A 72089-nucleotide genomic window follows, 5' to 3' on the forward strand; every position below is an offset into this window, starting at 1 on the left:
CTCATACTACATGACAGACAGTTTGACTTGGAAGACAAGTGTTGACATTTTGCTGCAGCAAAACTTGCTGTTTCCTATAGTTCCAACATGATGCAAATAAAATCATTCAAACTAGTGAAGGACAAGAATGTACGTTGTTTTGTCCTTTCTCCACCACTTTTTGACTACAACCACCTGTTTGTTCCCCTACCCCATCTTCATTAACCCTTTTGATAAAGGCATCATTTTTGGCTTTACTTGGTACAAGCTTTTTCACTGGGATATTTCTCTTCATCTTTTCCCCACATGCTAGATCGCACAGATGCTACAGTTTCTCATAAGGTATTTTCCAGAGTTTCTGCCCTGTTACTTTGTTAGTCTAGTACTGTACTAGAAAGATACCCTCTCAGTTGTTTAGTGGTGTGGTTACTGGTGACCAGTGTGCTTTCTCAGGAAACCATGGTATAAGAGATTTTTCTAGTAAGGAAAAGGTACCTTCCTCCACTTCCTTCCATTACACTGTTCAAAGCATTTTACTTCAAGATTACTGTTTTCCTAAGTTAAAAAAATAAATCCACCTATATCGTGCAAATAACACACTACCTTAAAAAATGCCTTCCATTTGCTAATTATTTCAAAACAGGACAAACAAGCAGTGGTTTCCTTGGTATGCTGAAACCTCTGCGAACAGGTCTTTCAGTTTTAAATTCTCCCTGAAACTTATGTCTAAACACTATAAGGAAGTATCTAGGTAAGAATGTTGAAATATTGCATTTTGCAGCATCCTGCTATAGTCAGAAATTGTTCTCAAGTGTTTTGTAGTATTTACTAGCTCCAGTCTCTAAGATCAGAAAATATAGGACCCTGAATCTAAAACTGTCTGAATCATGATATCAATGTACCACCATTGTGCCTAAACAGTTCTATATCTTGCTAACCACCAAGTCAATACAATGTGTTCTTCAATAGCTTTTCATAGCAGCTGTTCCTGGATTTCAACTGACCAAAATCTGTGGAGAAATGACTGAAAAAAAACAACGGTTAAGTGCTAGTGCATAGTGGATTCTTAATGAGACATGTAGTAAGTAAACAGAAAATACTGCAGCTGGAGAGAAAAATGCCAGGGATTCTGATAGCCAAATGCAAAAGGAATAGTTTGTTGATATACCAGTGCAAAAAAATTCTGAAATTAATCAAGACACATGATTCAAGTTCTTACAAAGTTTATATACATTAGCAAAAGGTCTATACAATTTTTATTAAGTGGCAGGAAACAACAAATGTAAAAAAACCTGCTAGAGTCTCAGTCTAAGGCTCTCTAGTTACAAATATCACAGGATAGAGATTATACAAATATGTACAAATTTTAAATAAGAATACATGAATAGGTCTTTTGTGTTTAAAACCTTCAAGTCTGCCATAATACGCACGGCACAACTGAAGCAGATCACCTTCTCTTTAATCTGAGATCAATATATTTATGTACAGAGAACTAACATTGCTCTCCATAATTAAAATCTGAAATCTTAAGACCAGGTATCACATGTCTCTAGTAAGAAATCTTTTGAGACAATTGTCCAGCTTCAGGGAGATTCCTTTCTCCTATTACATGCTGCTGGACTATTCATATAAGTATAAAGATCTGAATAAACTATAAAAACCATTAGCCACCAGCACATAGGTTAATTTACAGAACAGCACCTATTATAGCTAGTCTTGTCCTCACTGGGCTTACGGAAGAGGAAAAACATAAAAGGAGATCATTTATCTAACTGCTACCACAGAGTACAGAAACAGTTTTAGTTAAATGCCTTGTTAAATCCAGTCAGTCAATCTAACAGTCTGCCAATAAGGAACAGCTCAGTTCTAAGTGCCTGCAAAAAGACTGTGAAATTAAGTCCTGGAAACAAAAGTATTTACCTTTTTTGCCATTACCAGATGACTACATTATTACAAGTAATAAAGGGGATCAGGGCAGAACATAACGTTTTTACATGTTCATTTCCATTGATCATAAAAATCCTATTGCTACTATTTTTTCTCATTCTGTCTAGGCCCAAGAGCATTTAGGTGATAACAGCAAGCACATGTTTCTCATATAGTATTGGTGGAACAAACTTTTGTTTTTAAATTACAGCTATATACAGAAATATACAATATAAATAAAACTACTACATACATGAAGATGCAAATACACATGATCAGAATGCAACACATGGGGCTATGTATACAAATGAAGTGCTATCCCAATGAGGACCAGGAATTCTGAACACTGAAGCTCCTGTATGATGGACAGAAGATCTTTCTGCTCTATGTCAGTCATAGGCCCTTTCATTTCATCTTAACACTATCTTTAAAACTTATACAGCAGCACCATGTGAAGAGGACACTGTCCATTTACTGCTGGTGATGAGCATTTCTAAATACTGAAGTCAGCAGAGAAGAAGCAATGTATATTTTCACCAAGGTCAGCTACTCATATAACTCAAGAATCCACTACTGTCTCCAAGGCATTTGAGAACCTTTAATTCATTATTTTCCTCCTCCATAAATATCTGGAAGGTTTAATGGGGAAGCTGAGGTTTACTGGTGCCAGCACAAGTCCTAAGGCAAAACAGCATTCTTCTCCCAGCAATAAGAAAACGCAGGCCAACTCATCACAACTCCCTTCCAACTGACTTCTCTCAGAGAAGTAGAAAGTTTATATCTAAAACATTTCGTAGAAAAGAGGTCTTTCATCTGTAACATTTCTTTAGGGTGATGTTTCCAAGTAAAACTCATTTCATTTACGTTTTCAAAATTAAGGCTGATGTGTCAAAAGTCGTCCTAATGCTAAACAGGAATTAAGCATTTGGATAGGAGAAAACATGGATTCTCTCAAATTAAGCTCCGCGACTATTCATCAAACCAAGTGAAACGCCGAACGGCTGTTTTATGCATTACAGGCTGAAATGGTAAAACTTTACCAATTAGAATCCTTGAAGAATGCCAGTAAAATGCAAGATATGTGCACACACTAGTTGCACAGTTGCAATTCATGACTCAGAATCCTCTTCCTGTCAGAGTCCAGGCATTATGTAGGCAATGTTGTCCAGTGTGTTTGACTGGAAAGAAAAGAAATGACATACTCATTTAACTCAGTAGCTTTTAAAACTGATATATTTTAGACAGAACAAGTGAATGAAAGAAAACGCAGTCGGTAATCATATACAATGTGACTGATCTGTTGATTTGCTGGTGGATCTTCCCTATGTTCTCCTCCTCCCAGAAGTAATTTCCATTTCCGGCCTCAGTGAAGAGGGTGGAAGGGGGTGAAATTGCTGCTTTGTTACAAGAAAGGAGATGTTGCTCCCCTTGTCAATTCAGCCCTTCAACCCACAGGGCTGTTACTCCATGTGGGTATTACAACCCTAATAATGGGGAGAGGGAAGTGAGGGAGATCTGCAACTGTTGATACCTTTTGATGATGGATTATTGGATCTAAATGGATTGCTGGTCTTTAGTATTTATTTATTTATTTATTTAATTTAGATTTCTATACCGTCCATTTCTTTGCAGGTCTGGGCGGTTTACACAGAACATTATAACTTACATGAAACATATAGACTATAACATCAAAACAGCTTTAAAAAACATCAAAAGATTACAAAACCACAATTATAATCTAATAACAATTAACAGTAATTTTGGGAGAGTCATGGGCAGGCATCTGGGGGGACCAGCAGGGGTTCTGAGTCAGTCGGCCTCAAGCAAATGCCTGGTGGAAGAGCTCCCTCTTGCAGGCCCTGCGGAACTGTGGAAATTCGGGCAGGGCTCTGATCTCAGGGAGCTCATTCCACCAGGTGGGGGCCAGGACCGAGAAGGCTCTGGCCCTTGTTGTGGTCCGACGCACTTCTCTGGGGCCAGGGATCTGCAGCCAGTTGGAGGTGGCAGAGCGTAGGGCTCTTTTGGAGGTATAGGCAGGAAGGCGATCTCTCAGATACACTGGGCCCAAACCACGTATGGCCTTAAAGGTGATTACCAGAACCTTAAGCTTAATCCGGAATTCAACTGGGAGCCAGCCAAGTTGTTGGAGTGCCGGCCAGATGTGGGATCTCCATGATGTTTTAGTGAGAATCCTGGCCGCAGCATTCTGTACCAGTTGTAGTATCTTTTAAATCTGAAACACTTGGTTTTAATTTTTTTTTAAGGAATGCTACCTTCTATACATACCAGGAAGTGAGAATATTAACAGTTTAAATAAGTCAAATACATTTTTGCTAACACTGCAAGGGCTGAAGAAAATGTCTGAGTGTCACCTGCAGATAAAATGTAGAAACTGCAGCTTAGGGGAGGTACAGTCTTTCATAAACTTTTCATAGGGACATGTAGACTGGGGCATACAAATGGTCTTTCCACATAATTGCAGCTGTAATTTGCATCACACTGAACATATACAAGTAAAAATGTCAAAACACAAAACCAATAATTAAAACATAGGGCAGGACAAAGCAATTATAGAGGGACTGTCAAATGCCTGGGGAGGGAGTACCATACTTTTGGTGCCATGACTAGAAAGTCCCTCTTTGGCATTACCACCTGCCTAATCTTAGAAGAGGGAGGGGGCACCTAAAGCAGGGTCTCAGAAGATCACCATAGTGGTCAGGAGGGTACAAGCCCTTCTAAATGACAAAACCATGGGGTTTTGTCCATGTATAATAGATGGAGGGTAGCATTCCCTTGCTGTGGGGAAGCTGTGCTATTGTTTACTACCTCTTTTTTTTCTCACCTCTAAACTCAATTTTGCTACATATATGGGATTAGCTTGGCTGCTGTTTGCTCCTTGAAACCCCCCCCCCCCCTCCATCTTCCCCCAAACACATTAATGCAGGGGTAGTCAACCTGTGGTCATGGAAATTGTAGGCTCATGGAAATTGTAGGCTCAATGGGCTCATGGAAATTGTAGTCCATGGACATCTGGAGGACCACAGGTTGACTACCCCTGCCTTAATGAACACGTTCTTCTGTGCTAGAGTTGTGCAAGAGAGAAGTCTGTGGCTTTCAAATGAATACATTTTGAAAGATCAATTTGCAGAATGGCATGCGTATTCAAGGGGCAGAATTTTATTAAAGGTAAAGGTAAAGGTATCCCCTGTGCAAGCACCGAGTCATGTCTGACTCTTGGGGTGACGCCCTCCAGCGTTTTCATGGCAGACTCAATACGGGGTGGCTTGCCAGTGCCTTCCCCAGTCATTACCGTTTACCCCCCAGCAAGCTGGGTACTCAATTTTATTACTTGTTTCTAATTACAGCACACGCACAACATCCAACAGGGTGAGGTCACAATGCAAGGAGGAAAAGACGCTATGTTGATTTTCTCACATATACAAAATCAAAGCTTTCACATTATCTCTTGCATAGACATTCAACCAGGAAAGACCCATGTACTGTGCACAGAAAGTTAGACACACATTCTGTATTTAATGAGCAATATAATGATTGTGCCAAACAACCTGTTATATTCAGCTTCAGGATCCCTGTAATTGTCTGCTCTTTCTCTCTCTCTCTCTCTCTCTCTCTCTCTCTCTCTCTCTTTCTCCCCCAGCCCCAGCAAAAAAACAATTGAAATGTTCTTTTCAGAAACTGCATTACATGAACTGTGAGGAACTGTATACTAGCACTAAGAATTTTGTTGAAAGGCAGCACGTGGAGAAGCACTGTTATGTGAAAATACATACTAAAACCAAGCCTCCAATCTGGAAGATGTACAGAAGGAAGCTACAGTTTACAGGCAGAATACGACACAGACCAGGAGATATGGGGTAGAGAATTATCCAGTGCCCAATTATTTTTTAGCAGAATATGCTCCATTTTTAAAGATTTGCTGTTTCATAAATTAACAATAAACACAAGTATGGCAGTTCAAAGCTGCAGTTAATGTTTCAAAAGCATTCCAGCATACAGCTCAGGCATACTTTGGATAAAGGTTGGCTCCTACATGGCATTTACTGGATACTGAAAGTGCTTACCTTGACCAGGGCCTGCTTTTGAAACACCAGAGGCCTCAATTTGTTTTATCTGGCCTTCTGGTCCACAGAACTGACCAAGGTCCATAGTGTCCTATATAATTTCACGTATAGGAGCTAATTCTGTATATAACAATCTTCGTCATTCTTGTATTTTATATATGCTGTTTTAATTTCATGTCTGATAATTGATACAGGTGGTAATGTCAACATGTGTCTGGTCAGTGGAGGCATTGATATGTATGTATGCACTGATTTTCTGAGGCTATGTGATAAGGCTTGGGTTTTTAATTTAATAAATATTAGTAAATTTTAGAATTGTGTTCTACCCTAGATAGGCTTAAATTCATTTCCTTTATTTTGACCTTTTTGGCTTCTCAAAAAGATACCCTCATCAACGATCTGATATAGAACTAACGAATAATGCAAAAGAAGTACAGAAATGGAGGTTCCCCCAGTGACCTCCATGGAAAACAGGTAAATTTTATAGGAATAAATTAGTGGACAACTACGGGCCCACCACATCATGCAGAGTTCTTTGGGGATGCTTTAATTACTATACAATTCCAAAGCAGAATTGTAACCTTCTAAACCCACTGACTTCTACAAACTTAGAAGTCTGCAGCTGTACTTTGTGACTGTGCTGTTAGTATGTCAACAATTTTAAGTATCTTTGTTTCCCCCAGTTAAACACAAGAAATGTAAGAGAAACTGTACTGTATACTGTACAGTGATACTGTATTTAATTCTATATGAATAATTCCAATTTTCAAAATAAAGGTTTGCATTTGCTTGTTTAAATAACACTTGTTATTATTATGTTAAATCTCAAATATCTGCTGTTATTGTGACTCATGGCTGTGAGAAAGGTGTATGACAAAAGAAGCAAATAAATACATTTTAAATTTTGTCCACATCAAAACATGCTAGATCAGAGTCGGCATCTATTTAGGGCATAAAAAAGTACCAATTCATATTCCCCCACCCCTGGAAAATCCACACCATTGCACGCAACTCACCAAAACATGTTTGGGGCAGCCGTTCAGCTCAGGTAGCTGGGAAGTCAGGCATGCTAAAGGGCCCAGGGCACAGATAATTGAATCCAGGAGCACTGACAGGCTTCCTGATACAGCCACCATGCCCTAAGAAGCACAAAAGGTGAATAAAAGATTAGTAAAGAAAGCAGTGTAAGTGTCAATCTATTCCTTGCCTTAAGAGTCATATTTTCTAAGCCGCTTCCTTAAATGGCTGACAACTCTGTTCTGTACAAGCACATTACAAGCAAGATATGTTGAGTGCCAGTCAACGAAAAAAAAAAGCAGAGAGATTGGGTGGGGGAGAACAGGGAGTTGGCACATTTAAGTCTCAGAGTTTACAGAGTACTGAGAGAGGAGGGGATCCAAACTGTTTATTCCTTTGATTGACTCAACATTTCCTTCTCGTAATCAAATTTGTAGCTGAATGCCTATCATGAAAGCAGGAAATAGTGCCCACCCTTAGACAAAGATTTGTTTCTGTATACTCAGGGGCTTCCCTAGCTATGCACAAACATTTAAGCTTTTAAATCAGAAAACATTTCCCCACAAATGGCTTGATGAGGAGTGAATATGCCCCTTGAAATGTTGCAATCAGCTAGGCTCAAACAAGACACGGAGAGCATATTTTATCCTAAAAAAGGAGATGGAAATGTCCCAATTCTTTTTCTCCCTCATGCCCCTACATTTTTCTCTCCCTCTTGCCTCTACAATTCCTGACATGGAAGAAGCCTGTACTGTTATAAATAAAATAGCTCTATTAGCCAATGAAAGCACCTACTTCAGTCTCCTGCAGCCTGTGGCCAATGAGGCTTAGAGATTCTCCCAGCAACTGTAGATGTGCAGCGACATCGATAGGATCTGTTTCAGGAACTTTGATGGGTGATGAAGGTAATACTACAGTACTAGACGGCGACTTCTTATGCGGTAAAAGCATGCCTGTTAGAGAAGCTGCAATGTCCATAATGGAAGAAAGGTAGGATGTAAAGGAATTAAGTATCTTCTAAGCAGACATCACACACTATATATCTGAACAGTTTTCTAATGTCCAGTGAAGGGGGTGACTAGTGCTCTCCAAACCAAAATGTCCAAGTTACTAGTATTGGGTTGAGGCAGGTTAGGAAGGCATTTGAAACTACATGAAACTGAACACTGTCATTTATGTCCGTATTTTACAGGCTATGGAACAACACTTGGTTGTTACACATAAAGTCAGAGGTTTTGTAACCATTTTACTAAAAACAGAAAAACACTGCAATAAGATATAACAGTATAGCTCAGGAGAAAATAGCACTCTCCAATTTCTGATTGCAGCTAGTCATATCATAAGACTAAGAATCAAGTTAGAATTCAGCCGCTTCTACATGGCACATCAAGGTCCCCCCATGGTAGAAACAGTAGGAAATGAAGGCTGCTATTTCATGCCCTGTCACTGTGCTTTTCACTGCTAGTTGTCACCCCAGTGTCATGTTAGGCCCACTTCTAAGTGAGCCACAGTTAAAGCATGGCTCCACCAAGGACAGGTAAAACCCCCTAAAATGTATTTTAAAGGAGGAAATGCAGAGCTAAAATTCGTGTTTCCTTCCACCCTGCCTTTTTTGCACAACTTAACACTGCAATTCTCAAGGCAGAACTTAGCTCTGCCTCTTCCCAGATTGGCTGAATGTGGAGTGTCCACACTCCTGCATAAAGTCTCCCCACATTTCCTCCTTTGAATTGTATCAAAGGAGGATTTCCTTTTGCTCCAAATGAGAAAGGCCCAGGAGTTGTGCTTGGAATGAATATGATGCTATCTGAGTGCCAACGTGATGTAGTGGTAAAGCATGGTGGCCTCTAATCTGGAGAACTGGCTTTGATTCGCCACTCCTCCATAGGCAGCCAGCTGGGTGACCTTGGGCCAATCAGAGTTCTCTCAGCCTCACCTAAGGGGAGAGGAAAGGTAGGTAATTGTAAGCTGCTTTGACTCCTTCAGGTAGTAAAAAGCAGGGTACAAAACCCCAGTTCTTCTTCTGTCTGGAAGCTCCAAAACAAACATGGGGGGTCTGCTTTTTTCCATGCAGAGAACAAATCCTGTGTGAAAGCAGGTTTGATTATTACCTTTCAGCTTAGGGGCACCCTCTGATGAGGTTGCTTTCCTCTTCACTGTTGTAGCCTCTGCTTTATTTTGCTTGTGTTGCAAATACTGAGCCTTTTGCTTCCAAACCTGGAAATAATAGGGAAACACAACATGTTTACAAACATCACACCAGCTGTTTCAAAATGAAAGAGTTGGGGAAGATGAACAACCACATTATTTTTCATCAGCAGATATCAAATATTACAATCATGCCCATAGACACAAGTGAGAAATATGCAATCTGAGGGAAATGAGGAGTTAATAAATATGAAGACCATGGTGGCAATGTGCCAAGACAAGGTGACTCATTACATGTGTAATTTTAATGGAAGCATCTCATATTTACCAGCTTATCCTTCTCTGGCAGCTGTTTCCAAACTTCTGCCAGCTTTTTGCTTAGCTCTCCAAAATCTACAGGAAATTAGAGACGGTAAAAGATTCAGAACAAAAACAGGTTTCCCAGCTTTCTTCAGGAATTTGGCCTATGCATATTTATAGTCTGGTCCATTACTAAAATTATCATTTGAACTACACACTATCGTAAAAACAAAATGATCTGAATTCCTGAAAAACGTATCTATGCAGAAGGGACACAGGTGAAGTCGTAGGTGAAGTCGTAGTTCTTTCCACATGAGACTGTAATATGTGCTGATCGAGAAACTTACATCTGGCAGGGTCCAAAAGCTGAGTGAGAGTCCAGCTGAGTGAGAGCCTCCTGATTAGTCAGTCCGGCGGCAAGGGACCAATTGGGAGCCGCGCTGTGCACGGCTCGCAATTGATCCCTTGCTGCCGGACTGACAATTTATTTATTTAGATTTATATACCGCCCTCCCCGAAGGCTCAGACTCCCCGAAGGCTCAGACGCTTTGCGGCTGCCGATTGGGCACCGCAATTGTCATTTCAGAAGAAGGGGCCTATGGGCACCCTTCCTCATCACAGACAGGGCCCACCTTTGGTGCCCTTAACAAAATATATTATCCGCTCCGCTAGGAGTGGTTAAAGATGGGCACCTAAAATTTAATACCCATGTAGTCCCAACAAACCCCAGTTGCCAGAAAACGTTAAGAGCAAAGTATTTTTCCTCCTGCAAGCAAAAATCTGGACATGAAGTCTGTTTGTAACAGCAGCCAGTACTCCAGTACTGAACCAAGACAATGCCTGGATGAGCCTGAATGTTGGACTGTGAATGTTTGCCTATCATTCATAGAGGCAGCATCACACTGGAGGATATGTAATTTTCAATGCCATCCAAAGAGTCCCAAGATGGAATAAGCCACAACTACTCCCCCCTCCCCAGTTCACATACCTTTAAAAAATTCATATAAAGGGGTAATTTCCATTGAGGCAAGAATCTAGCAATTTTTTTAAAGGACAAAGCTCCATTCTGGAAGTCAGCAAAGCAGTTCATCCCATCTGTGTGCTTACAGAGGCAGTTCCTTTATTTAATCATATTTGGAGTCATCTAATCCCCCCATCCTGTATTTGCATAGTGTCTGCCTCATTGATATTCCCAATTTAAATGCAAATAAATTTTGTTTCTTAGCAGAGGTATAGTGCAGCCTTTCTGAACTGTTGAGAAACCCTTGAAACATTCTTCAGACTTCAGGGTACAAACCAGCTGACAAACTAAAGTTCATCACAAATTTTGGTTGCTTCATGAAGCAATGTTCACAAACTTAAGAACTACCAGAAACTTCCATGAATTTTAATGCAGATTGTGGCAATTGTCCACCAGTCAGCTGTCTGGTATATAAATGACTGGAAGGAATTTAAACCCCAGCTTTCAGCTTCCTGTGACTTTTCATGGGGAACAGAAAGCAGGGGTTAAAACTTTACATGGCTCATGAACTAATCTCTTGGTTTGTATTGTTTTGTATAGCCATGAACAACAAAAAACATGGTTTGTGCCCATCCCTAGTTTCAACCCTGCACAAATTCATTCCAAGTGTTTAAAGGCAGTAAAAAGAAAGCAGAACACACCCTTACAGAGTTGTTCTCTTATTACCTATTCCTGGATGTTCAGCAACAATATTCACTCGATATTCCTTACAGAATACTTGGTAGGCAGACATATTCTTCTTCTTTGGCTAAACGCAAAAAAGGAAATAAAATAAAATATACTGATGAATATATTTTAAAAACAGACCATATAAACATCTGGAGAATCTTTTGCTTCAGAAGTTGCTAGTCACTTGCTTTTGCTCTCCTTTTCTGGATGGCGTGTGTTAGGGGGCTGTTTATATCACAAGCTAATAATGCTTCAGTATCAGATGCCTTCCAGAGCAAAATGGGCACTTCTCCAGCATGAAGTATTTCTGGCTCTCAGCAAGTTTGATTTATATATTACATTCATATTTTGAAAGTTAAAAACAAATCAGCAAAAGCATTTTTTTAAACCTCTGACATTTCTTGAAATAGAAAATTAATTTTGGTTATGGGTCTGGGAGTAAAAAATAGTCTGGGCTGGTGTCCTACAAAAACAATTACGTTTTCTTAGCCATCATAGGCATGTAATCAATTTGGCCAGTTGTAGATTTTTACCTTTTCTTTTTCCAATTTTTCTGCCTTCTCTTTTTCTTCTTTCTTCTTCTTCTTCTCACTCTGACCATCTGTGTGAAAAACAGGAGGAGGGGGTGGTGGAGGCGGGGGTGGTGGAGGAGGAGGAAGGGGAGGTGGTGGCGGAACGGGAACAGCAAACTGTGGGCTGGTTGGAGCAACTGGCAGTGGTGGTGTTCCTTCGGCTACCACCAAGGAAGAAGACATCCCAGAACTCTTCTTAGATTTGGAATGCCTCTTTTCCTTATGCTTCTCCTTCTCCTTCTCCTTGTCCTTTTTCTTTTTACTCTTCTTGGATTTCTTCTTCTTCTTTATCTCACGGAATGAGTCATCAATCACCAACTCGCCAGCCTCCAGCTCCCCTCCAGAGGATGAACCTGATTCCAGTTGTGGTTCCAGGCCTAGAAGCTCAAACTCACTGCTCTGTCCTTCTGGGAAAAGGGGAGCCTCTGGGCCAAAGCTCTCAGTGACTGGAGGGGGATGTGAGTCTGGCAGTGGCTTGTGCTTCTTTCGGGATGATTTCAGAAAGCTGTGCGTATCATGACTTGGGAGGAATGATCCATGTTCATCTCGGGATGACTTTTTGGAGGATTTTTTTGATGCTGGTGGTGCTGCATGCGGAAAGGGCTCTTCTACTGTGCTCCCCCCTTTCTCCTTTGGTGAAAGGATAAGTTTCATCTTTAAGCCATCAGGTTCACGCAAAGTCAATGTTTCCGTGTTCACATAAGGAGGCTTCATCTTTTTGGATTTGTGTAAAGAGCCATCATCCAAGGACAGGTCGTTACTGCTCCCACTTGGCTTTTTTTTGTGATGCTCTCTCTTGCCCTCTGAATGTCCAGAGGCAGTGAGTGAAGAATGAGACGATTTTTCAGATGTCCTTTTAGAAGACTTAGAGCCTGTGGCCAAAGGAGAAGTGATCGCCTTAAGTAAATCCATGGCAGTATCAACTGACGGTGGACTAGACGCTAATTTTTTTCTCTTCTTTGAAGAGGGATCCAAAGTCAGAGATAAATCAGAAGGAGAAAGATCTGAAAATATGCAAAGGAGAATGAATAATGGAGATAAATGCATACACAATATCAATCATCCCATCACCTACATATCAGCTGAGGAACTTCGGGAGTAATCCTTTGCAGGGAGTTGGTCCTGGAAGCAAGACTGTCAGCTGTAGCTGATTAATCAGTGGGGGCCAATTCAAATTGATGGAGCTATAAGAATAAGGCCACATTTCATTTCAGAGATTATTTTGGTTCTGGTATGCTAGTACAATAGGGAACAAAGGGAAGACCCATTTCAGTTTGGGTTTGGAATGGAGAAAACATTATTTGCTCTAGGCAAGGACCTCTGTCTAGATAAGGCTTCTTCAACCAGGTTTTCGTGAAACCCTGGGGTTAATTGATGGTTCTGAAAAGGATTCCCTAATGGGTGGGAGTTAATTAATTAATTGATTATATATATGTGTGTGTCCTTTCTCTTCACCTTTTACCCCATGATTCTGTCTTTATGCAGTACAAAAGTGTTATGGGAAACGGCTCTTTTATTTTACCCCTCATGAAGTACTATGCACATTGAGTCTCTCTCCACTGATTATTATTATTATTATTTAGATTTATTTCCCGCCACTCTCTGTAGGCTCGTGGCGGGTCACAATAGTCCTATCCCCATTAAAATACCCATTAAAAGACTTTAAAAACAATCACAACATGGCGGAAGCTCTCATTATTCCTACCCCCTGCTACCAGAGCGGCAGAGAGGGTAGGGAGGAGATCTAACTTACTAGGTCCAAGGGGGGGGGGGGAGAGAATGCTGGCACTCATTCGCTGACCCTGGCCTCAACCAAAAACCTGGTGGAAGAGCTCCATCTTGCAGGCCCTGCGGAAAGATGGTAAGTCCTGCAGGGCCCGCAGCTCACCCGAGAGCTCATTCCACCAGGTAGGGGCCAGGACCGAAAAGGCCCTGACCCTGGTCGAGGCCAGGCGCGCTTCTCTAGGGCCAGGAACTCAGGAACTGATGTGGCTCAGTAGCACATGCTTTGCATGTAGAAGGCCCTACCCTCATTCAGTTCCTGGCATCTCTGCCTAAAGGATCTCAGAGCTGGAAAGATCTTTCTTTGTCTGAAAACCAAGATCGGTGCTGCCAGTCTGAGGAGACTGAGCGAGATGGACTATGGATCCAATTGTACCAGACAACTTCCAGTCCATGCTATATTCCTTCCTTGTGGACTTTGCTACAGATTTCCATCCTTACCTCTGCAATCGTGCTCATTGGAGGAGTGCCTCCTCTTCTTCTTGTGAGACTCTGTCCCTAGTAAGAAGAGGTCACTCTCCTGCCACACAACACAAATTAAAAAGGAAAAAAGAGCAAGGCAATGAAGGGAAACTTGCAGCTGAGAGAGAATATTCTGAAACAAACATGCCTAATTACACTCTCACGGAAACAGCATTTTTTGCTTCAAATCTGAAAATGGCCTGTATTATTAAAGTTGGAAAATGTGCTTTCAACAGAAAATAACACTTCCTAATGGAAGGAAACAAAAACAATCAGCTCAGGAGTGATTGCAGAAATTTCAGTTCAAAGGGGAATGTTTTGTAGAAAAGCTTTCAGTAAAACACTTCCAAGGAGTAGAATGAGGTAGGTCATACCTCTGAGATATTTTTCAGACTAACCGCAAGATCAGAAAAAACAATGTTATCAATTTACATTTTACTAACACTCCAAAGATTATGTAAGAAGCCATAAAAATATACTTGTACAATTATAATTCTATTTCTTCTTTTGTGAGAATTTTAACTACCTTTGTAATATAAGCTCAGCAAACAAGGCTTCTGAAAGATAAACAGGATATATAAGATCACATCCATCTCCTCCTATTTTTTATTCTAAAGAAGATTGCTTTCCTAAATTTAAAAGCCCAAATCTTCTGACAATGACTAAATAGCAAGAAAGGACATATATATCAAGATTTGTACAGTCCTGAGAGTCCTGTTTTCTTTTTAGTTTCAAAAGGATAAACAAAGTACAGTGAGTGTCAAGTGCTTCAAATGACTTTACAAGATTAAAGGATGTCACATCCATAAGCAATGATGGTTAAATGAAACCTCTAACTGGTAATATATTCCTAAGTGGCAGAACCTAGGATTAAATATAAGGAGGTGAAGATTTCCAGTGGTCCATGTGGAAACCTCCAGAAGAATCAGCCGGGGTAGAAAGCTGGGCTGGACCACTCTTGAACTGATTCAGCAATGCAGTTCTCAATTCCAGTTTATTCTATTTGATCTGTTTTACCTAATGGCAGGTGAATCCCTTCACTTGATCAACATTATACAAGGAAAATGCCTGGATTTCCTAAATGTTGCCCAATGCATTCTTGAGGACCCTGCTGCCTTTTTAAAGAAGAAGGAATGGCAAGTTTCCCATTTTACCTCACCTTCAGCTTCTTCTTTGAATTCTTCCTAACCTCAGCAGCTGTCTCCTCCTCTTCCCGAAGCAAATCCTTGTAGGAACGTTTCTTCTCTCGCTGGGTTCTCCCAGCTACCAACCCCACACCATCACTCTGGTCACTCTCTAAATAATCTGAAGGAAGAAGTGCAATTGTCAAAAATAAATCAATTACTTGCTAACATACAATTATTTCGGCCAAAGATAAAGCACGAAGCACAAAATTAAGCAAGAACACAAACAATAGGACAGAAGTCACAGCACTGCTCCTCTCCACTGCGGAAAGGCACTGTGCTTTTTACCGCCGTAAGGAAGGCTGCATTTATTCCTATTCTTACAGTGCACTCCTTTGCAGAGATACTCCCATCTAAGGCCCTTAATTACAGTGACCTTACACTGGTGTAACTGCATAGGAATGCACTGCTATCTTCTTTCCAGGAACTGCTTAAGAGTACAGGGATCAGTGATGTGCTGTGAGGAAGATCTGGATTCAATGGCGTGACCCAGCATGTTAAATTACTATTTGTGAGACTCATGTTTAAGTCTTGGTTTGCTCAGATCTCTGATGGGGCGGGAGAAAGGATCTGGAATGCTGCAGAAACCCAGTCCATGCAGGACATTGGCTTTCTTTCTTACTCTCTCACTCCAAAGCCTAGGGATGGTATGCTCACTGTAACACCTCTCAAGAGTATGAAACAATCCTACCTTCTTTTTTCTTGGAGTCATCATAAGCCATGGTGGTCCTGCAGGGGCCTGGGAATGTGTTGCTACGCCTGGGCTCCTTTCCCCGTTCCCGTCTACAGGACACGGTCTAAGAAACAGAGAATGAGAATAACCCTCCCATAAAGAGGAATCGTAATGAGGAAAGTAACTGAATGAAGATGAAATGGGGAGGAGGAAGAGGATGAAGTGTGCCTGCATTTTTTGATTAGGCTTGGTGAAAAACACTAAATTCCAGGGCCAGTTTGTTGGAATGGATTTCTGGAAAGCAGGGGAGGAATGTGTTCCCCCCCCCCTAAGATGGCAATCAAGCCCCTTTCCCAGTAATTTCAAGTTGATGTTATATATTTTAATAATAAGGCACAGAGGTGACCGCTCATTTTGTGTTTTGTATTATTACAGGGACTTTAACAAAGTGAGCTGGTATTAAAAAGGTAAAAGGTAAAGGTGTATCCCCTGTGCAAGCACCGGGTCATGTCTGACCCTTGGGGTGACGCCCTCTAGTGTTTTCATGGCAGACTCAATACAGGGTGGTCTGCCAGTGCCTTCCCCAGTCATTACCGCTTACCCCCCAGCAAGCTGGGTACTCATTTTACCGACCTTGGAAGGATGGAAGGTTGAGTCAACCTTGAGCCGGCTGCTGGGATCGAACTCCTAGCCTCATGGTCAGAGCTTCAGATAGCATCTCACTGCCTTACCACTCTGCGCCACAAGAGGCTGAGCTGGTATTAGGCATCCTTTAATCAAATAGGGCTGAATCAGATAGTATTTCATTCTAGGATAAAACTGGATGACCGATGAGAAGAATCCAGGTTAGCATCTCTTTTATGCAACCTAGCCATTACAGTTTTTAAAAATTCAGAGCAGGGTACCAAGGATTGCCTCTGCTCACCTGATGTACAATGCTGAAAAGCTCTAGGGAGGCTACCAGCAGGGTGGCAACAGCAGGCATAAGTGCTACATCCCCACACCCATGCTGGTATTGAGTGCTATCTTGAGGTAGAGAAGGAGGAAAAGAAAGAGTAGTGGGAGGAAGAGAGTAGACTGAAAGAAGCAGTCCTTTTCCCAGGGCCTCTGCAGCAATTCCAGCCTCTGTCACTTCAAACGGTCAAGATTTCCTCCACCTGGCTCATAGTTGCCAAAAAAACCCATAGATAAAATGAAGCAAAATTATGCTAGTCCAGGTAAGGGGACAGTTTCTGTTATGGAAGAATTCACTCTGCCTCATAATGTGACAGAAATGAGCTGCATGACAGACATGCATGCTCTCATTAAGTACAGCTGTAGGGTTAATTTTTTTTTTTTTGAGTCTCACAATATTTTAAGAGATTCAGCTCCTGGATCTAATTGATTTTGGTCTCACTTTCCTTCGTAAACATCAGTTTAGCCTTCCACTTTTAAATGCAGCAGCCATACATGATGAATCAGAGTTTGTGCTCTTGGGGCAGGTAAGTTTATTTTGTGCCCACTAACAGTAATGTCTTTTACAAACAATTCATGCGTAGTAAAATATCAACAAATTTCAGTTGTGAATTATAATATAACAGAGCAATGTTTTGGATACAATTCACAGAGAACAGAGAATAATCTTCCATCTTATCAAAAGAATTTGTACAACAGTACATACAGCAGCACACCAATCATTTAATGCTTGTTAATCGTGACAGATTTACCCAAAAACCAAAAAACAAAACAAAAGCAGCTTAGAAACCCTGTTTGCACACAAGCAAAAAACTCAAATCCCCGCTCCCAGATGCACTGACAGGCAGAAGATCAGATCTTGCATAGACAACCAGGCACATGCACCAACCCAGCAGAATGAGTCCTGATGCAGAGCAGGGCTCTTGGGTTATAGGGAGGGTAAGCAGGTTGCAGAGAATGCCAAAATGGCAATGGAGAATACTCTGAAGGTGCTCCTGCCATGAACCCTCTCTCCCTATTTGCTTCCACAGGGGTACAGGAGAAGCAATGGGACAAGAGGCATCCTTGGAGTGTGTGTGAGTGTAACCACAGGCCTGAAAAAGAAACGTGGAAGTTCTCTGAATGTCAACCTGGGAACTCTAAATTAGGAAACGAAACAAGTCTGCAGAATCACGGCTATGTTTTTCCCACAGCTGGGACTACCACCTTTTTATTTTCCACCGGCCCTACTCTTGTGCCTTCAACAGCAGCCTTGATGTAACAGGTGGAGCTTTGCCTGGCATGGATAAGAGATACTTCTTCATGTCAGTCTGCAGCAGGGATTCCCAACTAGGGGTCTGCAGCCTTTCTCCTCCTGCCTTAATGCACTTGACCACAAGCTAGGGAACTGGCTGCCTCAGTCCAGAGGGCTTGGTGGGTAGGCTGTGGGTGTAAAAATCAAAGAATGGGGGAATAAGTTGTGCCATGGTATGGTGGGTCTGGGCTGTCTTCTTAGCTCTTGCCTTCTTTCTAGTCTACATTAGGCAGAACTACATTAGTAGTAGTAAAGGCAGGGAGCAAAAGGAAAGCAAAGGGTGTGGGTGGTGATGTCACTTCTGGTGACATGTCACTTCTGTGGGTGTGGCAAGATGACATCACTTCCAGGGGTCCTTGAAGCCTGAAAATGTATTTCAGAGGCTCCTCCATGGTCAAAAGGTTGAAAAAAGCTGATCAACAGCTAACACATGAACAAGAAAGACAGAAACACTTCCCATAGCTGGTAGAGGGTAATTGTGTTTTATTTACTATCTTTACAGTTTGCATTTCTTGCTGACAATCAAAGTGGATTACATTGTGTAAGTTGATAACAGTCCGCACAAAAAGGCATCTAAGAGGTGTAGGTCATCATAATAAATATAAGGAGACATCACAATAGCCAATCTACTTGTGACCAGGATTATCAAAATTTGAATGAGTGTAGCATTAGGCATGTGACAGAGTTCATGAGATTGAATTCAGTGGTTTAAACAGCAATTGCTTGAGGCAGTAATACACAGGAAACAGCAAAAACCGGAACCAGTTTTCACAATCACAAAATCAAAATTATGAAAAAGAAGCAATAGGCATTTAATCACAAATTCTAAACTCAAATGCTTTGCTCAAATTTACAGACCTTCAGTATTAGTTTTAAACATATTTTCTTAGTCACAGATTTTCTTTGTGAAAAGGGCTCAACTGGAATTTAATGACCTGGAAACCTGCATTTTATGACTTCTCATAAGCCAGCTTGGTGTAGTGATTAAGAGCAGTGGTTCCTAATCTAGAGAACCAGCTTCGATTTCCCACTCTTCCTCCACATGTAGCCAGTTGGGTGACCTGAGGCCATTCATGGTTCTCTCAGAGCTCTTTCAGCTCCACCTACCTCACACGGTACTGGTTATTGAGAGGAAGGAAAGACAAGAGTAAGCCACTTTGGGTAGTAAAAAGCAGGGTATAAAAATAAAATCCTCTTCTTCGTCATACCACATCCTCTTGACGCACTTTTGTGAACTATGATGGTTTATAGTTGGTGATGAAATTGAAAAATGGCACTTAAGGTTCTTTTCAGTAAAATTCCACCAGAAGTTTGCATGTTGTGATCCTATCCCTACCATGATATACACATACTTACCCATCTTTTAAAACTGTTAGAAATTTATGTTAAAAGCAGAACAATAATATTGCAAACCAAGAACATGATCCAGCCAAAGATAAGGATTTGATATTCCACTGATTCCAATGAAAAAATGTGAACTGCTTTGAAAATCAATGGGACAGTCAGAGTAGTTCAGCAGTGGAATAGGCTGCCTAAGGAGGTGGTGAGCTCCCCCTCACTGGCAGTCTTCAAGCAAAGGTTGGATACACACTTTTCTTGGATGCTTTAGGATGCTTTGGGCTGATCCTGCGTAGAGCAGGGGGTTGGACTAGATGGCCTGTATGGCCCCTTCCAACTCTATGATTCTATGCGTATTTTAACTTTGGCTGGATTTTCTCAGAGTACCATAGCCTACAAACACCTTGTGCACAATCATTAAGTAAGAAGAAGAAGAAGAAGAAGAAGAAGAAGAAGAAGAAGAAGAAGAAGAAGAAGAAGAGTTGGTTCTTATATGCCGCTTTTCCCTACCCAAAGGAGGCTCAAAGCGGCTTACAGTCGCCTTCCCATTCCTCTCCCCACAACAGACACCCTGTGGGGTGGGTGAGGCTGAGAGAGCGCTGATATCACTGCCCGGTCTGAACAGTTTTATCAGTGCCGTGGCGAGCCCAAGGTCACCCAGCTGGCTGCATGTGGGGGAGTGCAGAATCGAACCCGGCATGCCAGATTAGAAGTCCGCACTCCTAACCACTACACCAAACTGGCTCTCAGATCTGATAGTTCAAGACAGATCTGACAGATCTGATAGTTCAATGAAACTCAAGTCACTGTTTCCCATTCTCTGAAGAGATTATCTAGTTTTACCACCAATTCTGTGAAAATTTATGCTCAAATAAGGTTCAGCACTGCAACTCGAAACTCATGTACTTTGAAACGTATTGATTTCATTAGAAAATACTTCCATGATATTGCTCTTAACCTTACTCAAGGCACCATTTTTTTTAAGTCCAGAGGAGCCAGGAAATGACAGGACAGATAGCCTAATATTTACTCCAGGCAAATTAGTGAAATGTAGTCAAAGACAGAATTATTTGTCACACAGAGGAACAAAGCCTACTGAGGGAAAATTTGGCTTCTGCAAAGGGACGTCCTGCCTTGCCAAACTTTTGTTCTCTGAAAAAGTGGACAAACAGGTAGATAGTAGTGACCTACTAGACATTATATACTGATCTTTGACAAGATTCCTCATCAAAGATTCCTGAGTAAGTTTAACTCTCATGGGTTAAGAGAAAGCTTCCTCTTATGGATTAAAAAATGGTGAAATTATAGGAAGCAAAGAGTAGGAATAGTTGGTCAGTTCTCATAACGGAACAACAAGCAATGGATTCCCACAATGATATTGGGGTATTGGGGCTGATGCTATTTAATTTGTTCATAAGTTATCTGAAACTGGGGTGTGTGTAATGTAGTTGCCATGTGTGAAGATGACACAAAATTATTTGGGATGGTAACAACCAAGGATTACTATGAAGAGCTCTAGCAGAATCTTTACAAATTGGGTGAGCGAGCATTAATGTTCAAATTATGTTTACTGTAGGTTAAGTGTAAGGTGATACATGCTGGAACAAAAAAAATTCCACTTTCAATTATACTGTAATGGGGTCTAAACTTGTATTGACTGGGAGGAAAAGAGAGGGTTGTATCAGATAGCTCAATGAAAGTGTCAACCAAGTGTGCCACAGGAGTGAAAAAGGTAAAATCTATGAGGGATTATTAGGAAAGGAATTAAAAATAAATAGCTAATATTATAATACTTCTGCAAATATCTATGGTACAACCTCATTTGGAATACTGTATCAATCAATCAATCAATCAATATCACAACTTATATGACTGTCAACTAAAGGGAACCCCCAAATTCAGAGTCACTAAATCTCTGAATATCAGGGGAAGGCCTTGACCCCTATGTCCTGTTGTTAGTCCCTGTGTGAGACAGGATGCTGGATGAGACAAACTACTGCTCTAATCCAGCAGGGCTCTTTTGTTCTTATGTCAATTAATTCGCCAGCTGGTTAAAACTCAGAAAATAACCAATCACTCTCTATCACATATGTTAAAAGATTTATATTCTGCTTTTCATCCAAACAAAAAAAAGCCATTCTGAAAAGGATCCTCATATAACTAGACAAAATAGTTTAGATTCTGACATTTTTATATAAACTGTTTTTTATGCAGAACCTGTTCACTGTTTTATTAAGGCTACAACCCCATGTTCTCTCCCCTGGCAGTAAAACCCACCAAACCCAGAATTTAGTTCTGACTATAAATATATTGCTTCAGGCTAAATATATACACAAATGAAATCTCTGGCAAAAATGTTGTACTGCAGTTAATGTAGTTTAGTGGCCCTACTAGCCGATCAAGGCGTAAACATCCCTTAGAACTACTAGATTTGTGCATCTCTGGTTTTGTAGCTAATTACTATCATTGCAGCATCTCTAATATGGAGAAGTGAAAGTTTTTACTTTGCCACTGGACTCAAGCTTTGTTCTACTATTGTTCACTAAGTCCACTACCTCATTCCTATTGCATTCACTATGCTTGGCTCACATTGCCTCTGAAACCATCAATCCACAGGGATAATACATACAATCAAACTCTACAGCAATTATTAGCAAGATTTATTGTACATGAGAGAATGAGGTTTCAAAAGCAGTAAGGGAACAGTGTAATTCAAACATTGACTAGTATTTTCTTGTAGTTTTATAAGGGAGTGTCCACAACCACCACAGTACCATAGATTCACGTGGGTAGCTGTGGTGGTCTGAAGCACCAGAACGAAGTTGGAGTCCAGAAGCACCTTTAAGACCAACAAAGTTTTATTATGCTCCATCCATCTTCTCTCAAGCTTGGAGGCATGTTTACAGCATTTTCTCCCCTTATAGAAGAAGTTGTTAGAATGCATCCATGCTTGAGAGGAACAGCAGGATTTCAGTGAATTACTCTTAGCATTCTACAATGAAGGATACATCTGGCCATTGATACACAATTTTGACAGGTTCATTTTCTTTACTATGTTTTCCCCTGTAACTAACCAAAACAAATGATAACCTTAAATGCTAAGCTTATTGTTCCAGCTTGGTCTCTGAATTTGTTAAATATTTTCATTATGATTTTTGCTAATTTACTGGTCACTCTGCTTATATGTACGGACAGGGTAATTCCCATTTCATTGTATCTGAGAAAGTGTGCATGCACACAAAAGTCTTGAATAAAACTTTGTTGGTCTTAAAGGTGTTACTAGCCTCAAGCTTTGTTCTACTGTACCATAGATATTTTAAATCCAGAGATTCTCTCTTCTGGGAAGGTATATATTTCTTTAGCAACAGTGGTATTTATGTTTGTGTGTCCATACATAAATGAAACTGGCTTACTAACACTGCAGTCCTGAACAGAATTACACCACTCTAAGTCTAGTTAATAATCTTTAATAGAAATTACAGAAAATAATCAACATCCCATTGCTGCTCCATCCCATTGCTGCTGCTCCATGAATCAAGACACCACAGCTTCCCAGTTCACTTTGTAACAGGGATCCCTTGTCTCATGCATTTCATCACACTTTCCTAAAACCAACAGGCACTCCAGGAAGGTACTGCATACTAAGCCACTGGACTAGTCTTTCTCAACTTTTTTACCATTGAGAACCCCCTGAAACATTCTTCAGAATTCGAGAAACCCCAGAAGTGGCACAATCATGCAGAATATGGCTGAGAAGCATAGCTGTGTACATGCCCACCCTGGGCCCTCCCCTTCCCACCCCCTCCAGGCCATTTTGGTCAGCATGACCATATATGATCATATCACCCAATAATGTTTAACAAATTTAAAATATATATATTATAAATTAATTAACTCTCACCAGCTCAGGAAACCCTTCCAAGGCCATCAAGAAACCCAGGATGGAGAAAATCTGCACTGGACTATCGGGGTCAATATTAATTATTGTGGCTGGCCAGAAATAGATTTTGTAGAGGTCTTTTGACATCACCCACAACCTAACACTTGTCACTGCAGTGCAAAGCAGATGCTGTACCATTGCCCTGTGGACCTTCCCCAACACAACACCATAAAAGTCCCTAGAAAAAGAACCAGAGTTCCCTTTATTTTGGCAATGCTGATCTGACACAAAACAAAACCAACATCAGTAACTTGAATTGGTTGCAGAGAAGTAATAATTGGATGGTTATGCCGAACGCAAGGAACGGAGCCCTGAACGTGACAGTCCCAGGGACCAGGAAAACAGCGGATGGAGCCTTTGGCCCCAGCAGAAAAGGCACCCAGCTGTTTTGTGGGAAACAGCTGGAGCCCGGCTGTCCACATCTGCCTCTTGCACCGGGGCGTGGCGCACCAACGCCCTCTGCAGGGAAACCCGGCTCCCCCTACCCCCCAGAGCGCATGCGCGCTATCCCCTTAACGTGTACGGGAGACCTCGTGGGCCCCCTTCTTCCCGCCGCCTCCGTTTGAACTGGCACTGCCGCTGACCGCCCAGTTCCCTCCGTACCCTGCCCGCTCTCTCACCCAGGCGGACTTCAACTCGCTGCTCCGCCACGGGCTACAGCAGTAAGTAGAGGCGGCGGCGAGGCACGGCGAAGGAGAGGCTTCCCCCTCCCCTCTACGTCCCGCAGCGGAAGGGGGGGGGGTTGGTAGCTTCACACCGCCTCACCGGTACCAACGGCCGCCATCTTAGTGTGGGAAAGAGCCGCCCGCCAGTTCTCAGCGGCTAAGGGGAACGAGTCGATCGCCGAACGCATCTGCCTGATTCAGAAAGATGGCCGCGCCAACTTGTAGTCGAGCGCCGAGCGCCTCGCTTGACAGGGGGTGGCTGCTTCTGTACGCGGCGCGCCCGCTCTGTTCCTCGCGTCCTGCCGGAGGGCGGCCCGCGGACTCCCCGCAGCAGCGTGTCCTGGGAGCGGGCAGCATGCTCGCTTCGGAATGAACAGAACCCATCTTCCAGAGATCGAGGTTTTACATTCCGGGATTCTGAGATTTTCAAGTTGGGCAGCCCTGTGGGTCTGAAGTAGGAGATCAAATTGTGACACCTAGTGGCACCTTTAGGACCAACAGAGTTTTCTTCAAGGTGTGAGCTTTCGTGTGCGTGCACACACCTCAGCTATGGAACAAAAATTATAACTACAGATATAAAGAAGGAGTAAATTAGTAGTAAATTGGTAAACACGCTGTTGTTGTGATGCTGTTTACTAATTTACTACTAATTTATTCCTTATTTGTTCCATTGTCGGAGGAACTGTGCTTGCACACAAATAAGCTTGCACACTTGAATAAAACTTTGTTGGCCTTAAAAGTGCCTTTGGACTCACATTTTGTGCTAAGATTTTTAATTCGTGTCCATTAGCACCTTAGGGACCAACACTATTTTCAGGGTATAACCTTTCATAAGTCAGAGCTTTCTTGTCATACTCCAGTAGAATGGAGATCTGAGTCTTTTTATCCAAGTCAGAAGATCTGTTTTTTTATACCCCACTGTTCATTATCCAAAGGAGTCCCAAAGCAGCTGACGGTTTCCCCTTTCTCTCACCACAAAACACATCCTGTGAAACAGGTGGGGCTGAGAGAGTTCTGGGAGAACTGCTCTGTGAGAACAGCTCTAAGAGGACTGAGACTAGTCAAAGGTCTTCCAGCTGGCTATTAACCACTATACCATGCTGATGAAAGATGGGTCTTTTTGTAGAGCAAAGCTTTTGGTAGGTCATTCAGATTAAAAAACAAATAAACAAAACACTTGGCTGCAGTTGCTGCCACAGCACAAGGTTCTTCACTGAAGGTAACCTGTGGGTATGCAAGAAACCATTTTTAAATTACACGTTCATTTAAAAAGCCATTCTGTTAAAGCAGAGATTCTGCTTGAAAGACTTGCTATTAGAGTCATGCATAACCTTATTCTCTGACATTTTGTAGCTGGCTCTGCCTCTTTTGGTAGACAGTTTGTGATTGCACCCTCCACAAATCTCCAGATAGGGCCTGGAGATCTCCAGCTGTTACAACTGATTGCCAGGCAACAAAGATCAGTTCCTGCAGAGAAAATGTCTGCTTTAGAAAGTGGCATTATAACTATGGCATTATACTCTGCTGAGGTCCCTCCCCTTCCCCAAACACCACCCTCTTCAGGCTCAACTCCCTGTTCCTGGCCCAGTGGAGTAGGCTGCTGGGCTGTTCCTGGTTTGGAGGGTGGTGGTGATGGAGCATTATGCTATATCTGGTAGGAGTGTCTGGGTGATGTCAGTTCCGATGACATGACTCCGTGGGGCGTGACAAGGAGATCTGGCCTGCTGACATCACTTCCAGGGTTTCTTGACTCATATGAATGGACCCCACGACGTTGAGCAGCTGCCTAACTGATACTATGAAATTGATCATTAATGTGATCATGTACTGAGGAGTAATCACCGAGGAAGCTCCTGGAAAATGGGTTTATTACCTGGGATCCTGTTTTGATTATGATACTGGAATAAATTTCAGAGAGAACATTTTGAGTTTTGAAGAATGTATCTATTAGCTTTTCGATTTCCTTTGTTTCTTACTGTGGCCCCTCCCTCTTAAGCGTGTCCTCCTCCCTGTTGTCTTGCAACTTGTCGAAAAGCTCCCTCTCCTGTCGGAACATTGCTTCCCCCCCTGGTTGATCACTGATGGGACGTGAGATAAAAAAGGGCAAATCCACTTTTTGAGATTTCTCATATCCCGAGGCAAATCTGTCCAAAACTCCAGCCAGCCCCTGGACAGCCTTGGGATGCGGATGATGTCATGTGGAGTGGGCTCTAAAACTTGCCAGCAATCGAAGGCTATCCAGGAGGTGATTTCTCATGCAGAAACGGTCCCACTGTAGATAACCTTTATGAGCTGACAGTAAATAAATGTGGTCTAATTACAGTATTACAAACATGATACTGCCTTCTGCTAAGTGAGTCCATTGGTCTATCAAGGTCAGTATTGTCTACTCGGACTGGAGTGCATCTCTACTACCTGATCTTTTTAAAACTGGAAAAGCCAGGGATTGAAGCAGGGCCCTTCTGCATACAAAGCAGATGCTGTACCCCTGAGTCACAGTTTGCCATTCTTTCGGTGGTTGTCCCGTCTATTGTATGATGAATGCTAACTTCATCCCCTTCAGGGAAACCTGGAATGAGCTGAATTCTTCCTAATTAAGTCTGCATTTGCCAATTCACAAGCACGATGCCAGAGACACTAAGGATTGTACATGCTAATACTTTGGGAATGGGAAAGGCATCTAATGGGCCATCAGTATCTCCCTAAGGTCTGTGGGAAGAGTCTGCTGCTAATTGCCAGCTAGTATCTATTGACACGGTGCCCTCACATTAGCAATCTTGCAAGCTTTATCTTTGGAATCGATGCCCTAGCGGCTGGCCTGTTTCTGCAAACAGGCTCTTGGTGGGGCTGTTAACCAAGATATTCATGCCTTTGTTTCTTCCTCCGCAATCCCTATTAAAACCAGCAAATGGCAGCACTACAGTTGTCCTTGCCACACTTGTCTAACGTGTAATCACAGCATCGAGACATAAACAGGCATTCAGATCTGGAAATTCTGCATTAAAAGGGAACATAAACCAAGCCCACGGAAGAAATGTATATATTCCCTGCTGCTACATTACTGTGATCTCGGCCCTTCTCCCTCAACAGCTTCCTTTAACTAGCTTTCAAATGCTGAGAAACAGGAACAAATGCAGTGAGGGAAGGCGTGTGAGGTTTTTTTTAGGTAGGCTGTAATTTAGCAATTTCACTGATAATATTTCATAATTCAGACTGTAAGGCCTGATTCACAGGGAAAGGTGGCAAAGAGCGGGAAGATATCTGAAGTCATGCATCACATGAAGCTGCCTTATACTGAATCAGACATTGGTCCGTCAAAGTCAGTACTGTCTATTCAGACTGTCAGGCAACAGTTGTTCACATGACCCAAGTCCTTTAAATTTGGGGATAGCGGGGATTGAACCTGGGATCTTCTGCATGCCAAGCCGATGCTCTACCACTAAGCCACGACCCCTTCTCGAGTGGCCAAATTGACTGGACCACATCTGGCTGCAGGTAAAATGATCACATTTTGAAATGCTCTTCTATGTTGAAACTCCCTGCAAATGGAAAACTAGTCAAACAAGCAATGATGAATGTTAGAATCTTTCAAGTTTTATTTATATTATATTTATATTCAATGTATATACCACCCCTCATTGCAATGTCTCAGGGTGGTGTACATGGAACAGCAGAACTAGTACATTTAAAACATGTATAGCAATATGAACAGAAGGGGTAATAAACAAGAACAGGTCAACAGCAGTCAAAAGCCAGGACTTTGTGCATGACATCAAAATCACAAGATGTCATAGTCCCATTGTATACGGCACTGGTCAGACCACACCTGGAGTACTGTGTGCAGTTCTGGAGGCCTCACTTCAAGAAGGACATCGATAAAATTGAAAGGGTACAGAGGAGAGCGACGAAGATGATCTGGGGCCAAGGGACCAAGCCCTATGAAGATAGGTTGAGGGACTTGGGAATGTTCAGCCTGGAGAAAAGGAGGTTGAGAGGGGACATGATAGCCCTCTTTAAGTATTTGAAATCTCTTGGAGCCAGTGTGGGGTAGTGGTTAAGAGCAGCAGACTCTGATCTGGAGAACAGGGTTTAATTCCCCTCTCCTCCACATTAATCATGTTGGGTGAGCTTGGGCCAGCCATAGTTGTCTCAGAATTCTCTCAGCCCCACTTGCCTTACCGAGTACCTACTATGGAGAGAGGAAGGGAAGGAGTTCGTATGCTGTGGGATATAAAAACAACTCTCTCTACACAAGTTTTTAAATCTTATTCTAGGGTCAGTTCTCCAGTCTACTCACATCTGCACCTGCTTGAGATGATGATGATGATGATTATAATACTTTGATTTATTGCCCCTATTCCCAGTGGCTCATGACAGGTTACATCAGTCTGAATAAAACCCCAGACATAAAAACATCACAGTCCGATGAACATGATATAAAAGAGAAGAACGGCAGAAAAAAAAATACAAAAACCTAGCCCTTCTCCCAATACTAACTCATAAGGGAGGTGGGAAGAGGGGGCAGATGACAGTATGAAGAGAGTAGAGATGCATTGGTGTGATGCAGTAGTCAAGAGCACTGAAGTTAAAAGCATCTGGGTGACCTGGGTTCCAATTGCCACTTGGGCTGTGGAAGGTCGCTGTTTGACCTTGGGCTAGTCACACTCTTTCAACCTAACTTACCTCATAGGATTGCTTGTGAGCATAAAACGGAGGAGAGGAGAAGGGCGGAAATGCTTTGAGGCCCCATTGATGAGAAAGGTGGGGTACAAAGCAAGTAATAATAATGTTATAATGATTGGGCAGGTGGTAGCACAGGAGAAAACAATGCTTGTGCGCCTCCCTCAAGGCAACAAAAGACTGTGAAACGGTCTTGCTTTATTTGCCACTAAGTTCAAATTGGCCATATTCGTACAGCATTTCTAATATCTGAGATTTGATTTTCTTATCTTTGCACATTACTATGCAATTAGATTATCAAGCACTTATTGGTCTAAATGCACTGAGTGCCATCAGATTCCCCCCCCCCCCCGTTAGCTCAACATAGTTTTCTTATTAAAATAAATAAGGTTGCCTAATATGCCCTCTCTGTTTAGCCTTCAGGGCTATCTCTGAGTTCATCAAGAGAAATCTATGGAGATAAACATTCGCTGTCCCCAAGGCTTCAGAATGAAAAGAGGAACTAAAGTGAGAGGAGAACATTAATGGAGACTCATCAGCATCAGAATAAACTCAGAAATAGACATGACATCTTGCATTTGCATACCGCTGTCAGCTGCTACTATAGAGACAGGGATCTATTACTTCTGTTTATGCTGCTCCTAACTTAATTTATAGCAATTTATTCTATAAAAGTAGATAGTATGCTAGCTGGGAAGAAAATCACCTTCGCTGCTCTGAAAATAAAAATGGTAATCAACGTAATAGATTTCTGATAAGCACAATTTGAATGGCTAGCTAATATCCAGGCTGGGTTAAGCACATTTTCGAGAACCCCATCACAACTCACTGGCTCATGTAAATGCATTTGTAGATGGAAAGATAATTTGTACACCTGACCTGTATAGGCTTTGGTGAATGGGACAGGATATAATTCTGTTCACAGCCACTTGCCCATTGGAATTCATTAGGGATTCCCATATAAGCAAGGAGGAAATGCTGTGCTCTAGTCGGAAATGTTTCCGGTACTTTCTGTTATTATAATAGCATTAGAACAAATCTTAGATTTATATATTGAAGAGAAAGACACCAACATAAATTAATAAATGCTAGGACAAGATACTGAATAGTAGGTGGTAGCCCAGGTGGAGCCTGTATATCAGAGTTAGTCAACCTGTGGTCCTCCAGATGTCCATGAACTACAATCCCCATGAGCCCCTGCCAGCATTTGTTGGCAGGGGCTCATGGGAATTGTAGTCCATGAACATCTGGAAGGCCACAGGTTGACTACCCCTGCTGTATATGGTTCACCCACAATTGCAACCCAAAAAACAGGGCTTTCTTTGTGTGGAGAATCTCTTCACTTTAACTTCCATTCCATAGATCAGAGGTGCCAAACTGTGGCTTTCCAGATGTTTATGGACTACAATTTCTAGGAGCCCCTGCCAGCATGAGTGTCAAGGGAATTGTAGTCCATGGACATTTGGGCATTATATCCAACTTGGGTGGATACTGAAGCATGAAACTTTGCTTAAGATAGCACAGTAATATTTTAAGGGTACATCTGCATTGTTTAAAGCAGGGGTAGTCAAGCTGCGGCCCTCCAGATGTCCATGGACTACAATTCCCATGAGCCCCTGCCAGCAAATGCTTGCAAATGCTGGCAGGGGCTCATGGGAATTGTAGTCCATGGACATCTGGAGGGCCACAGTTTGACTACCCCTGGTTTAAAGGATGCCTAAAAATGTATGTGTGTATGAATGTAACACTTCAATGACTCAGGACTGGCTGCAGCCCCCTTTTGAATGTAAGGACAGTAGAAATCTTTGGTTCTTTACCTATGTAACATGAATAGCTTATTTGTGGCTTCTGTTCCCCATAAAAATGAGTTGTACAAACCTCCACTATGTGTTGCTATCAAACCATCCCAGTTCTGGGTTCGGGAGCATTTTGTACACATGCTTCTGTTCCCTCCCTCCCTTCCCGGGAAGCAGCGTCTCCACTGCCTGAGAAGAGGGAGGAAAGAGAGCACCACCAAGCAGCTGTTCACCAAACAGGTGTTCCGCCCACTCCCTTTAAATCCCTCCCCAGTTGACTACCCAAATCAGCATTCAGTACCCAAACTGCCCATGCCTAAGCCAAACTCTTAACATTTGGCTTCCTGTACATTTAATAGTTTAGAATTAATTTCTTCAGCTAATCCTACTGATATTCCTCCTTTCAAAAATTAAAGATATATGAATCCCAGTGTTAAATGTTTGCTGCTATTAATTGTGGAAAGGGCTGTCAAGTCCCAGGCAACATGTAACCCTGTAGGATTTTCAAGCCAAGAGATGTTCAGAGATGATTTGCCATTTTCTACCCCTGGGTAGCAATCCTGGTATTCTTTGGTGGGCTTCCATCCCAAAACTAACCGTGCTGACCCTGTTTAGCTCTTAAGATATCATGATTTCTGTCCTGCTGACTTCATGTATTCCGTCCTGCTCACTTCATGTATTAGTGGTCAAAAGTGCAATTGTTTGCAGCCAACTTTTTCAAGACTAAGGATGAACAAAGGTGAACAAAGGTGGTTGGTCATACCCAGTCTCTGAGTAGCAACCCTTGAACTTCCCTGGTGGTCTTGCATCCAGCTACTAGCAAGGACCAACAATGCTTAGCTTCCAAGATCAAAGTAGTCTGGGCCATGCAGGACTTTGCATGGTTTCAGAGTGCAAATAATCAAGACTGTCTCACTTGCTAGCACATAAAAATAACTCAGTCAGGTGTCAAGTAGTGCCATGGCTTAATTTATTTATGTTTAGTGTGATTATCTGAACACAAGCCACTCCACTGAAGGGCCAGTTCACACATTATAGAGTACATATAAGTAAGTTTGAGTCAAGATTCTGGATCAGGTGTAAGAATCCAGACAGGAAGGGGCAGGTTCTTCTCAGTTCCGGTGGATGCCGTGTCCACTTCAATGGACAATGGCACATGGAAGCTTTGGCCTTCCTTCCTGTGCCATTTTGCCAACCTGACACAATCTAGGGAGGCACTATTTGTGGGCCACTCACATGTCCTCTGGAATTTACATGGGTTTCCTCAGGAGGCCAAAATGCAGTTCTCTGGGGTTGTTGCAGGTCAGGAAAACAGCACCAAAGAAAAGACTGATTTTCTTGTGAGCTACAAGAACAGACATCTTGGTTTGGCCATTGCCACAACAATAGGCCATGACATCAGCTGAGCCTGTGCAGGAGAGATGGAGGAAAGGGAGAAGGTTGAAGCAAACCAAGATCGGAATGTTATCTGCGTATTGTGTACTGGCTTCACAAACTAACCATTGTTAAAATAAAGTCTGGTTTTGTGTTATGTTTGCATTAGCTAGGCACTGGGTGTTTCAAAAAGCTTTAGTTGCCAGGCTCCTGTAACAGACGGACTCATTTCTGACTTGCAGAGCAGAGATGTTCCACGAAAGCATTAACTAATATCAGTTCTTCTTGTTACTGAGCTGAAGGGATAATGCTTTAATCCTCTTAGGGTGGAATCTGGACTCCATTGAACTCAGCAGCCAAATTCCCAATGGTTTCAGTGGGAGATTAGGCTCAAGGAAGGATTTGAAGGCGCTGACATTAGAGAGAGAGAGTTGGAGGCTTTCCCAAGTATCCAGAGGAGCCTGGCTACAGGCACGGAGGACATCTGCAGGGCAATGAATTCCTTAACACTGAAGGCAATCAGTTTATGACCTGAAATTTTATTTCCCTCATTATTCTTATTGCCTTCATAGTAAAAAAAAAAAAAAAAAAGAAGAAGTTATTAGCAAACAGATAAAATTAGCCAGCTTATTTTAAAATCTAGTTTGAGTGTTTGCTGGACTGACCTCTCAGGGCAATGAATTCTATAGGTTAATGCTGTGCCACACAAAGAATTATTTCTTGTGTTATTGGTTTACAACCTGCTGGCCTTTCAATTTGGAAAGCGGCTGCTTGTTCATGTAATGTTGCGGGACAAGGGGAAAAAGGAAGAATCAATCTATTTTGCAGCAAACCTTTGATCATCCTGAATGTCTCTGACATGCCACCTTCTAACCGTTCACCCTTGCGAGCGAAATAGCTCTCATCCGCGCACTCGTTCATCTTATGCAAATCCAATCACACCGCTCTGTTGACCTTCAGCAGACCTTCACTGAGGCTTCTACAGATCTTTCTGTGGTTGAGAGCCTGAAAAGCAAAGAGTTTCAACCCTCAGCATCCCGTGCTATCTCAGGGTCAGTTCCCATGTCTGTGCTGATTTGTGTGATGGGAAATGTGATGATGCTCTCTAATCTTCGAACAGAAACAGATTCCTGGCTTCTCCAGATTGAGCATAGATGTACTGATAGTTTTGGAGGTGTATCCAGTAGGCTCCATTACGCTTTCATTCTCCCAAAGATGACAGTGCAGCAAGAGAGCCAGTGTAATGGTTAGCATGTCAGTCAAGGACCTAGGAGAGGCATGATCAAATCCACATTCCACTTTGAAGGGTGACCTCCTAGGAATACCAGGGCCATGACGCAGGGGCAGGCATTGGCAAACTACCTCCAAACATCTCTCTTGGCTTGCAATTTTAAGATCTCCTGGGTATATAACACACATGCCTTATGACAAATAATAAACATCATGTGGTTCACTGGGTGACCTTGAGTCATTCATGGTTTCTTAGGGTAAGGGTAAAGGTATCCCCTGTGCAAGCACCGAGTCATGTCTGACCCTTGGGGTGACGCCCTCCAGCGTTTTCATGGCAGACTCAATACAGGGTGGCCTTGCCAGTGCCTGCCCCAGTCATTACCATTTTACCCCCCCCCCCCCCAAGCAAGCTGGGTACTCATTTTACTGACCTCGGATGGAAGGCTGAGTCAACCTTGAGCCGGCTGCTGGGATCGAACTCCCAACCTCATGGACAGACAGCTTCATACAACATTTCTGCTGCTTACCACTCTGCGCCACAAGAGGCTCCTCATGGTTTCTTAGCCTAATCTAAATCACACGGGAATAAAATGGGGGAACAGAGAGCCATACACCATACTGAACTCCTTGAAGGAAGAGTGGGATACATTTATTTGTTTGTTTGTTTGTTTATTCATTCCGCTTCTATACTGCCCTCCTGGCAAGCCAGTTCATGGTGGTGCACATAATAAAAACAATACAATTTTAAGTTAAAATTAATTATATATTAAAAACATTAAACCAGCATCTGTATTTAACAGCAGCCTCAGTTGTCATCGTTGTTCCTGACATGGTCTCTAGATCTTTCCAGATTAGAAGTTCTGTGTGTGTTTGTGTGTGTGTGGGGGGGGGGAGGTTATTGGGGCGGGGGGCGTTAGATGTTATAGGATCACTGGCCCTAGCCAAAGGCTTGGCGGAAGAGTTCTATGGTACAGGCCCTGTGGAACTGAGCCTTGATAATGTATTTACACCTGAGAGATGCACTGAATTTGGACGCAGGAACTATTTGGGTAACTGATCAGGGGTGGCTCGGGGTATTATAAGACCCAAGGCAGAAAATCCTTAAGCCATGCACTGAATGGTAAAAATGATTTAATAATAGTCCCAAACATGTTATACTGTTCTGTGGCCATTGGTTTCAATGGATTTATTCAGATGTGATTATGCTTATAATTACACTGGAAATGATAATTTTCTGTCCTTCTTAAAGGTATCCCCAAACCTGTCAGTCACTTATCCCTGCCTAGTGGAAGGGCCACTGATGCACTGGAAGTGAATGTTCACCTCCTACAGAAAGTGAAGGGGTGGGCTACAATGTTTACATAGAATTTCCCTCCTTGATTCACCCCCATCCCAGTCACTCAGATTACTGCTCTATGAAACACAGTCTTTTATTCAGTTATACTACCATATAAAAAGGAAAAAGTCAATAAAACCTGCACATAAAACTAGCCATTTGAGCCCTTCATTCCTAAGCTCGGTCCTCAAATATTGCCTTGGTGCTGAAAAGCATAGGAGTTCCCCCAAGATCACCAGCAGTGAAGTCCATTCAAATAATAAATAATATTAAAAAAAAAAACCCCAAGCCAACCATCCCGAATTCATTAACCTCATTTGCAACTAATAACTCAGTGCTATCAATTCCCAGCTGGCTCCAGTTAGAAAAGAAAACAGCAAACAAAGAAAAAACACATCATCCAAGGTTCTACTTAACTAATATAAGAACTATTTATTAGTATACTTAATGCTACACATAAAAAGGTAAGCAGGAGATTCCTATTCTAATCTAAATAGCTGGATGGGAAGAGATACCGGAGACCGCTCTGCTCCCACTATGTTGCAGGCTTGAAGGATGGGGGAGAAGAGAGAGAGAGAGAGAGAGAGAGAGAGGAATGTAGCCCTCTAGAAATGGGTCAGTGACATAAGAAAGGTGAATGGTCAGTGTTCCTATCTCACTAACTCTGTGGTAAAGAGCAGTGGTCCCCAACCTTTTTATCACTGGGGCCCGGTCAACGCTTGACAATTTTACTGAGGCCCGGTGTGTGTGTGGGGGGGGTAGTCTTTTGCCAAGGGACATCACCACTGCCTCCTAAGCCCCTGCTCCACTTGCTTTCCCACTGGCGTACCTAACTTCCCATTGCCAACAGCAGCTGTGCAGTGCCACACTGAGGGGGAGCCCCAGCCATGGCGGCCGCTAGAGAGCACCAAAGGTGAGCTGGTGGCAGAGTGGCAGGGCAGCCCCCGAGGCAGCAGCTGGTGAGGAGAACGAGGAGGAGCTGCGACCCAGTACTGACTGATCCACGGCCCGGTACCGGTCTCCGGACCGGGGGTTGGGGACCACTGATAAAGAGAGTTCCTGTCGGAGTCAAAGCCAGGAGGCATCGCACAGAGAGTTCTTTGTAACAGGATGGACTACAAGGAGCATTTCCCCCTCTACTGAATCGCTTGCCAGTGAAGACCAACTCAAAAACCATTGCCCTTCCTGCCAACGCGTCATCGGGTTCATTCCACCATGGCAGGGTCATGCTATTCTTAGTAGCGGCCCAAAGTATTTGGAGGGATTTTCTAGAGAAGCCCACCTCCTGCTTCTGCATTTTGCGCACACACCTTGCCTGGAAGGAAGGACATGCAGAGTAATGTCTTGTGCAGTGAAGCAGTTGGGAGCATCTTCTAAAGTCACATCATTCCGCTTCTTTGTCAAGAATGATTAAATGATGCCATCTCACTCAGTGGAGAGATGTGGGAACATTGCCCGCCTTCAAAGGAGCATGGACTGAAGGAAGCAAGTCACGTGAAGACATGATGTGGAGACACATCAGGAGAATTCTTGTAGAAACTTAGTGTGCCGTAGCACACGTGGGACAAGCAGAAGATTGCTTCTTGCTGTCTTTGGCAGTTCAGTCAAACCCAGTGTTTGTTGCCATTGGCAACTGTGGCATGCTATTTTGCACCACTGGCTATCTAGGATATGAATGGATTAGCTTTGTATTTTCTTATCAAGGTTTATATTGCCCTAACTTAGGCGTCTACAACTACTCAAACAGGCAGCCTCCTAAATAGTTGGGGGAAAGAGCAAATGAGACAGAGCAAAAGGCAGGTAACTGGAATTTTCTGCCCAGGATTTTCCTTAAGAAATAAACCAGGCAGATGCTCAACTGGAAAGCTTTTTTATTAAGAAGAAAATGAAAATAACCAAAAATGCATACACATTCTGAAACACGCAGAAGAACTAACTAAGAAAACCATGGAGAAAGGAGAGAGAGATTTAGAGAAGGGCAATAATTGCCTTGCTAGAAGAGGAGGTCTTTTGGTTGGTACTTTGATGGGAGACCACCAAGGAAGATTCTGCAGAGGAATGCAATAGCAAACCACCGCTGTTCTCACTTGCTTGGAAGTCCTTGCTGGGGTCACCATAAGTTGGTTGCAACTTGGAGGCATTTATGTATGTGCATAACCTTATGCCAGCCTTTCTCCACTTTTTTAGCCATTGAGAAACGCCTGAAACATTCTTCAGGGTTCGAGGAACCCCTGAAGTGTTGCTTTCATGCCGAATATGGTTGGGAAACATAGCTGTGTATGCTCCCACCCTGGGATGCCTCCCCTTCCAAACTCCTCCAGGCCCAATATTGGCCATTTCTGGACGAGGAGGGGCGGATGACCATATATTGTCATATCACAATAAACGTTTAACAAATTTTAAATATATATATAAAATTAATTAACTCCCACCTATTTAAGAAACCCTTCCAGGGCCTTCAAGAAACCCCAGGGTTTCATGAAACCCTGGTTGAGAAAGCCTGCCTTATACCTTACATCTGTAGTTCATGGAGATTTGTGCCATCGATCTGCTTAGCAAATGCTTATTTTACATTCCTGACTGAATAGAGAAAATGCCTCTCTTGATGCAGAAAAACATTATGCCAATCTCTTCTTTCAGCTGCTCCACTGCAATTAGGTTTTAAATAGGAGGAAATTGTTTTTCTCTCTGTTGGTTGTTTTTTCTTTTTGGTGGGGGGAGATAGTGCAAAACTTTTATGCAAATATCACTCAATAGAGAGGGAAGAGAAGGGTGAAGCATTAACTGATGTGAATTGGATGAGATTTGAAAAGCTTGCATTCATGTTTCACATCTCCATTGATGATCTAAAACTTCAACTGCACTTTTAGGAACGCGTGATATGAAAAGAATCTTTGGACAAGGAGACAGCGCTGTAATTTCTCTCTTTCCATCTGACAGACAGAAGCGACAAACAAAAGTTAGTCATCAAATATCAGCATAAAGGCTGAAGTTTCATCTGTGCCAGACCAACCATTCCAGTTGTCTTCCTTTACTTGCTAAAGAGGTTCAGTGGATGGGATGGTAATCCCCAAATGTAACCAGAGCCTTGTCAGATCAGATGCAGCCTGCAAACCCAGGAACACATTCCTGCGAGTACAGCCCATGAAATAAAATGGTATTACTTTTGAGTAAGCATGCACAGAATTGCACTGTAAAGCTCTCTTTAGCATAGCATCCTGCTTCACACAACAGCCAGCTGGATTGTTAGCAGTCTCATCCCTCCTTTCGCAGAGGGCCAGTTTATAGTTCATAGAGGTAGAAATACTTCCCCATACAGCACTCCCAAAAATTCATAGGTGCAAGACATAAAATAAGACAAAGTGGGTGCCAGTCAGGAACAAGGCTGGACATTTAGAAGTGTGATTAATACCTATTCTGCATGGCGATGGCCACACTGGGCTGCTCTCTCACCCTCACTCACCTCACAAGGTCTCTGTTGTGGGGAGAGGAAAGGGAAGGCGACTGTAAGCTGCTTTGAGAACCAACTCTTCTTCTTCTTCTTCTTCTTCTTCTTCTTCTTCTTCTTCTTCTTCTTCTTCTTCTTCTTCTTCTTCTTCTTCTTCTTCTTCTTCCTCCTCCTCCTCCTCCTCCTCCTCCTCCTCCTCCTCCTCCTCCTCGTGGGGTTTGTTTGTTCCTTCCTCCAATGCTGACTCTTAAGAAAATCTGGCTGGTTTCTGCAAATAATGAAAAAACTGCACCCCTCTCAGTGGTGTTAGCCAGCCAATCAAATAGAAGCCTATAGAAAACATATGGCCATATGAATTTAGCCTTTCTCTTTCGAAAACACATTTGGGCATTTCACTAAAAAAAACATCCATTTGACTTTGATGTGACATTTTACAAGCATTTGGCTGAATTAATATTGCCGTCTCACACTATTCCCCAAGCTGTGTGTCTGAGTGCAGGCTTGTTTAGGATGGACGAGATAGCAAACATGAAACATCACCCTTTAGAATTAGCCTGGGGGCTTCTTGACATTCTGGCACCACACTGAGAGATATGTACGTAAATATGCAAGCAACCGTATGCTAAACAGCAGTTTGATAGGTGGGTGTTGGTGTGAAGCAGCAGAACAAAACTGGAGTCCAGTGGCACTTTTAAGAGCAACCAAGTTTTATTCAAGGTATAAGCTTTTGTGTGCAAACACACGTCTTCAGATATAAGGTTTTTGACCTTGGGGCTACCACCGAACTCAAACCTTCTGTAGGTGAACTCTTGGGGCCATTTCGCACGGCTTCAAAATAGCACAATGGTTGCTAATTGGAAACGCTACTAATTTGCCATAACCCACGACGTCGTAGACAATCTGCAACAATCCTGAAACCGACCCGCAAAAAGCGCTTTGTTGTGGCGCTTTCAGGGGAATCCAGAAAAGTGGATTCACCCTCCGGATAGCGATACACTCCTGCAACCAATCTGCAACAGTAGCGCTAACGACCTGTGCGTTACCATTGTTGCTGGTTCTTCAAAGTCCCTCCCCCTGGCTCTCTCCTCCAAACTTCTGGCGAAGCGATCGCCATTTTTTTTTCTCCGAGCTAGCGGGGATAAACGCACCGGCGAGCCTCTTTCTGTTTAGAGGCTTCCCTGGCTTCAGTCCTTCACCTTTAGTCACTAAGCACAAACCACTTAAAAGCCCGTTTGCTGAAATAAAGTCCCTTTATTTTTTACACATAAATTCAGCCGAAAATCAGGCCCGTGAGAAGGGGGGGGGAATTTTTTTTTATCACTCGAGGCAGCGTGCAAACGATCATACAATCAAACGACAGCTCACATTAGGCAGCTGGATGGGTCTCTCCGTAGCAACGAATCTACCTAGATTCGTTGCTATGGGTCTGTTTTTTTTTTTAAAAAACCTTTCTTAAAGGGAAAGGGGCTGTTTGGGAGCATGCTAACGGCTGCCCATTGGCTGCTTGACGGCCAGGGGCGGGACGAGCTTGGCAATAGCGCTTCCTTTCTAGCGATTTCTGCCGAGACCGGAAGCCTGTGGGAAACGCTAAAAAACGCAACTGATTCCACTACAAAGGCAGGTATGCATAACGACGAATTCCACTATTTTAAATGGCGATTTTTCATTCTGCAAACAATTTGCAACAAAGATCCCCGTGCGAAAAGGCCCTTGTACTTGGATGCTGATAAACAGCCATTTGCAAGATTCTGATAACTGCCTCAATCTTATCTCAGCTAGAATTGGCCAGTGAATTAAGCATCTGAACTCTAGCCAAACCTTCCTGGCAATTAGCAACCTCCCCCACCAATAGGTATGGTTGAGGAAATTCTGTTTCATTATATCTGAAGAAGTGTGCTTGCACACAAAGATTATCTCTTGAATAAAACTTGGTTGGTCTTAAAGGTGCCCCTGGACAGAAACTTTGGTCTGCTGCTTCAGAGATGACAAAATGAGGAAAGTGGGGAACCTCTCCCCCCCCCCCCCCAGATGAGTACATTTCAGTGTATTCTGCTTATGGTTAAAAGGATCATAGTTAAGATGCTCAGAGTCAGAGGTAGGGGATTTTGTGAGCACCACTACTCCAAAGTCGGTCTCATTCAGTTCAATGGGACTTACTCTTTATCAGGTATGGTTTCAGCCTTAAAGAGTGGCACCCAAGGGTCAAGACGTTCAAACAGCAGAATCCGAGGCATGCAATTACATGTTTGCATCTGCATTTCCATAAGAGTTCCTAGAGTGTTTTCTAGGCTTTCTCTGTATTGCATAGGGGCCACATTTTCCCTTGCACTCTGAATAAAATATCTGATATGGAAAACTGTTTTTCTACAGGAAAAATAACAATCTGCCAACAACATACACATTGCAGAAATCATGGCATTAAAATTTAATTTGATAAATTCCATCGCGCTGCCTATTAAAAACTCCCCGAGATACACTTAGGAGAAAGTGTTTCTAGAAGTCATAAACTGGCAGTGGTGTAGCTATGAAATCTTAAACGGCAGCTTAATTCATCATCATGACTGGGTTTTATGTTGAGAACATTATATTTCCATGAATACAAGATGTCGTTTGGCATACCTCATTGTTTTACTGGAACCTCTGCCTTGCATTTTCTTTTAAAAAAATTTGTATGAAAAATGATCTCATGTGACAAGAGATTGTTAGTGACGTTTCACATGTCTATGAGTGAGCCAGAGTGGTGTTTTCTGCTGAGGAACTCCCCCCCCCCCAACATGGGTACTGGGAATATAATTGGGAACTGGAGCTGGATAGCAAGGCAATAGCCTGTGTTTATGGTGAATCTGTATTTCTGCACCGGAGGCATTGCACCTGGTTGCAGGATAGAGTTTGAGCCAGGGCAGGTGGCCCCATCTCTTCATGTTCCTCCATGGGGGAGCATTTAGCCTGGTGCACCTTGTCTACCTTGGATTTGTGCTCCTGCACAGGAGCTGGAGCACTGAAGTTCCCAGTATGGAAATGGTCATAAGGAAGGCTTTACAAAGTTCTTTCCCCCTAGGAATCTCAAAAGGGAAATCCCCAAATATCATATTCCTTGGATTTCTCTTTAGTTCTTTGAACCAGGCACAGCAAACTATGATTTTTGGTTTCCAAAAATACTACTTGTCAGGAGTTTCAACATGTATATTACAGCCAAAATCATGCACATATTTAAAATGCCTTAATTGCCCTTGGTTAATCTTCCTCCACTTCCATTCATGTGTATTCCCAACTATCACAGGTTTAATTTTATTTTTCACATCACTGCACCTCCTCCAGCTGATGCGGGATAAACCATTCCTCTCTTGGCTTCCTGCAAATGCGGGCCTATTCTGCCCTGACTAGACCCAGGTGCTTTTTTACCAGGACGTGGTTGGTGCCAGTTTGGTAGTGTGTAACTCCTCCGTTTCTGTAGTACCTGAGTACCTGCCTGCTCACCATTTCTTTCACCAATTGTCCCTAGTGAAACCAATGAGATTGGCAGACTTTGCCAATTTTTATGAGTATATGAAACACATATTCTATGGGCGAAAAAGGGGGATGGAGGATTCAAAATTCATGTCAGAGGAAGAAGATGAGCTATTTTTTGTATCCCGTTTTTTGCTTTCTGAAGGAGCCTTCCTCTCTCCACAACAGACTGCTTGTGAGGTAGGTGGGGCTGAGAGAGTTCTGAGATAATTGTAATTGGCCTGAGGTCACCCAGCTGGCTGCTTGTGGAGGAGTGGGGAATTGAACCTGGTTCTCCAGGTTAGAGGCTGCCACTTCTAACCACTACACCAAGCTGGCTCTCCAGAGGAGGCACAGAACATGCAATGAAAATGCATTTACAAATACAGGTTGCATCTGTCCTTCATGTATGCATACTGTCAATACAAGGAAAGCTTTTCTTTTTAAAAACTTGTTTACATGGGATGGGTGCATGGACTCATTCCAGTCCCAGATAGGTAAACTGAGATGCTCCAGCATTTCCAACTTTCTGGTGATCCCTGACCCCAGGGAAACTCATTTAACTTCAACCAGGGCCAAAGCTTTCTCCATCCTGGCCCCCATCTGGGGGAACGCGCTCCCATCAGGAGGTCAGGCCCTGATGTAACTTGAACAATTCCGCAGGGCCTGCAAAAGAGAGCTCCTCCTATGGCACCCACTACAATTCCACCCAACCCACTGGACTATCAGTATGAGTTAATTGAATGTTTTTCTACTGTTCTATGTTGTTTGTCGTTATTATTGTTAATCTAAGTTATCTGTATTGTTTCTGTTTTATGTGAAGTGCTCTGAGCCTTCAGGGAGGGTGGTATATAAATATAATAAATAAATAAATGAATAAATGAATGAGTCAGTATCTTCTCCCTGATTTGCTTCTCTTGTCCTGGCATGAAAACACAATACACATTTCAGAAATGACAGGGAGTCTGTCTCTTGCTCTTAAACACAGTTGAATATTTTCTTAGGAGGCGTCTGTAGGACTTGAAACATGTAGGATTTACATTTCAGAAGCCATCTTAAGGTATTTCCCCTCTTTTGCTTGAGGCTATTGACTGGGGCAGCCCTTGAGCCAGTTTCCTTGGGCAAAGCTCAACATGATAGGCAGCAGGGCCTGGAGCAGCTTTACAGAAATCTCATCACTCCCCAAATAGCTAACAGCGAAGGGCTCCTCACAGCAACACTGGCACATGGATTTAACCTATTAAGTGTTTGTGTCAACTTCTTGTGACCTTCCTACTATTGCCAACTAATGAGGGCTCAGTGCCAGCATCTCAGGCAGGGCACAGCCTGTTCCTTCTCCTTTCCATTTGAGTGCCAGGTGCACAAACAACAGACCAAAGGTTGCTGCCTCTGACAAATATCCCTGCTCCTGTGCTTTTGATGAGAGCCTGACATCCACCCATTGAGCAGGTGAAATTTTTCCTTCCATGGAAAGAAAACATAGGGAATGCTTCATTTTCAGCTGTATTCCCAAGGAGGTTTCCTTCCACTTTGGTTTCCAAATTGCAGTGCTTGTTTTTTTGTTTAAAGGGGAAATGGCTTTCCAAATAGCATCATGTCCTAATTGAGCTCTAATAACCCTTTCCCTGTCCTCCGGATGCTCTTTCCCAAGCCAGCTTTCCTCCAATCATTTTGGAAAGATCATTGTCCAAGGGTGAACACCTGGACAAGAAGGAGTACGTTTTCTTGCCCTGAAAAAAAAAGTAAAAATGCACATCTTTCCATGCCATCTCCTGTCATCAGTTCTCTGTGGCCACGAGTTTCCTTCCAGCACTGCCAGAGGGCTTCTTGAGGGATTTCTTTCTTTCTATTGCTACAGCACTGTATAGTAATTGCTATAGTGCTGTAATGCTATAGCAATGACCAATAAAAAAAACAAACAAACCCAAAAAGCCTTCCAGTGGCACAGTGTGTGTATGTGTGTGCGGGAAATGCAAGGAAGAAAACCTGCAGAAAATACTTGCACGGAAACACCATTGTTGCCAATTCCCATGCCTCTATATTTTCAGCAGTGATGCAAGCAAAACAAAGAATCTTTGCCCTGTAGAAACAGCCTTCATTTCTCACCTTAAGCTGCTGTTAAAGGCATAGGAGCAGGACCAGAAAAAGAGGTGGCAACTCTAGACAGAACGAATCTAAGCAGTCTGGGGAAATCTGACTCACTAAGGATCAGATCAGCCGTCCATCTAGTCCAGCATTCTGTTTCATGCAGTGGCCAACTGGTAGTACTTGGTTTCCTACTTGAATTAAACTGCATACATCCTTAGACTGCCCCTCACACAGCTTCCTTACTTCCCATATAAAGACCACTGGCTCCATCTAAGCCCCAAACAAACCTGCATGCCTATGTGCCGTTTCCGACTAGACCTTTTGTGGTGGTTTCCTCCCTGTGGAAACAGGAAACTGAAGCAATTAATCAAATGTGAACATAACTGACAACAAGAAATGTGACGGCATCCTCCATAAACAGGATTGTGCGCACGCATGCCACTGCAATGATTTGGGTGAATGTGACAAGGGAAAAATGAATGTAAGGTCTGCTAAGCAGCCAATAAATCAAGAATATGACTTCCTTGCTGCAGTCAGGAGGGAATGAAGCAATATTTGAACCCACCTGAAATGTACGTATATATGCAGAAGCTATGCATACTTTTGATGGTGGCAGTTTTAAGAGCCCCAGGTTTTACAGGAGTGTATCCTCTGGAAGAAATTGAAGGAGGAGTGAGCTATTTTTAACAGATGTGATTCCCTAGAACAGGAATTACCAATATTAGAGTTAAGAAGTTCCCTCCTCCTGTGTAGTAATGCTGCTAATTTCACAGCAAATGTGTCTGACAGTCATATTAACCGCATCACCCCTTTCCATTGGGTTCATGCCAAACAGCTGGGAAGACCTGCGGTGCATCCCCAGTGACACTGCAGATAGGGTCTAAGATGAACAAACAAAGAGTAGGATTTTATGAAAACCCAGCTGTTATTTATGGCTAATTTATGTGATTTGTGACCAATCATTTAAATAATTGCCTGCTAAGTAGAAATGGGATGGGCCATCTGAGAATGTCCATACATAGAAAACAGATGGTGCTGTACTGCATGGTCTAAGGCAGGGGTAGTCAACCTGTGGTCCTCCAGATGTCCATGGACTACAATTCCCATGAGCCCCTGCTGGCAGGGGCTCATGGGAATTGTAGTCCATGGACATCTGGAGGACCACAGGCTGACTACCCCTGGTCTAAGGAATAAAGCTACCTGCTGAGCAGCCACAAGAGGGTCAATGAAGAAGTGAACCGATCATCCAAAGCGAACTGATGGGGGCTCTATGATGCCTATTCCTGTGATTTTAGATGTAGCAAATATGCATCAGGGCCAGCTTTTTACCACTTAAGGAGAATAACACAACTTGAAAGTGCACCTTTCATACAGCTGTTGAAGGCCAAGGAGACTTGCAAAAAGAAAGATGGCCAGCCTTTTGATCCCAAGAGAAAAAAAAGAACAGGGACCATGGAGCCAGAGCTGCCTTAGCCCAGGGAAACCCCTGCTCTGGCTCCTCTCAACATCTGGTGGGCGTAACAAGAGGAGCAGGAACTGCAGCAGCTGGATCAGCAGGATTAGAACTGAACCGTTTGGGTTTGGAACAAAGGCAAGGTCTTTTAATCATCTTGCTTCCTGTTTCCAATACAATTTCAGCTAGTGAAGAAGGCACACCTCTCCTCTCTTCTTCCAAAAGCAAATCTCTGCTACTCTCTGTGATTGTCACCATTATTTGAATTGTATTCTGTGATGATATATTTGAAACATCAATCCATTTGGGGGCTAGCCTGGTTGAAAATGTTGGTGGAGTTAGAATGTCTGCCTGTCTGCCTGCCTGCCTGCCTGCCTGCCTACCTATCTATCTGCCTACCTACCTACCTACCTACCTACCTACCTACCTACCTACCTACCTACCTACCACCCTCCCTGAAGGCTCAGGACGGTTTACATCAAACAGGAACAGTACAAATAATTCAGTTTATAATGATACAATAACAACAATAATAACAATATAACATTGGGGAGAACAATAAGTAAACACTTACTGATGGCCCAGTGGGGAGTCTGCAGTGATGGTTGTAGGATGGAGGCTTGGGGGGGGGGGTGCGATTGGAAGTGGTCGTTCTGGTCGACCTTAACCAAATGCCTGGCAGAGGAGCTCCCTTTTGCAGGCCCTGTGGAACTGTTCAAAAGAAGTGTAGCACTGGGCTTCTTTAAAGAACAAAATAGTTTGATGGTGAAGAGAAACCACTTTGTTCTAATTGTTGTCTATGGTCATTCTGTTTGTTGGTTCTGAAGGCAAGCAGGGAGGAAGTATGCTCAAAGAAGTGTGAAGACTCCAATGAACCACTGGAGGAGAGTGTACAAAAAATTAAGGCATCAAGTCCAGGTCATGCGTATATATGATACAACGAAGCAAACCTCTATTTATAGACCCCCCGCCCCAGAGCTTACAAAGATTCTGAATGGAATCAAAAAGCTAGGGCATTGTTTTATCCTGAAGAGAGAGCTCCTAGGAACAGGAGAAAGTCTGAAAACATTGGGCAGAGGTTTCAGCTGCCTGCCTAGGCTTGCAGAGGAAGAAAAATTGGCAACACCTGGGCTGTTGAGCCTTCCATGGTGGTTAAAATGCAAACATCATTATTAGGTTTGAAAATAAGATCTCTGCCAACAACATTTTAAAAAATACCCAAAAACCTGGCTTTTAGATGATGCTCTTATTGAGTTACTTGTACCTGATGGCCATTGCATTTAAATTTCTGTTATGTCTCTTCTGTGCCACTAAGAGAAAGTCACATTAGCTGATTAATTACAGATTTGTTTTCCTCTTTTTTTTGGTTGTTTGCCCCAATTAAATTTAGGACTGGCAAACAGCAGCACAATAAGGCATTTAGAGCTGGAAATATTTCTTTGTTGAGCCCTCGGACACCTGCCAGTGTGTTTGCAAGACAAGTAAGTTTCTCCGTGTTCCCAGTTCTCTTTGCCTTCCTTCTCATGACACGTTTTTCAGGTTCAAGGGAAATTAAATCTGAGCCATTTAAACCAAATAGCTGAGTGGCAGGGAGCCAGAGGAGATGTCTTCAGGATGTCATGAACCATCCACCACGAATTGCATCAAAATTCGAGGTAATTCATCTCGGTTCGCAAATCCCAAGCAGGCCAAAATTTGTGATGAACTTTATTTTGGCAGCCAGTTTGTGGCCATCTCTAGTCTTATCCAATTGCTCACAAAACCTCCGAGATGATTAGACTGAAAGCAAACTGTCTCAAGGCACCATGACAGCCCAAACACGGATTCAAAAGGAATTACATTATGCAACCAGACTTTGGACCTAGCCTTACTCAACAATTACAATCCTCCATCTGTAAAGAGATGGGGGGGAGGCAGGTACATTAAATGAGGGCATATAATCAAAGGAGATCATGTCTACAATCCTAAAGACACCTGCAAATAATCCCCATTGAACAATTTACAACTGAGTAGACCTGCTTAAGAGTAATCCCTAAGGGAAAAAAATGCAGGGCAGAGATTTTAAAAAAAAGATGCTGCAGTTTTCATGTCCCTACATATACACTTGTGACATTTTGTTATCCTAAGTATTATTTCACATGTCCTGGAGTATAATCACCAGTCACCTTCTCCCTGAATTTGTTCAGAGAAATGCGTCCAGAGAAAGCAAAAATCCATTTATTGCCTCTAAACTGTAGGAAACTGAAATTGCTGCTTAAATAGCCTCTTGGTGCAAGCGTAGCCTCTTGGATCCAGTGAGGGTAAATCAATGCTGACCACAGAGAACAAGCAATCCAGATTTCCCTCTAGTTATCACAGCTATGCACCATCATAATTAATCTATTCTTGTCAAATGAAAAATGAAAGTGCTATCTGTCTCTCCTCCTGTTTGCAGCTCTTTTATGTGTGCATGCTCTGTGTTATCACTTCTCCGAGGGTTTCTTGAGTTTTTATTATTAGCTCAACTGTGGGATGGCAGAGAACTTTGATGCCACGACTGCTGACAAAGGAAGGTTATGAGCCAATCATTTTATTTCAATAACTATCATTGCTTAATGCCTGTTAAACATCTGCAACATCTGACGACACCCAAAACTACTAGGCAAGGAGCATAGTTAAGCTATAACCCTTTGTCAGGTGTCTATCACTTTAACTGTCATGGCTCCTCTCAGAGAACCTTGGGAATTGTAGTTTGACAAGGGAGACAGAAAAGTGCCTTGTACAGGTTATCCGTTCTTTCTTCTTCTATCAGAACAAGGAATAAATGATAAACACCTTTACATCCGTAGTGCATATATGCCCTAAGGAAGATGGCACTGAGTGTTCAGAGATTTCAGTGTACTGATGATGCTTATATAGTTAATTGAGGAGGGGCTGTGACTCAATGACAGAGCACCTGCGTAGCATGCATAAGATCCAAGGTTCGAATCCTAGCATCTCAAGTTAAATTATCTGTCAGTAGGTGATGTGAAAGACCACTGCCTGAGACCTGAAGAGCCACTGCCAGCCTGAGTACACAATACATACCTTGATGGACCAAGGGTCTGATGCAATTGCTTCATGCATGTTTATGTGTATCTGTTTTTCTGCCTGCTTATCTGTACACCTTCCCTTTTTTAATTTAATTAATTTTATTACATTTGTATACCACCCTCCCCGAAGGCTCAGGGCAGAACGTAACAGAACAATACATTAAACTGACTGAATATAGAAAATAAAGGTGACAATGGTAATAACAATACACAGAGAATAACATTCTACCAGTGAACAATCTAACAGGCCCATGGCTGGTCAGGTCTGTTGCATGGATTTTGGTGGGGAGGGGGGCAGTGGGTGCTGTTTAGTTTTGGTTGACCTCAACCAAATGCCTGGCGGATGAGCTCCCTTTTGCAGGCCCTGTGGAACTGTTTCAGTTCTACAGGCATATTACCTACATATTCCTTACAACAGTTCTGTAAGGCAGGTCAGTATGATTATTCCCATATTGCAGGTGACCAACTGGGACTGAGACCTGGAGAGCCAGGTGGTGGCGGTGGTGGTAGTGGTGGTCTTCTTCTTCTTCTTCTTCTTCTTCTTCTTCTTCTTCTTCTTCTTCTTCTTCTTCTTCTTCTTCTTCAGTTCATGACAAAGTTGAGAATTGAATCAGAGACTTCATAGGACAGATTGTCAGCTACTAGGCTGCATAAGCTCTAAACTGATCAAATTTGATTGCTCCATCATTTTGAGCATCCACAGTCACAGGCCAATACACATAAAAGGACATGTCTGATCAAGGAAGCCACTGGAACAAAGGATAAATTGAAGGAACCTTCAGTTCAGGTAGCCTATTTCGGCAGCCAAATTGTGCTCCTGATGTTAGGTTTGGGGAAAATGAACACTTTCCCCACTGGGTGATTATTTATCTGGACACATGCCTATCCACATAAAGGAAATGTGAGTTTCCTTTGTGGAAGTTACAGTAGAAGCGTGAGAAACAGATATATGACACTTGTTGATGCTTCTTACAATGCCTGAAATGATTTGAAGAGATCCCCATGGCACTTCTGGCACAGTGTTTTAGGGCACTAGCCCAGTTTAGCCCAGGCTCATCAGAGCTTAGGAGCTAAGCAGGGGCAGCCAAAGTAAGTACTTAGATATGAGTTGCCTAGGAAGCCTGAGTTTGGTTTGTGGAGGAATGTAATGCACCTGGAACACCCCTTGGTGGGATCACCATGACTCCATTGCAAGTTGACAATACCTTCTCATTTCAAAATGTCTACCTTCAGAGAACCTTTTCCACATCCCCTTATTCACTGAGGAAACCTTATGGGTGTTGCTACAGAAACCACAGATTAGGCAAAGAATTCTGGGGCATGCTCTAGGATATACAACCAGCTTGAAACGGGTATTGACCATTGCAGACTGAGAATTTTCTGTACAACACATCCAACATTTCCCCCCAAATCCATATTTTGTGGAAGTCTGTCCACTGTTACTGATCTTCTCACTGCTTTTGATAAGCTTCATGAAATTTTAAAAAGTGGTTTATAGATTAACCTGGAAATACAGAGGCTTCACAGGAGAAGGCAGCTGTATCATTTCTTGGGAATATGAATAGAAGCCAGCAGTGCAAATTGTACTAAGCACTGTATGTTCTGTGATTATTTATTTATTAGATTTATATCCCGCGACTCCCCTAAGGCCTGTGGTGGGTCACAGACAATAAAACCCCATTAAAACCCCTAATACAATAAAATCCATCTAAAACACAAAGTCCCCAAGCCGAGCAGCGGTGGTGCTACAACCCAACAATATCTCGGGGAGGAAGAAACAGCTGCTGCCAGATAACCTTAGAGAGGGGTCCGATCTACCATTGAGGCACCAGACTCAACCATAAAAGGCCGAGCTAATGGTAATGGACATAGGTACAATATGCCTTTCTGCACTCTAGCATTTTGGATGAAGCTCCCCGGGGAAGGCATTCCAGAGAAGTGAAAGAACCCTATGAAAATTCCACCCCACCAATGATGACATATCTCACAGAGTTGGCAACTGACAGGAATAGGTTCTCCCACAATGACCTTAATGTGGCCAGTGTGGTGTAATGGTTAGAGTGTTCCTATTATGGTCTGCAGTGTCACTGAATTGGTAAGAGTTAGCCTTCTGGTTAAATATTTATATAGAGAGTCTCGAGTGCAATATTTCCAGTAGGCAAGGTCTAGCATAGTACAATTTATACATATAATTTCATGATGGATTTTTCTCTCCTTTTGCTCCTCTGCCCCTTGGAAGCCTAGACAAGTAGTAGAAGAAGAGTTGGTTCTTATATGCCACTTTTCCCTACCCAAAGGAGGCTTAAAGCGGCCTACAGTCGCCTTCCCATTCCTCTCCCCACAACAGACACCCTGTGGGGTGGGTGAGGCTGAGAGAGTGCTGATACCACTGCCCAATCAGAACAGTTTTATCAGTGCCATGGCGAGCCCAAGGTCACCCAGCTGGTTGCATGTGGGGGAGCGCAGAATCGAACCTGGCATGCCAGATTAGAAGTCCGCACTCCTAACCACTACACCAAACTGGCTCTGTCCTTGGGAAATGCATTGGGATCCATCATAACTTTGTCTCACCCCATGTGTATATCTTCTGCTTTTCAGGCTGTTGGATTATACTAATAAGGTAAAATGAATAATTTAATCAAATTAAATATGGCATGCTGAGGCTCTCTAGGGAGCCCTGTGCAATCCCTACTGTAAGTTGTTCCATAAGAAATGGGTCACTGCCTCCCTTACACATGAGCCCTTTCATCAGCATGGGCTACTGTTTTCTTAAGATATTCAGAGCTTGATACAGCGAGTATCACTTTTTCACATTATCAGAGATGTGTGCCTGCAGTATCTCAAAGCAACAGAAAAGAAGGGTCAAAAACCCAATTCTAAAATGGAATGAGATATCTAAAAGGCTGAGAGTACAAATAGGTATAAAAAAGGATTAAACAAAATATATCTTTAATGTTACAGTTCACTTAAAAATTCATTTTAAAAAGGCCTATAGGCTACACTTGTCACACACTGAACAGTACACGTTACATACAATGGTACATAATATTAGTGACACTGATTGGAAACAGTGAACCAATTAAATTGGAACAGATACATTTGGGCCACAAAGTGATCTCAGACACAACCATGTGAAGGAATCTGTATCGCCATAAAGCTTTTAAGGTCATGTGGGTCCCTAAGAAATTAATAATGAATCAAATTATTATATTTATATTTTTTAGAATCAGAGGGAAACACTAATAACATGAAATTAATGTTATAATTAATGCTGTTTGTTCATGCCGTCAACCTTTTATGTGTGCACTATGTCTCCATAAACCTCTTTTACAATTTATTTTCTTTGCTGCATGTATATTAGACTTCTGCCCTCCTCCTTTCCAACGTCTGAGATTTTGTTTGCAGCCGGGAACTCAGGGATGCCAAGAGGATCATTTCCCCATGACATGCTGAGTGATCCTTGCATAAAATTGCCCAGAATTTGACAAAGTCATAATCACTAGTTAATGATCCATTATGCAATTGCCATAATTAGCAATCTTATTGATATTACCTTACTGGAATAATTGGTCTAGTATAACCTTTAAATGCAGAAAACGAAAACAGTCTGTTGATGCTGTCCAAAGTGATGGTAGTCTTTGACAGCACTGGCAGAATATGTTAATCAAAGATTAGCATGCGTTTGTACACTGTTTCCCCCCACCACTACACTGTGGAAGAACTTTATAAAATACCATGACTACTACCTAACACTAACTGCTCCGCACATAAAAACTGGAAGTAATGTCATGTTGCTCTTGGAATTGTATGGCAAAGTGCTAATAATATTATTGTGGTTGACTAGCAACCCCTGCAATGACTCTTAAATTAACAATTGCTGGTTATATAATTGGTGCATATTAGAATTAAGATTTTCTTCCTTGCAAACCTGGGACTTTTCTCAGATTTGTAGAACAATCTTTCTTGTCCGTTCATGGCTCCAGTCTCCAGATGTAAGTATCCACAGATTTGTCCAGGATGAGGATTAGATATATGGATAAATATTCCACTCAAGTGGTGCATTCCAAGCAGTTCCATTTTTGGGGAAAGGTGATTTCCAACCTGCTGCTTCACACTAGTGGTTGTAGATTTTCTTCACTAGTGCATATATTTGTAGGGTAGAATAATGCATAAGAACAGTGGTCTGGCTAGTCCAGCATCTTCTTTCACATCATGGTTGGCCAGTTTCCTTGAGAAGCCAACAAACAAGGTCTTGTGATTTTCAGAGGTTTGCTGCCTTGGGGGAACCCATGACTCACCATGGCTAGCAGCCACCGATAGATTTATTCTCTATGAATCTGTCTAATTCCCTCTTGTAACCAGCTATTTCTGAGGCAATCACTACATCTACTGCTAGTGAATCCCACAGTTTAATTACTGAATAATTAAATTATTGAATAATTAAATTCCTTTTTATCTGTCCTGAACCTACTGCCCATTAATTGGATGTCTTTGCATTCTAATATTATTTCACTATCCCATCTATAATTTTATAAACCTCTATCATGTTTCCCCACATCTGCCTCTTTTTTTTTTTTGTAAACTGAAACATCCCACACTTCATAGCCTAGGGGTCCTCCACTTTGAGCCTTGGAAGTTTGACCTAGGGTAATGGGTGCAATCATGAAATGGATGCTTCAGGAGGCAGAGACAACCCCAAATGTGGCAGAGCCATGCACAAACACAAAGAAAGCCCACATGCGGGGCAGAAGAGGGATAACCCAAAAATGCATATTAGACAAATGAAGAATTCATTCTTAAACCCTGCTTTTCACTACCTGACGGAATCTCAAAGTGGCTTACAATTGCCTTCCCTTCTTCTCCCTGTGAGTCAGGTAGGGTTGAGAGACCTCTTAAGAAAACTGCTCTGTGAGAACAGCTCTAAGAGAACTGTGACTAGCCCAAGGTCACCCAGCTGGCTGCATGTGAAGGAGTGGGGAATCAAGCCTGGTTGTCCAGACTAGAGGCTGCTGTTCTTATCCACTACACCATGCTGGGAGGGACAAAACAAAAACAAAAAACCAAGGCTGTGGAGGCAACTTCTGCTGAAACCACATCATTTTAAATTGTACAACCAATCAGTTCTCCAGGCAAAAACCTCACCCACTGTATAAAACATTTTCCTGGTGGGCACCAGGAGAGGGGGTGGTGAGGTCCATGGTGCCCTCAGGAACCACACTGGGGACCTTTGCCTTACTTGGCCTTTCCTCACAGGGAAGAGACTCCAGCCCCTTAATCCATTTGGTTGACCTTTTGTGCACTTGTTGACGTTCTGTAATACCCTTTAAGACATGCAGTGACCAGAGCTGCAACCAAGTGGGACTCCACCATAGTTCCATTCAAGAGTGTTCCAACAGGAGTTGTTCTCATCAAATGGAAAACCAGGGCAAAAATGAAAATACAACCGAACTAAAATACAACATAAATATACTGGGGACAGATATGGGAAAAGAGAGACAGCCCCTGCCCTACTATCGAGCCATCTGGAGTGTATGTTACAAGGAGCCCTTTAAAGCATTGCTCATCCCTTTTGCCTTCTTCACAGGGCTAAATTTCCCTTAGAACAGTAAATCAATAGGTTGACACAGAGCGCTTCCTGGCCAGCCAATCCCCTGCTTTGCTATATGAAATATGCTCCCGCGGCTCTCCTTATATTAGGATAATGAGCCGACACTGACATTTCTCTCTGTGCTGTCAGGCCAGCAGAAGGCCCAGATTGGTCCTCTTCCAATGTTATCAGGCAATTAACCTTGACACAGGCCTTTATTTCCAGAAGCTTGATGGTGCTCTTTGAAATTCAATTTTCCCTTGATAAGGGGGATTCAGCAGGGAGGTGAAAATGCAGCAGCTCAGCGGGATGTTAGGCGCTTCAGTAAGGTCAGTCCAGGTACAGTTAAGCCGCATCAGGCATTATTAATGTAAGGGGGGACGGGACGGCTGACATGTAGGAAAAAATGCCAATCTGCTGCAGAATCTTTTCCAAATGAGATCAACATTGAAAAATGGGACACTATCGTGGACGGTCATCAGAAAGATAGGGAAATTCCCAGGTAATAGGATTCCCAATCTCCAGGTGGTGGCTAGAGCTCTCCTGGAATTACAGCTGACTATAAGGCAACAAAGATCAATTTCCCAGGAGAAAATGGCCACTTTAGAAGGTGGACTTTATGGCAGAGGTGGCCAAATGGTGGTTCTTTATGGCAGGGGTGGCCAAATGGTGGCTCTCCAGATGTCAATCAACTGCAATTCCCATGAGCCCAAGCAAGAAACAGAGGCTCATAGGAATTGTAGCCGATGGACATCTGGGGAGCCACCATTTGGCCACCCTTGGCCTATGGCATTAGACCTCAATGAAGTCCATCCCCTCTCCAGACCCACCCACTTCAGGCTTCACCACAAAATGTCCAGTTATTTCCCAACCTAGAGCCAGCAATCCTATCTCTTAAGCAGCAATCCTACCTGTTGGTCTGAAGCAATGGAACAACGTCTGAGTCCAATGGCACTTTTAAGACCACACAAAGCTTATACCCCAAATTAAACTTTGTTGGTCTTAAAGGTCCCACTGGACTCAAACTTTGTTCTGTTAAATAGATCTACTGGTGTAAATCTTGCAATTTTAAAAACGTGTTATTTAAAAGTGTGTTATATGTTTTAACCGGCATAGTGTGTCCTACCCTGGAAACACTGCCCCCTAGAAGGAGGTGCTTCTTCCAGAAAGGCTGGGTGAGTGGCTGCCTGGCAGTAGGGCAGAAGAAAGAGGCGGTGAGCTTCAAGAGGGGGAAGCAGGGAGATAGGTCACCAAGTCCCTCTTGACAACTGACAGGGGATAGGGGGAGTTACCAGGAGAAAGAGCAAGGCTCAGACTATGTCATCAACATTGCACAGGAAGTGACATCATCATGCTGGGTGATGCTCTGGCATTTGGGCAAAAATTTTATGGTAAAAATGGCTTCTACCATAGTTTTTCTTTTTTTTTTTGTTCCAATGCTAGACTGTCACCTGGATATTACAGCATGATGATGTCACTTCACATGCAATGATGGTAACATGGCCTGGGCCTTGCTCTTTCTCCTGGTAAGTCCTCCTGCCTGCCAGCTGATGGACACCTTAGGAGCAGGGCCTTGCAGTGGGGAACCCCACCTTCACTGGGGGATCTGGCAACTCTAGCAGGAAGAGAAGAAGCTAAGGCTTTTTCCTCCTGAGGAGGTGGAGAATTTCTAGTGAAGCAGGAGAAAAGGAGAAAAGACTGTGGAGACAGGGGGAGGGGCAATTAGTGGAAGAGTGGCCATCTTCTGAAATAAGCTTTTGATCCTGACAGAGTGAGGCTTCTCAGTGACCGCGAGGAAAGACAACTAGATGCTTTGGCCTTTTTTCACCCAACCTTTGGTACTGATCACTATAATTTTTATTCATACAGTTTGTTAAAGTTCCCAGTCTGAATATATTGTCTCCTTCATATTTCATTACAAGGTGTTTTTAAAAGTATATTCAGATTTTGAATGGGGCACCCACAATTCTGTGACCACTAACATGGAACTTTTAGGTCTAAAAACATTACAGTTGTCAAGTATGCGACTGGAAATGATGCCCATCCCTTTTGTGACTCCCTTCATCAACCTGGAAAGCAAAGAGAGGGAGAGAGATGACTTAGCAAACATCTTACTTCATGCTGCCATGCATCAAATCCAGCAAACATTCTACTCACTGCGTATTTTTGAAGCATCCTGGGTATGTCTTCCTGCACAGGCTAATCTTCCTATATATTTGGTGAATCCATTAAGTGTTGAAGAGCTGACAGATTGTCAGTGTACCCAACATTGCAGACTTAATATTATTTTTGTGAACCATTAAAACATAGCCAGGGATCACCAGAAACTGGACTGGGCACGAACTGCATTTTTGTGGTTTGTTTTGTGTTTCATGGCAGAACCAAGAACTGAGCCATGAAGCAATGTGAACCAGAAGGCTGGTTCATGAACTGGACTGATGTGTAGTGGTTCATGACCCCTGATTTATGCTCCCTGATGCTTTTCATGGAAAGCAAGAAGCAGGAAGCAGGAGTTTTACTATTAAAAGCACTGGGTAGCAGAAAGCAGGCGTTTAAATGACCATTGGAGCCATTTAAACCTAGCTTTCTGCTTCTCACTACTCAGCTGTTTTTTATGAAGAGCAGAAAGCTCAGAGCCATTTAGAAGAAGAAGAAGAAGAGTTGGTTCTTATATGCTGCTTTTCCCTACCCGAAGGAGGCTCAAAGCGGCTTACATTCGCCTTCCCATTCCTCCCATTTAAGCCCCTGCTTCCTGCTTTTCATGAACCACCACAAGCTGCTTTAAAACTCATGGAAAATCATGGCAGCTCTTCAATTTGAGAATCAGACTGGTCAAAAATCATTGTGGACTTTTGTTTGTGAGCCAGTTTGTATCCCTACTTAGAACAGATTTGCACAAAGAAGGCGTGGGACACTGGGTCTTTGGGATGTATGTACTAGGAATCCATAATAATCACTTGAGAACTCAGTGAGCCAGAGCTAAGGATGTGCGTTCCTTGGATGCATGCTCCAGGAGGGGGACTGCACTCAAAGCTTGGAGACGTAGAAGGAAGGATGCTACATATTGTCCAGGGAGCTGGGAGAAGCAGCAGACAGGAGAATGAATGGCAGTAGAGACTGAAGGAAGGGGAATTCATAAGTAGAGATACTCAAGGGTAAACTGAACTGTATTTCTGAATCATACAATCTAATTCTGTATTCTTCTCCAAACAGAGGACAGCTAGTGGCCTCTGGAAGCTCATAAACTGGCCATGAAGGAGAAACAGGACTTCCAGATGCCTTTCCACTATCTTTAGCAACTGTTATTCAGAGAAATATCTCCTCTAGACTTAGAGCTTCCATTTAGCTATAAAGCTAAACTGTAGCTGGTATTGTCTAGTCGTCTTTTATAGCCATCTTGACATCTTATAATGATGAATTCCATAAGTGAATAATAAGTCATGTGAAGAAGTACTTCTTTTGCTGTCCAGGACCTATGACAGACCCTCAGTTCTAATATGGAAGAGGCAGGAGGAAATGTATTTATCTTTCCACTGTATCCATACTATTCATCACTATAAGCTTCTGTTGCTTCTTCTTCTCCCTTTCTCGTGGATCAAAGAGACCAAATACTTTTGTAATTCCACACAGGAACTCTGTTACCCCAAGTGCCCTAAGAGTGTGGGGGAATTAGCAGAGCGAGGGGAGTAACTAGCAAAGACCATTTTGTCAATATTTTATGTGGTGTTTTCACCCTTCTAGGAACTTAAGGCAGAGAAGTATTTTAAAATAATGTATTTTGATTAAAGAGCCTCTTGTGCCACAGGGTGGTAAGGCAGCCAACATGCTGTCTGAAACTCTGACCATGAGGCTGGGAGTTCAATCCCAGCAGCCGGCTCAAGGTTGACTCAACTTTCCATCCTTCCAAGGTTGGTAAAATGAGCACCCAGCTTGCTGGGGGGGGGGGGTAAAACCGTAATGACTGGGAAAGGGAATGGCAAACCACCCTCTATTGAGTCTGCCATGAAAACGCTAGAGGGCGTCACCCCAGGGGTCAGATATGACTAGGTGCTTGCACAGGGGATACCTTTACCTTTATCTTAGTTTTATTAAAGAATGACCCAAGACAAGCAATATGAAATTACATTAACATATGTATGCAGAGAGAAATAAGGTAGGAAATGGCTAGGCTTCAGGGAAAAGAAGGTAGCTAAGGTGTAAATTAGGGCACATGGGGATCGTAGAGAGAAGGAGCAGAGCAGCACAAAGGAGATGGCATTTTGGGCTTGTGGCAGGATCCAAGGTACCAGAGTGGCAAATGGGGGAGCCAAGTGAAGGGGTTTTAAATCCTTTTCATAGCCAGGTGCATGGTAAAAAGTCACAGTAGGCTGAAGTGGGCTTTAGACAAAAGGTGTGATTGCCCTTTTGATTGGTATATCAAAAAGAGGTGATTGATTTAGGCAAAGATCAAAGTGATCAAAGAGGGGAACTGTGAACATGGGTTGACATCCTAATATGTAGTGGATGAGAGTAATAAAAGTCTTGGCAGGCTGGCATGATGGTGGGGACAGGAAGGGTGTTCCTGGGGTGAGGAAGGCACTTCAGATCTGCCCATTCCCATGTTAGCAATGCAATGGTTGGCATGGGAGAATGCCAGGAAGGAGGATGCTCTTTGAAATTCGAAGATGCGTTTGTGCTTCTCAGTCAGTGCAGGATTGCAGAATTCATAAGTGAGGTCAGTTGGTCATAGCTTGTCCATTGATGCTCTCTTTAGAGGGCATTGTGCTATTGGTCTGAGTTTTGCTTTTGCTTAGGCCAATGCGAGTTTCCCGAGTCTGGACTGTAGAGTCACAATGGTGCCATTCCAGATGACATCTGTTGCTATGGGTAACAAATCTAAGCTTTTGATCAGGTTACTTGTCCTTTACCAGCTCTACACTATGATTGTTAAGAGGGGGGTGATAGGAACTGTATGCAGCAGAAAATGTCTCGTGGCTCTTGATTACAGCAACGCACAAAAGTGCCTTGGAATGAGTCAGAACACTGGTCTCTCAAGGTCAGCATTATCTGTTCTGTCAGTGACTCTTCAGGACTTCAAGTAGTTGCCTTTCACATCATCTACAGTGTCATGTCATACTGTAGTTAGATTTACTTGATCTGGGGGGGGTGCACATTCAAGTTCCCATGCAACCATGAAGCTCACTTTGGGTCAGTCATACTCTGTCTAGCTAATAGGAATTTTAGGAGGACTAAATGAAGGAGTGGAGAGCTACAATACCATCCTGATCTCTTTGGTGCTAGGCAGAGTGGTCAACATTTAGGTGGAGGCTGGAGACCTGGGAATTACCACTGCTCTTCAGGTGACAGAGATCAATCTTCCTAGATAAAATGGCCACCTAGGAAAGTGGCATTATACTTCCCTGAAGTCCCTCCCCTCCTCAACCCCACCCTCCTCAGACTCCACCCCATAATCGCCAGGTATTCCTCAACCTGGAGCTAGCAAACCTAGTGCTGGGGCACATTCAGTTCACAAAGGCTAGATTTGTTAGCCCTGTTGTAGCCCTGAATGAACTAAGACTGTATCTTCTGGAATGTAGCCATTATTCACCTGGGCCTAGTCTGCACACATAGGATAATGCACTTTCAATGTGCTTTGGCAGCTGGAGTTTCCTGTGCAGAACAGGAAAATCTACTTCTAAAGTGCATTGAAAGTGCATTATCTATTGTGTGCAGACTAGGCCCTGGATCTGCACAGTGCAGGGAAGATCAGAAGTGATGTACTCACAACTGTATTATCTGCCATTATTGATGTTCTCATTAAGGAACTTATCCTAAACTTTTGTGTAAGGAACTTCAGGGTGACCGGGACTGCAGGATAAAAACACATTAAATAGGCAAGGAAATATCGATGCAAGGGCTTGGTTTTGCCTTTGTCTTTGCTTAACACTACTGTAATCAGGGTCATAAACCCTTCAGTTAGGAAGATTCCATCACAAAACTAATTGATAATCCAGCATGATAGCATAATATTGCTGTCATCCCATTAAAATGCTACAACTGTGCTAGATCCAATAAATCACTGCAATCTTAAAAAGGAGAGTTAAATGAGCATTGCATTATAAATCACAAAGCGCATTAATCACCCTGCTACAAACCATAAATATGACAAGTGCATCTATCAACCCAGCACCTCTCTTTCAGGTCTGCGTACATGCAAGTTAGCAAGTTAATGGCTTAAAAAAAACCACCTTTCTTTCATATGTACCCTTGGTGTACAGAACCCTTTATTAATCATGGTTAGGGGAATTAAGGCCTTGGCTGAGCCTTTAACAAGTATGACTCATGAACTAAACCCAGCTGATTGCTTCTATCCTGAACCATAGCCCTTTAGGAAAATGCTTTAGCTGTCTGGAGGACCTTGTATTTAATTGACTGAATGTCTTGGAACTTAGCCTTAAAGATCAGTTTATGTTAAACGAGGGTCGCCATGTGCCTGCTGACCATAGTGATGGCATGATGACACTACTGGGAAAACCTGGGAGTGATGCCACATCTCTCTAGGAATTGTAAGAATTTTACCACAGAGTTTCCAGTGATTCCCAGAGAGGTTTCCCCAGAAGTGGTCACACCCATTTCCCAGAGATGACATCACACCATTGCTGACGATTGCCTTCCATGTTCCTGCCCCAGCCAGTCTCCTGTAGGGTTGCCTCAAAAGCCTATTAAACTGAAAGACAGGACCAGTCTAAACAGCAGAATTAGGCCTTTCAATTGCCCACCTACAGCAACCTCCTGCCACCGTGCTGTATCCATCACACTCACCCGTTGGGACAGTGGGAGAATAAATGAGGGTGGGGAATGATGGCATGAGGTCTAGGTCATCACTTTCAGCTGCTCAACCAGAATGTATACCACAGGGCATGTGATGCTCTAGGAACTTTCTAGAACATTGGGGAATTTCCTGAATATTATGGATGCCATGGCATCACTTTCATGTGCTCACCTGGACGTGACATCATGGCATCAGGGCCTGGCTCTTTGTTTTTCTTAAAACAAAACCATCTAATAACGTCATATCCAAAACAATTTATGATGCCTACATATTATGTTGATGTTCATAGGCATGGGAGGTTTGACTTGGATAATGCTGATTCGGGTACTTTTGGGGCTCATCTAGTCAAACTGTCCATTCCGTGCATTCAAATGGTCTGAATCAGGCTGGCCAAATCGCAATCTAGCAATTTGGCCATGATTCAGCTGTTAACGGCAGGCATGCTACTCAATGGGGAGGGGTTAAAGGCAACAGGCAGCACAGCTGTTAATATCAGTGGTTAGGCAGCCACCCACTCCCTTTAAGTGCTGTCCCCCACCTTTGCAGGCAGCTTTACCTGTGGAGGTGTGTGTGTGCATGTGGGGGGGATTTAAAGGGAGCAGGCAGCTGCCTAACAGCTGATAATGACATGTATGCTGCCAGCCTCCTTTAATTCCTCCCCAATTTGGGCAGGAAGCCATCTTGGGGAAATTGAGTGTGGGATGGAGTAGTCTAGCTCATACCCACCCTCCTCGAGCTACCAGGAGCCAGATGCCAGCTGTCATCAGGGAGAGTGAGTGTGGGGTGGAGGAGTCCAGCATGCCACCCTCACCAAGGCATCCAGATGTCACCAAGAAGAGTAAGTGTGGTGTGGACTCCTCTGTCATGCACTTGCTCTCAATCCTGGAGCTGTCTGCCTTTCTCATGCAGCAGAGACACTCTCCACTGCCTGAGAAGGGAAAAATAGCCATACTCTTTCAGATTTGGTTGGATTGATTTGACCAAACACAGCGCAGAGTGGTAAGGCAGCCGTCTGAAAGCTTTGCCCATGAGGCTGGGAGTTTGATCCCAGCAGCCGGCTCAAGGTTGACTCAGCCTTCCATCCTTCCGAGGTCGGTAAAATGAGTACCCAGCTTGCTGGGGGGGTAAATGGTAATGACTGGGGAAGGCACTGGCAAACCACCACGTATTGAGTCTGCCATGAAAATGCTAGAGGGCGTCACCCCAAGGGTCAGTCATGACTCGGTGCTTGCACAGGGGATACCTTTACCTTTACCTTTTTTAACCCATTCAGACTCTTTTGGAAACAATAGGGAGTTTTTTGTGTGTGCACACATGCCTAGGTAACATCAACCAGTAGACAGAGTCGAATCTATTGGAAATTCCTACCAGATTGAAGCTGCTTTCCCCCCTTGCTTTTGAAAACATGGCACAGCTATTTTAAAATATGAAGTTTTCAAAAGAAAGAAAAATTAAAAATTAAACTCAGCATTACAAATTCTGTGTGAGAAAGAAGAATAAACATACAGAGGTAAGTTTAAACCACAATGTTCTGAGTTCTAGGCTGGTATTTTTCAAACTGATCTATGCAGCTTAGGCTGCAGTTTGGAGCATGTAAACCACATGCAAAAGTTTATCTGATAGTTTTGTTTAATGCAAAGATAACCTATGTGTAACTTATCCTAACAAGTTTCCAATATTTCAATATTCATCCAACTCAAAGTTGTAGTATAAACTCTACTGGGGGAGTAGTCTTGGGAGTGTGATGCAAATGTCAGGAGGAAGGAGGGGAAGTGGCTGGAAGGATCTATATGTGTTGTCAGGAGCTCATGGGAATTGTAGTCCATGGACATCTGGAGAGTCAGTTTGGCCACCCCTGATCTACATGATAGGCTTGTCTATAATGACTCTTAGAAGAATAGTTGTTTTTTATATGTCACTTTTCTCAACCAAGAGTCTCAAAGTGGCTTACAATTGCCTTCCCTTTCCTTTCACCACAACAGACACCCTGTGAGGTAGGTGAGGTTGATAGAGCCCTTTTATTACTGCTTGATAAGAACAGCTCTATCAGTGCGGGGAAAAGTTCAAGGTAACCCAGATGTCTGCATGTGGAGGAGCAGGGAATCAAACCCAGCTTGCCAGATTAGAAGTTGCCACTCTTATCCACTTAGCTGAACCCTGATTCTTACTTGAAGGGCATTATACAAATATTTAAATGCTTTACCAGTACTTGAGCTTAGACAAGATGAAAGCAGGAAAACCTTTTACTAAGATAGCAACTCGGAAGAGAAAGAAGCTTTAAATATCTCTCCTTACAATTGTAAGGATTCCTTCCTACATTTGAACCATGAACAGAGACCAGCTAGTGGCACAAAAGAAAAGGAAGAACAGGAAAAAAACTTGACAATCTGGTTTTTATCATTAGTATGGAGAGTTGTAGTGAAAGAAGGAATATTCAGAGTGCAGGAACAGGAAGCAAACAGGATGCCAAGTAAAAGGATACCAGCTTAATAAAAATTAAGCTGTGCATAGAGAAAAGTCCCTAGTCTCATCAAAATTGGTGGTTCTGGATTTACTGTTGCTAAAGAAAATGTCCATGATGAGATACTTGGCAGGGATACTTTGCTTTTTTGGAAACAAGAAATATGAAAATTGAGGGCCTTTTTGCACGGGGATCTTTGTTGCAAATTGTTTGCGGAATGAAAAATCGCCATTTAAAATAGTGGAATTCGTCGTTATGCATACCTGCCTTTGTAGTGGAATCAGTTGCGTTTTTTAGCGTTTCCCACAGGCTTCCGGTCTCGGCAGAAATCGCTAGAAAGGAAGCGCTATTGCCAAGCTCGTCCCGCCCCTGGCCGTCAAGCAGCCAATGGGCAGCCGTTAGCATGCTCCCAAACAGCCCCTTTCCCTTTAAGAAAGGTTTAAAAAAAAAAAAAACCACCCATAGCAACGAATCTAGGTAGATTCGTTGCAACGGAGAGACCCATCCAGCTGCCTAATGTGAGCTGTCGTTTGATTGTATGATCGTTGGCACGCTGCCTCGAGTGATAAAAAAAAAAATCCCCCCCCCTCTCACGGGCCCGATTTTCGGCTGAATTAATGTGTAAAAAATAAAGGGACTTTATTTCAGCAAACGGGCTTTTATGTGGTTTGTGCTTAGTGACTAAAGGTGAAGGACTGAAGCCAGGGAAGCCTCTAAACAGAAAGAGGCTCGCTGGTGCGTTTATCCCCGCTCGCTCGGAGAAAAAAAATGGCGATCGCTTCGCCGGAAGTTTGGAGGACAGGCTCAGGAGGAGGGACTTTGAAGAACCCGCAACAATGGTAACGCACAGGTCTTTAGCGCTAGTGTTGCAGATTGGTTGCAGGAGTGTATCGCTATCCGGAGGGTGAATCCACTTTTCTGGATTCCCCTAAAAGCGCTACAACGAAGCGCTTTTTGCTGATTGGTTTCAGGAGTGTTGCAGATTGTCTGCAACGTCGTGCGTTAAGGCAAATTAGTAGCGTTTTCAATTAGCAACCATTGTGCTATTTTGAAGCCGTGCGAAATGGCCCTGAGTTTACCTTTCTATAATGATATTTTCTCCTAAGTCAGCCACCACATACAAACATACTGATGATTTACTCACAATTTAAAACAAAGAGTTTTCTAAAGGGGTTTGCATCACTACAGAAAGCAGAACTGTGTCTCTGCACGGCAGAATTCTATTGTATGACTGCTTGAGACATAAGGTCACACTTAGGCGTACTATTTAGAAAAGAAACAAAAGGGTTTTTTTTTTACTGTAAGAGAACCCCATACTAGATAGGAAAGAAAAAATAAAGGCTTCTAGCTATTTGTCTAAACTAGGATGGAGAGAGAGAGTAGAAAGTATGTTTAGCTCTCATGGTTGGATCCAGAGAGAGAGGGAGATAGGGAAAAAGAAAGAAGGGAAGTTTCCAGAAGGAAAGAACCCCTGAGAGTAGCATTCTGGGTAGCAAAGGGATAGCGGCAGAAATGGACAAAGGAAAGGTGAGAGAGCACCCTATCTACCCCAGTACTAACTCTCTACTGCCCTCCTCTCAAACTCCAAATTCTATGCCAGGGGTGACTAGGTGTGGCTCCGCAGATGTCCCTGAACTACAAGTACCATGATCACTTGCCATCATGCTATAATTGTAGCCCATGGGCATCTGGAGAACCACAGTTTGGCCACCCCTGGTCTCCCTACCATTATACAAAACTGCACAGTCCATTCCTTGGAGCACAGTTGGTATTAGTCGGCATGGGAGCTGGCCAGGAAGCTGCCAATGGCACATACTCTCCATTCACTGTTTGGCTTCTGTTATGGATACTTCAAGGGCATGTGCTCCCTTGGAAACAGCACTGTCAGTGGCATTCACCACTTGACATCATTCATCATATTGGCACATGTTCAAAACTTAATGGATCAAGCTACGGTTCTCAGGCGGCAATGTGAGATCAAATTTGCCATCCAATTCAGGAAAATGAATGTGAACACTGTTGACTTTTAGCACCAGCCATGTCAAATAGGCCGGACTAGAATATTACAGAGGTAAGCCACAACTCCTCCTCTCCAGTCCCCACACCTCCTCAGCAGGATTGAGACAACCAAGAAAGCCCCCTCTTCTTAACATCAATCTATTTTTTTTCCTGATGGGTCCTGCGGAGAAATGTCTTCCACCCTAAAATCCACCTCAGTATTTTATTAATTGAAAATGCTGTCCACACATGTTCCAGAAGCTGCAATACTGGGGGGTGAGGGGTGGGGAGACACCTAAAGGATATGTGTCCTCTCTCTCCAACACTACTTTTTTTCTGGGCCCCTAAACTGTCTTTTACATGTCTGTGTTAGAGTCTAGACCACCTCTTTCTCTGGTGTGCTGAAACCTACTCTATGATATTTTTTTTATCAAGGCCACCGACTGTTCTGCTAGATCCCTGATCAAATTTGTGACAGGACCCATAATTTCTTCTGTGCCTCAAATGGGGTTTTGAGGGGTGAACAGGCTTGGCTGGATAGATCTGCAAACTAGGCCCCATTCTGATCATGATGCAAGAGCTGATGCCACCTTGCCATATTCTGTCAAATGGCTGAGTTAATCATTTCACTTATCTCATTTAATTTCATATTTCTTTGACAACTCTCCTGTGAATACCACTCAGCCCAGGCAACAGTGTGGCTTTTAAATTGGTCACTCAAGTTTTAAGACATGTTTCTTTTCTGCTCTGCTTGAGATAGTTCTTCAAAGGTACTATTAGGGGAGGAAAATGTATGAACAACCCTCTGATGTAGGATTGCCAACTCCGGGTTTGTACATACCTGGAGACTGGGGGTGGAGCCAGGAGAGGGCGGGATTTGGGGTGGGGAAGGACCTCCATAGAGCATAATGCTGTGGAGTCCACCCTCCATAGCAGCCATATTCTCCAAAGTAACCGATGACTGTCACCTGGAGGCTGGCTCTATACTCTGTCTTCTAAAGAGAAGATAAATGTAAAGAGTTTATTTTGCTTCCTTGCAGTTTAGTTTCCCTGTCTTCTTTTTTTGTCTGACAGTTTTATGGTGCCTCTCTGTCCATATCTCAGGATCTGGATGCTATTTGTTTTGTGTAACTTTAGCAAGTTTCCTTTCTATTTTTTTTATTCCTTCTAGATTTATATTTTGTTTTCCATAGATTTTGCTTGCTTTAACTTGAAGAGTGGTACCTTTATAATTTATTTGTCCCTTTTTCTGGGGACAAACCTCTCTTAAAGTTTGAAGTCACAAGAACAAACACCTCCCTCTGTGATCAGAGTTGACCTTCCCAACAAAAAAAATTAATCTTACTTTTGACCTCTCAATTTTTAAGAAATTTATTTAAAAATCATTTGCAGAGTAATTAATACAGCAACAGTGCACAAACTGATTAAAATGTATATGTAGTTAGGAACGGATATACATGATAGTAAAAAGAAGAGACAGCTGTTCGGTCGTAACTACATCACTGGCTGAGAGCGAAGGAGACTAAGATCTTTTGAGAAGGAAGAAATTGCCCTATGAGTAGCAATCTGGAGAGAATCACAGGAAAATCAGAGTCCAGTAGCCCTTTTAAGACCAACAAAGATTTATTCAAGGCATGAGCTTTCGAGTGCAAGCATCCTTCATCAGACTTGCACTCAAATCTCGCACCTTGAATAAATCTTTGTTGGTCTTAAAGGTACTACTGGACTCTTATTTTATTGTGCTACTTCAGACCAACACAGCTACCCATATGAATCTGGAGAGAGACAAGGAATGACCCTAAAAAGGAGAGAAGGTGCTGACCTCACTATCCTGTCTGTCTTTTTGCTGCCCCCTTCAGTATCTTCTGTTTTTCTTTGTACACCTGGCATTGATCCCAACACCCCTTTTCAAGGTCCAGTTTCCAAAGTTCACAAGATTCACCTTCTTAGGTAAACTTCAACTTGTTTTGGTGAATGCATCTGCAGTCAATTAATCTATAGTCAATTAATCAATATTCCAATTCAGGAAACTCTTCTTGCACATTTCTTAGCAGGTAATGCTTCACGTCCATATCAGATTCATAAAATCTTTATTGTCATAAAACACATCCATATATTTAGTTCTTGAGTTGATATTTTGTCAGTGCAAGTTTTATGCACCCCTGGTTGTCTTCAAAAAGTTGTACTAGATTGGCTTCCTCTCTCCCAAAGCCTTGCATTGGTTGCAATATCCATTTCAAGAGAGACAGTTTAGTGTATTTATTTATTTGTTTGTTTGTTTATTTCTTGGGTTTATATACCGCCGTTCCCAACTGTAGTGGTTAAGAGACCCTCATCAATGTAGATCACACTGCAAATCTTGCCTGTTTCTATTTCTGGGTTGACAATTCTATATCCTTTGCTTCCCAGTGCCTGCCCCTCCCCCTGCTCTAAGATCCATCTTGGTCCTTTTTCTTTAAAAATCCAAACACTTTTAGATAATTCAGGCTGGATTTGTGCCCTTATCACAGCTCAACTGGTGTACTTTTTGCACCTTTAACAGGTAATTCTATACGTTTTCCAAAGTATAAATTTACAGCTTACCATTTATAGATTAATTATTTCCATCTCATTTTTTATGGACTATTATAGTCTAAAATTGTTGCCTGCTTCTTCCCCAGTACTTGTCAAGAAGCTCTGCCTCAAGGAGCATACATCTCAGGTTTATTCTTTGCCTTGATTACCTTTTGCCCTGGATTTGCTGTTGAATTGGAGGGTTTTTTTTTAAAGTTTTGTATTTAACTGCATCATATGTTTAATGGCATCTCACCTTTTTAAACCACCTATTCTATTAACTCTTTATCTTCTGGCTAAGCCTGATGCTCCTCACACATTTGGTGTTTCACTAGGCCTGGCTTCTTACAGGTATGCAGGAAGCATTGTCAGGAAGCTTTGAAGGCCTCCGTTAATAATAGCATTTGACAATATACGGCATTGCTCCCGAGTGACTGTTGATAATCTGCCTTTGTGCCATTCTCTCCGCTTTCTTCTCTGAGAGTAGCACTGAACTGAATTATATGCAAAGGCTTTGTGTGACAGGGATAAATGCTATGTCCATCTTGACTGAGGCATTCTTTTATGTTTAGCGATTCTTTTAAAAAGGTAAAGGTATCCCCATTGCAAGTACCAAGTCATGTCTGACCCTTGGGGTGACATCCTCTAGCGTTTTCTTGGCAGACTCAATACAGGGTGGTTTGCCAGTGCCTTCCCCAGTCATTACCGTTTATCCCCCAGCAAGCTGGGCACTCATTTTACCGACTTTGGAAGGATGGAAGGCTGAGTCAACCTTGAGACGGCTGCTGGGATTGAACTCCCAGACTCTTGGTCAGAGCTTCAGACAGCATGTCGGCTGCCTTACCACCCTTCGCCGCATGAGTCTTTTACCCTGACACTAAACTAGGGATGCCAATATTCAGGTAGGGCCTGGAGACCTCCCAGAATTCCCCACTGATCTCCACTTGACAGTGATCCAAATTTGTCTGGAGAAAATGGATGCTTTGAAGAGTGGACCCTGTCACTGTACTTTGCTGACACTTTAAAGAAGAGAAGGTGCTGTCCTCCTCACTGGTCTATATAATTGTCTTCTCACTTCCCCTTTCAGGGTCTTCTCCTCTTCTTCCTTGTGCACCAGATATTGTCTATTCCAGCAAAAATGCAATAAGATCCTTGTACCTACCAAACACATATGCCAGTATCAATGGCTGAATAAAGATAGCTGAGCAGTTGGGGTGAGGTGGGGGTTGCTTACCAGAATTCGATAATTTTCAAAGGGTGGATGTGCCACAGATGTATACAGGAGCAACTTGGGGGGAAATGCCACAGAGATCAATCTGTTGAGGTGCTTTTTAGGTAGACTTCAAAGGAAATAGATGTGATCTTATGGCTCTTGCTAAACAGACATTTGTATGAAAAATATTAAGAGTTAAGCCAGAAGTTCTGAAGTTCTCAGGCAACACAAATCAAAATGCCTAGACAGAAATGCAGCTCTTGAGCTTCATTTTTGTAGATAAGGCTGATGTTCAGAGAGCACCCACTGCATATGGGGAACAATTAGGCAAAATGCATGTAGATAATTGCAGAACCTAGCATTTTGTTTTCGCTGAGTCTATAAAAACCCTGTCCTGACAAATGAACCAATTCTTGCACATCTTAATTGGCATTCATAAAAAGGAAGGGGGGGGGGAAACAGATGCATGGGAGCTTACTTATCCTTAAATTACCGGACTAGACAAAGCTGTCTCCCAACGCCTGAGCTCGCAGTATGAAGTATGTTTCAGTGAGCCATTTTGTAAGCTGTGACGGACAAAGGCCAACACAAGCTGACACAATAGTAATAACCCTTAAGCAGTGTTTTTGCAAGGTGGCTCTGCAAGCACACAGTCCTTCTGGGTTGAGACAACGCGGCGGATGAAGATTTGATTGCAATCTCTGCTGGCAGGCGTGGGCAGAGCTGGTCCGGGCCTTGCTAGTCTGCCTCTGTCTGTCTTCCGGAAATATCCTGGCAGAGTTCTCAAAACAACAATGTTTTCCCATTTCAGAAATGGCAAGGCCCATTAAAAAACAAAACCATTTTCCTTTAGAATAGACCTGTTAAATGTAGAAATACAGAGGTTGACGTTGACCCTCAACTCCCTGTCTCCTTTTATAAATAAATCCATGAAGGTAAAAATCTGCTGATGCATTATAAATACCATAAGAATCAACAGCCAATTGTCTCCGTCACTTCTACAGATTATGATTTCGGATGTACCCAAAACAAAAAGTGGGGAAAAAAACAATTTACATTGCGCAGCTCATCCTACCATATTAGTCAAAAACGTTTCTTTCAGGAATCAATATAAAGAACAGCAGCAGTACAATCCTAAACAGAGGTAGGCCATTATAAATTCATTGAAGTGGATTTAGAAGGGCATAATTCTGTTTGGGATTGTACTGTAAAACCCATAATGGGTGAGCTCTTCTCCCAATCAATTACATTGCTGTTCCTCAACTGCAATATCATTAGATTGCTCATATTTTGCTATTTTGCTAATGCGTCCATTATCAGGAAACAGAGTTCACAAAAGCTTTTCTAAAGATCTAAACATTTCCAGTCTAAGATCTGATATTAATGTTTGTGAATGTAAAAGCTCATTCCCAAGGTTTTTCTGCCACACTCCAGTGTCACGTACTAGTGGCCAAGCAACAAGGCCTGGCAGACCACAGGATAGGTAAATAGGAAAATGCTCTCTCCGTTAACAGCAGCCATAGTGTTTTGTAAATGGGCTGAAATATAGGACACGGTTAACAGAAGGCAACCCTGTGCCTCACTCCAGATTATTGAGAGCCAGTTTGGGGTAGTGGTTAGGAGTGCGGACTTCTAATCTGGCATGCCGGGTTCGATTCTGCGCTCCCCCACATGCAACCAGCTGGGTGACCTTGGGCTCGCGACGGCACTGATAAAGCTGTTCTGACTGGGCAGTAATATCAGGGCTCTCTCAGCCTCACCCACCCCACAGGATGTCTGTTGTGGGGAGAGGAATGGGAAGGCGACTACTGTAAGCCGCTTTGAGCCTCCTTCGGGTAGGGAAAAGCGGCATATAAGAACCAACTCTTCTTCTTCTATTCAGATCACCAGAACCAGTTAATCAGGTTAATCTCCCTCCCCAGATCTTTCCAGGTACATTTCTTTACTGTTTCTTATTAAATTAATGTCTAATATTGACTTCCATAGAGAAAAGTGTGGTGCTTGGGGGATGCCCTGACGCGAACTTGGGATGTTCAAGCATCCACCTGTTCAAGAGCCAGCTTGGTGTGGGGGTTAAGAGCGGAGGTTCCTAATTGGAGAGCTGGGTCTAATTTCCCACTCCTCCATTTGCAGCCAGCTGGGTGGCCTTGGGCTAGTCGCAGTTCTCATAGAGCAGTTTCTCTCAGAGCTCTCTCAGCCCCACGTTCCCCACAAGGTGTCTGTTGTGGGGACAGGAAGGGAGAGTGATTGTAAGCTGCTTTGAGAGTCCTCCAAGTAGTGAAAAGCAGGGTATAGAAACCAACTTTTCTTCCAAGAGTAAGAATCTGATTTTTGTGTGGAGCAATTTGACAGTTCATGAACAGCTCAAGCCTGATCAGGGATATCCTTCCCACATGTTCAAGCAATCAGTACAGTACAGTTTCACACATGCATTTTCCACATGGCCTGATGGGTGTCTCAGTCTCCAAATCCACAGACTTCTTGTCATTATGCCCCACTCTGTAGCCAGTTGTCTGAATCACCATGTTTTGTTTGTCTAAGTCTGCATTGTTGACGTTATTTCAAAAACGTTATGGGAGTCATAGCCATTCCTCCTGCGTCATCTAATCCAGGGGTAGTCAAACTGCGGCCCTCCAGATGTCCATGGACTACAGTTCCCATGAGCCCCTGCCAGCATTTGCTGGCAGGGGCTCATGGGAAGTGTAGTCCATGGACATCTGGAGGGCTGCAGTTTGACTACCCCTGATCTAATCACTTGACCTGACCACCCATGAACCTGGGGTAAAATCAATTTTACCTACGATGCCCATGCAAACACCGCCAAGGCAGAAGGAAATGAAAACTCCAGCACCGCCACTACTGTGCATCCTCAAAGCTGTTTGCCAACTGCTCAGGTTAGATGGCAGCCGGGTAAAGAACTCTGAAGTTGGGATTGCACACAGATGCAGCTGTCGAAGAAAGCTTATTTGCCTATCAAACATACTCACTGTGAAGTTTGTGGCACCACTAATGGGCACTAATCCTGCGGTCTGCACCGATGTCAAATGTGTCCCCATGCACAAAGTCTCTCCCAAGGGCCCTTGCAATATACAGGTCCTCTATTTATACCCCCTCCTTCATAGACCAGGTAAATCCCAAGCAGGCATGGCTCCTAGAAGACAATTACAAGAGAAAGGAAAGGAGGGTTATTTCATTCTTGCAGAGGTGAAATTAATAATAATGAAGTGTTGTCAATTTGCAGCTGGCTGATGGTGACTCCTCAGGGGGTGTTCAAGGCAAGAGCCTCACAACCCTGGTCTTACTTTATTTAGGCTGCCTTATGCTGTATAAGCCTCTTGTGGCGCCGAGTGGTAAGCGGCAGAAATGCTGTCTGAAGTTGTCTGCCCATGACGTTGGGAGTTTGATCCCAGCAGCTGGCTCAAGGTTGACTCAGCCTTCCATCCTTCTGAGTTTGGTAAAATGAGTACCCAGCTTGCTGGGGGGTAAACGGTAATGACT

At 42.9% G+C, this 72089-nt stretch overlaps 1 protein-coding gene across 2 annotated transcripts; it reads right to left on the reverse strand.

The window, feature by feature from the left end:
* Window positions 1-1185: 1185 nt before the first annotated feature.
* On the reverse strand, window positions 1186-24416 carry HMGXB4 (HMG-box containing 4). Of its 2 annotated transcripts, XM_077339663.1 has the most exons (11): window positions 23962-24416; window positions 15834-15939; window positions 15118-15263; window positions 13938-14016; window positions 11676-12718; window positions 11140-11221; window positions 9481-9545; window positions 9116-9221; window positions 7800-7969; window positions 7004-7126; window positions 1186-3083 (listed from the first exon to the last, which is right to left on the reverse strand). In XM_077339663.1, exons 2-11 carry the CDS (start codon window positions 15862-15864, stop codon window positions 3039-3041), a joined length of 1890 nt encoding a protein of 629 aa, XP_077195778.1. In that variant the 5' UTR covers window positions 15865-15939; window positions 23962-24416; the 3' UTR covers window positions 1186-3038. The 2 variants fall into 2 exon arrangements, with proteins under 2 accessions (XP_077195778.1, XP_077195779.1); XM_077339664.1 differs by lacking the exon at window positions 15834-15939 and having other exon boundaries at window positions 23962-24413.
* Window positions 24417-72089: the final 47673 nt, after the last annotated feature.

Source organism: Paroedura picta, chromosome 5, assembly GCF_049243985.1.
Source record: "Paroedura picta isolate Pp20150507F chromosome 5, Ppicta_v3.0, whole genome shotgun sequence".
In the NCBI taxonomy this organism is placed as follows: domain Eukaryota; kingdom Metazoa; phylum Chordata; class Lepidosauria; order Squamata; family Gekkonidae; genus Paroedura; species Paroedura picta.

Bases quoted from the DNA above. Each gene is read 5' to 3' on its own strand.
- HMGXB4 (XM_077339663.1), bottom strand. From the start codon at position 15,864: ATGGCTTATGATGACTCCAAGAAAAAAGAAG. The intron at 9,222-9,480 runs GTAAATATGAGA...TATTATTTCCAG, and splicing joins TGCCAGAGAAGGATAAGCTG to GTTTGGAAGCAAAAGGCTCA. The intron at 7,970-9,115 runs GTAATAATCAAA...TGGACATTGCAG, and splicing joins GGGTGCCCCTAAGCTGAAAG to CTTCTCTAACAGGCATGCTT.